The 72089-nt window shown below is 41.0% G+C and overlaps 3 protein-coding genes and 1 pseudogene across 8 annotated transcripts in view; 3 read left to right on the forward strand and 1 right to left on the reverse strand.

Moving 5' to 3' along the window:
• The first annotated feature begins 293 nt into the window (after nucleotides 1-293).
• On the forward strand, nucleotides 294-1599 carry LOC122008311. Its single transcript, XM_042564010.1, has 2 exons — nucleotides 294-606; nucleotides 789-1599. The coding sequence occupies exons 1-2, from the start codon at nucleotides 534-536 to the stop codon at nucleotides 1382-1384; spliced, it is 669 nt and encodes a 222-aa protein (XP_042419944.1). The 5' UTR covers nucleotides 294-533; the 3' UTR covers nucleotides 1385-1599.
• Nucleotides 1600-10110: 8511 nt separating this feature from the next.
• On the reverse strand, nucleotides 10111-14462 carry LOC122007827 (annotated as a pseudogene).
• A 9400-nt stretch (nucleotides 14463-23862) lies between these two features.
• On the forward strand, nucleotides 23863-36785 carry LOC122007829 (protein XAP5 CIRCADIAN TIMEKEEPER). Of its 2 annotated transcripts, XM_042563351.1 has the most exons (12): nucleotides 23863-24118; nucleotides 33581-33646; nucleotides 33769-33833; nucleotides 33917-34029; nucleotides 34922-34976; nucleotides 35079-35155; nucleotides 35226-35287; nucleotides 35363-35494; nucleotides 35605-35658; nucleotides 36078-36143; nucleotides 36323-36397; nucleotides 36506-36785. In XM_042563351.1, exons 1-12 carry the CDS (start codon nucleotides 23951-23953, stop codon nucleotides 36554-36556), a joined length of 984 nt encoding a protein of 327 aa, XP_042419285.1. In that variant the 5' UTR covers nucleotides 23863-23950; the 3' UTR covers nucleotides 36557-36785. The 2 variants fall into 2 exon arrangements, 1 of the variants encoding a protein (XP_042419285.1); XR_006119127.1 differs by having other exon boundaries at nucleotides 23908-24118; nucleotides 33917-34976; nucleotides 35066-35155.
• A 23952-nt stretch (nucleotides 36786-60737) lies between these two features.
• Nucleotides 60738-72089, forward strand: part of LOC122008153 (translocon-associated protein subunit alpha-like) — a 12313-nt gene continuing 961 nt past the window's right edge. The window contains exons 1-4 of one of the 5 annotated variants that reach the window (XR_006119221.1): nucleotides 60738-61085; nucleotides 62019-62171; nucleotides 71678-71763; nucleotides 71904-72089. The exon at nucleotides 71904-72089 is cut by the window's right edge and continues 557 nt beyond it. Coding sequence is in view for 1 of the 5 variants with exons in the window: in XM_042563766.1 (XP_042419700.1) it covers nucleotides 61022-61085; nucleotides 71678-71763; nucleotides 71904-72002 (249 nt within the window). In the remaining 4 variants the exon portion in view is untranslated. The other 4 variants (XR_006119219.1, XR_006119222.1, XM_042563766.1 and 1 more) reach the window with 4 other exon arrangements.

Here is a 72089-nt window from a genome sequence, read left to right on the forward strand (position 1 = left end):
TCTGAAGAGTAGAGACTACCTTAACGAATCAACCTACTTATTTTACAGCCATGCTCAGTATTGTGATGCACCTGGATCTAACAAATTAAAAAAAAAAAATTGCTATCCACATGTGGTGGGTAAACCATTTATCAATTTTTAGAAATCGACCCCCCATTACATTAATTATTTCATGCGTCCAATACTTAAGCTGCGCCGTAGGAGGATCGGGATCCAGGATCCCACAAAAGTTTTCTAAGGACATGAGGTGATAATGGGCATCTAGCAACCCTCATCAAAGCCCTAACAGCCTAGCAGGGTCCACCACCCAACTCCCTTTTCGGTCTTTCCTCTGGGGTGTCTCCATTTCCCCAACCCTAATCCTTTCCTCCACTTACGCCACTACCCTCATTTCCAGGGTAAAAGCTGCATCCAACTCAAGCTGCACTCACTGTGCATCTTCCAACAGTGCCACGACTGCGAAGAAACTTCTCCATCTCGAGTGTGCATTGCTCTTGAGACTGATCGAATGTGAGGTTTGCCATTGTTTCTCGATGTGGAACTGGAAGATCTACATTTCGTTTCTCATAGTTCTTCTGCCCGTTGTCTCAGCCCAAATTGACAATGGTACTTCCTCCTCATTTTTTCTTCTTACAGATTGGATCTAGTTAGCATTTTATCCCGCCTGCTCACTGAGAAGTTACTAGTAGAGATGTAATTTGTTAGATTTGTAGTTTGATTCTACTAGGATCGGGATTAATTGGGTTCCTTAAAACTACAATTCTTGCACCTGATCTTGTTTGTTCCAGGAAATCCTGCAAACCAAATTGTGAACTTGATAAACAAGAATAGAACAGCCACCAAGTTGCCAGAACTCTCGAACAGCGCAGGACTAGGCTGCATGGCCTTGCAGCTGTTACTGAAATGCACCAAAAATTGCACCGGAAACAACACGCTCGACTGCCGCCCTCCCGAAGTCGACATCACTGAGGTCTATGCGCCCAACTGTGGGGTAGAGTTGCCGACCGTGGAGTCCATCTCCGGCCACATCTTCGGCTGCTACTGGGACCGCCAAGTAGACCCAGAGCAAGCCTTCACGGGTGTTCTAGTCCCAAACAACAGATCACTCTCTCTTCTGCAAAGCAAAGAGCACAATGAGATCGGAGTTGGCTATGTCGGAGAGGACCGCCAGGGGCCGTTCCTCTGGTGCATCTTGTTTAGCAATGGGAGCTACAGCTCCAGCTTTGTTCTTGAGGGTGGAAAAGGGATTGAGCAGAGGACTGGCTGCTTCAGTGGGGCAAATGTTACATGCAGTGCAGGGGAGGTGCTAATGGTGCAATCGAACATTCTGGTGGTGGTGGTGTTGATATCTTGCTTAGTTCTTCAACTGGTGGTAGTAGTTTGATGAGTAGTGGAGGTGATTGTAGTTTGTTTGGGAAGCTTTTCTTTTTATGAGAACAATCAAATCAAAGTTGAAATTGGTTTTGTCAGGTTGAAAATACATAGAGAGCATGCTTGTTTAGTTCTTCCCTTCTGAATTGGACTTTGATAAAGGTTTGTCGATAGTTTTATCTTTAGAACTCGCAAGTTTTCTTCAGAGGACCCATAAAATATAATGAAGCAACATGAGCAAGATCCTTGGGATACTAGTCGTTGTGAATGAACTGTTGTTCTAGTACTAGAAGAATTCGAGGATGAAGGAGAGCTTGTTGATAAAATTAGTGTGTTAGAAGACATGTTTTAATTGAGTTTGTGGAGAGAAATAATAGAGTAATGATTGTAATGTGGTGTTAGTAGGTTAATGAGTTGGCAAGTTGAATTAGTGGTGGAGTATAATGGTTGTAATGTGGTGCTGGTGGTTAATGTTGTGGTGTTAGTGGAGTTAGTTGGTTTTTGATATGTGTGATGTATTAGCCTATAAATAGGATATGTAATGATCAATGGAGGAGTGTAAAAAAATTTATTTTTTTATCTTCCTTATGTCCTCGATTTGTCTGTTTTTCTTATCAGTAGTATCAGAGCGAGGTTTCGAAGAGAGTTATGTCTTCCGAAAGTTTTGTATAATATGTTATTCCTAGATTTGATTGTCACTATGACCATTGGAGCAGCTCATGGATAATTTTTTACAATTCAAAAAATATTTGACGGTCGTGATTTCTGAAGTAGCAGAACTGATAGAAGGCGTTGCGCTAACAGATGCGCAATTGAAAGATCTTAAAACAAAGAATTATCTCTTCCAAGCTATTGATCGCTCAATCTTGGAAACCATTCTCTGCAAGGATACTGCCAATGATATCTGAGACTCTATGAAAAAGAAATACCAAGGAACGACAAGAGCTAAGAGGCAATAACTTCAAGCACTTCGTTCGGAGTTCGAAATGCTCCGAATGAAATCAGGAGAATCAGTTTCAGATTATTTTTCAAGAATGATGGCAATCGTCAACAAAATGTGAATCCTTGGCGACAAGACAAAGGATGTTCTCATCATCGAAAAAATTCTTCGATCTATAACACCAAAATTAAATTTTGTTGTCTGTGTCATTGAAGAAGCAAATGATGTAAGTCTACTTTCAATTGATGAATTATAAATTCATTATTAGTTCACGAGCAAAAATCAACCAATATAAAAAAGAGGAGCAAACATTGAAGACTTTATCATAAAATCACTCTACAAATGGTAGAAGTGATAGAGGGCGAGGAAGAGGCAAAGGTCGAGGAAGAAGAAGAGGAGGTAAAACAACAATGATCATGGGAACCAACAACAAAATCAACACCAAGAAAGTTATTTTCAAAGAAGAGATAGAGGACATGAATGCCATTGTTCTATAACTAATAGAACAAAGTCAGCAGACAAGTCTAATGTTGAATGTAACTAATGTCATAGGTATGATCATTATAGATTAGAATGTTATACTAATTTGAAGAAACAAAATGGAGATTAGACTAACTTTGTAGAAGAAGAAGAAGTGCCCCTTTTAATGGTATGTCATGAGAAAGAAAAAATTCAACAGAATATATGGATTTAGATACAAGCTGCAGCAATCACATGTGTGGAGAAAAGGATACATTTTCAGACTTAGATGAATCCTTTCGCAGTTTTGTCAAATTTGGCGACAACTCTACAATTTCTGTTATGAAAAAAGAAAAGGTAACCATGCAAGCAAAAGGAGATTCTACCCATATTATCTCTAATGTTCTTTTTGTGCTAGATTTAAAGACTAATTTACTTAGTGTGGGTCAATTACAAGAAAAATGATATGAAATTGCTATTAAAGAAGGAGTTTGTCAGATTCAAGATGCAAAGTTGCGCTTAATTGCACAAGTTAACATGACAACAAATTGTATGTTTCTGCTTTATCTTCATACTACATTACATTCATGTTTTTCAACAAAATTTAATAATGAGGCGTGGTTATGTCACTTTCGCTACGAACATCTAAATTTTGGTGGATTGAAAATACTAAAACAGAAGAATATGGTGATCGACCTCCCTCAAATTACAACTCCTTCTCAAGTTTGTGAAGAATGTGTTGTTAGCAAACAACACCATAATCAATTCCTATAAGGAAAATCTTGGAGAGCAAAGGTGGCATTAGAGTTCGTTCATTCAGATATTTGCAGACCAATAACACCGTATTTTAATGGAGGTAAAAGATACATAATTACCTTTATTAATGATTATAGTCGTAAAATATGGATTTATTTGTTTCAAGAAAAATCTGAAGCCTTTACAACTTTCAAAAACTATAAAGTACTTGTCGAGAAAGAAATTGGAAACTCTATTAAAGTTCTATGTATTGATCATGGTGGAGAATATAACTCACATTAATATGTAAATTTATGTAAAAATCATGGAATCAAGAGGCAACTTACAAGAGCTTACATACCCCAACAGAATGGTGTATGCGAGAGGAAGAACCACACTATTATGAATATGGTGTGAACCCTTTTAACAATAAGTGGTATTCCTAAAAGTTTTTGGGCATAAACAGTTAATTGGAGCATCTATATATTGAATAGAAGTCCCACATTATCTGTTCAAAATATGACACCACAAGAAGCTTGGAGTGGAAAAAAAATCAACTATTGATCATTTTCGGATTTTTGGATATATCACTTATGCTCATATTTCAGATGAAAGGAGAAAGAAGTTAGACGACAAAGGTGAAAAATACATTTTTCTTGGTATGTGTAATACATCAAAAGCTTATAGATTATATAATCCCTGCACTAAGAAAATCATTATAAGTCATGTTGTTATTTTTGATAAAAAAGACACTTGACCATGGAATCAAAATGACGTTAAAAAAATTATCACTGTTGATTTTGATGATAATGAGAAAGTACAATTACCTATGGAGGATAAGTAACATGAGGAAGTCTCTCAAAATATTCCTATAGCAGATCAAAGTTTGATTAAAGCAAATCACAAAGGCCACCACGTATTCGAAGAAGACCAACATGGATGTTTAATTATGAGATGACGTCTGGAATTAATCAAGGTGATGATTCTCTTACACATTTTGCTTTGTTTTCAAATTGTGACCCCACTATTTTTGAAGTGGCTGTTAAAGAATTAAAATAGAGAAAGGCTATGGATGATGAAATTACAGCAATTGAAAAAAATAATACATGGGAGTTATGTGATCTTCCTAAAGGGCAAAAGATAATTAGTGTAAAGTGGGTTTACAAGACAAAACTAAATGAACATGGTGAGATTGACAAGTACGAAGCACACTTGGTGGTGAAGGGCTACAAGCAAGAGTTTGTTGTTGATTATAAAGAAGTTTCTGCTCCTGTAGCAAGACATGATACAATCAGAGTGGTGATAGCGATGACGGCAAAAAAATCATGGCCTATTTTTCAATTGGATGTAAAATCAACATTTCTCCATGAAGATTTGAAAGAAGAGGTATTTATCGATCAACCTTCGGGGTATGTGAAATTTGGTAATGAGCATAAAGTTTATAGATTAAGGAATGTTCTATGATCCTGTCAGGAATCTGAGAAGACGGAACTGCCGATGTGACGTGGCTGGAATGTTAACAGCATCTCCATGACCCAGATGGTGAGCTATCTTCTGTGTTGACCAAGTCGTCAGAAGTCCTCTAGTCAACAGTACCTGTAGTCAGCGACCGGGTTGCCCGGTCCCTGCTACCCCGATGCTCGAGTCAGGTCCCACGAATATATAAGCAGCCGAATAATAGTAGATCAACGAAATGAACGAATAATGAGTACGAGAGCGTACCCCTGGCCCCGGGGGGTGCCCTCTGGTGGAAGGTGAGTTGGTCATGACGTTGGGTCTGATGACACGGAGTTAGGCGTGGCATGGATCCGGAAGGCGACACGCGACCGAAAGACAACAGCGACACGTAGGTCGAAATATGAATCTAGTAACAATGACTCACCATTATAATAGTAATGCGAAGGACAAAGCATAACGACTCGATGGCCGGAAACACAGTAGATGACCGGAAGGCTAAATTAAACACCGGCTTGGTGTCGGAAGTGCACGATAACGCAAATCAAAGGGTGATCACGGATATGAAATCGGTGGTTGCGGATTGGAGGTAGTATCCATTGATGGCAGCGCGGAGTCGACAATCACTGGTGGCGGCGACGACAAAAGGGGTTGTCGACGAGATGAGGAGAGGGGGCTGCCTGCGCAGGGCGACAGAGAAGGTGGCGTGAGGGAGATGACCGTGGCTTTTACGTGGAGAAGAAGAAGAAGGGCGACGTTGAGGCGATCGTCGCCAGGTGGTGACGGCGAGAGACGAAGAAGCCCCCTTCCCTGTTCGTGATGGCGAGAAGAAACCCCTCCCCTGTTAATGATGGCAGCGTCTATGCAGCTACGACGCCCTAAGCGCAGGAGCGGATTGGGATGGCTGACAATGGCGTTGAGAGGCAACTTTTGAATGGCAGCGACGAGGAGGTCACTTGTAAGAGAGAAGAAACGAGGGGCGGAGATGTCGATGCCGACTCCTGGCGACAGGGTGGGCAGCATCCGAAGCCCTCCACAGGCGACGGTGACGTCTCTAAGCTCCCGTCGGAGGAAGGAAAGGAGGGGAGCGACACCCAGTGTCGACGAGGAGGGGACGCGAGAGGAGAGGGAAAGAAGAGGAAGGGAGCGATGGCTCACCAGCGCCCCCCCCCCCCCCTCGGTGGAAGAAAAACCAGGGAGCCCCCCTTCTTGCGGATGACCAGTGCTCTCCTTAAAAAAAACCCCTCATCATGTGAAAAGATCTCCTTGCCCTTGCCTCCCTCCTCCTTTAATCCCTGCGGGGGCTCTAAAATATATCCGCATCACTCTATATGGATTAAAACAAGCCCCACGGGCTTGGTATAATCGTATAGAAACTTATTTTTTGAAGAAAGGCTTTCAAAAGTGCTCTTATGAACATACTCTTTTTATTAAGATTGATGATGGAGGAAAAATATTGATAGTATCTACACTGGAAATAATACATCTATATTTGGAAAATTTAAAAAATCTATGATGAAAGAATTTGAAATGTCTAATCTTGGTATGATGCATTATTTCCTTGGTATTGAAGTGGTGCAAGCTTCTTTTTGAATTTTTATTTCTCAAAAAAGATATGTGCAAGAAATTCTGGACAATTTTCAAATGAAAGATTGTAATCATGTAAATGTTGGAGCAATCTGGGTACCCTAAGTTTTGATGTTTGGGCAAATGTTTAAGTTAGGTTTATTGTTGTATTTGATATGCATTGTGAGTGTGCAGGATACAGGTACAACAAGGAAAGTCCAAGTGTGATCTTGGCAAAGGAGGAAAGTCCAAGGATGAGTCTTGGCGGTGTAAGTCCAAGCATGTAGTCTTGGCAATGTAAGTCCAAGTGTGACTTGGCAATGGATGAAGTCCCGGAGGCGCGACCTCTTGGCAAAGGAAAACCTGACAACAATGACAAAGCCGATGGAAGCTCCAGAAGATAAGACGTGAAGGATGGGGAGGCATCCGAGGGACGCAAAGCTAATGGAGGAGGCTAAAAGGCTAGGTCTAGGTCGGTCAGGCGAGAATGAGTGTCGAGTGAATATACTCGGGGTAAAATTCTAGAATTAGGGTTTACTGCAGCGTTACTGCAGCAGCACTGTAGCGTTACTGTAGCAGCCGACTGGTGGTTTCATCAGTCGACTGGTGCAGTCGACTGAGAGCGAACAGAGGGTTGGTATCAAGTCGTTGGGCTACAACGGTCGAATTTCCACGAAGGACAGTCGACTGCATGTTTTGACAGTCGACTGGTAGGCGGGATTTCCAACCCGTGGCCTATATAACCAAGCATTGGAAGCTTGGTTAAAGTTGACGAAATAGAGGTGGTTAACCCCTATTAGTAGTCTACCAGTGTCCTAGCTTCTCAAGAGTCCTTGGTGAGAATTTGTAGCGAGGTTTCTCCACCCACAAGGAGCTACACGAGTTAGCTGGAGGTTTTCCGGGGAGTCATCCACTGACGGATCGGGATCGTCCACCTTACGGACAGCTGTAAAGTAGGAGCTTCATCTCCGAACCACGTTAAACAACGTGTCATTGGGTTTGTTTCTTGTTTATTGTTTTCTAGGGTTAGCTTTGCTTTTGTTTGTTAGTATTTTTGTTTCCGTTGTGCACTAACAAGCGTAGGAAGCGACGATTTGGGTGAGACACTATTCACCCCCCTCTAGCGAACGTCAAGGTCCCAACAGTAAATACTCCTGAGTTTGGAGTGAAGTTACATAAAGATATTGGAAGAAAGAAGGTAGATGTCATACTTTACAAACAGATAGTGGGGAGTTTAATGTATTTGACATCGACGAGACATGATATTATGCATGTTGTAAGTATGATTAGTAGATACATGAATTGTGCTACAGAAATACATCTCTTAGCTGCAAAGAGAATTTTTCGGTACTTGCAAGGTACTAAAGAGTTTGAGTTATTTTATGAAAAGGGAGAAAAATTAGATATATTTGATTTTATAGATAGTGATTATACAGGAGATCCAGATGATCGAAAAAGTACATCTGGGTATATTTTCATATTGGGTACAGGAGTTATTTCATAATCTTCGAAAAAACAATCAATTGTTACATTATCATCTACGGAAACTGAGTTTGTTGTTGCAACATCTTGTGCTTACCAAGCTATTTGGCTAAAGAATCTTACAGAATTATATTTCAAAAAAGATGGACCTATTCAGATTTATTGTGACAACAATTCAACAATAAAACTTTCTAAAAATCCAATGCTACATGGTGAAAGGAAACACATAGATGTGAATCTTGTTTATTGTAGAAGCGAGGATCAAATTGCTGATATACTAACTGATCCGGATATTGCCTGAGGGTAGAGAATGAAATTAGGGAGGGAAGAGAGGGTATTTGGGTCTTTTGACATCTTGAGGGCTTTAGTGTTTTTAAGAACCACTGTTCATGCAGAAAGAGGGGTCGAGTTCCGCTGCCGCCACAGAAAGGAGAAAAAAGAGCTTCTTCTTAATCCATCTTCATCGACATCAGAGAAGTCCGCCGGCGACGATCATCTTCGAGCCACCTCCTCCCTTCTCTCTCGACATCGTGGCCTCTCGCCGTTGTTGCCGGCGCATCTCGCGGCTCCGCCGCCACCGAGCCGTGGCTCCATGCCACCGCGCCCTAACCGCCAGCATCGTCTGTTCCTTCTTTGCCGGAACCGGTCGCGGGCTGCCATCTCCTCTTCTTTTCTTCACGCGAGCAACGTTCCGCCGACAAGCATCACAGTGAGTTCTCCATGCCTCCACCCCAGCGACGGGTGCCGCTGCTGCCGGCTAGCGCCACTTCCTCCAGTTGCAGCCGGCTTCCCCCGCCGTCACTGCTACTTCCGGCGGCTATCATAGCCACCATCGGCGTCTCCAGTAGCCCCCGACACCTCCTCCACCGCTGGCAGCACTTCTAGTGGTCGTTGCCGATGACTACCGCGGGTACTGCCTCTTGGCAGCAGTCCGCCGCCATCATCCGTGCGGCAGTTCGCCGCCACCCTCCGAGCAGCCGTCGTTCAGGTATCGTACTATGTCTGTATGCCGGCCTACGAGCCGAGAGTGTATTCGGCCTTCGTGGCCTGCGAGCTGAGATTGTAGTCGGACAGTGCGTCATCCTACGGATCCATATCGCGCCCGGCTCCGAGCCACTGGAGCCAGCTACTCACCGTGCGGACATTTATCTACTATTCAGAGCCACAGCGACTCGGTCAGTATCCCGATCAGCTCATCCACCTATCCGAGGGCGCCCCCCCCCCCCCCGGGGCCAGGGTACGTCTTCGTATTCATTGTGTACTTATTTTGTTGTCCTATTATTATGTGGATGCTTATATGTTGTGGGACCTACCTCGAGCATCGAGGTACCAGGGATCGGGGTAACCCGATCACTGGTTGCAGGTACGGTTGACCGGAGGATTTCTGACGACTCGGTCAACACAGGAGACAACTCATCAACCGGGTCATGGGGATGCGGTCAACCTTCCAGATACGTCATTCCGGCAGGTTCGTCTTCTCAGCTTCCCGACAGGATCACTAACTAAGCCTCTCAAATTTGCTATATTTCAAAAGCTCAGAAAGTTACTTGGTGTTTCTATATGAAGTTTAAAAGTTTGACTCTTTTTAAATTGATTATTACATTTGGAATATCAATTTAAGGGAGAGATTGTTGATAAAATTAATGTATTAGTAGGCATGTTTTAATTGAGTCAGTGGAGAGAAATAATAGGGTAATGGTTGTAATATGGTATTAGTGGGTTAATGAGTTAGCAAGTTGAGTTAGTGGTGGAGGATAATGGTTGTAATGTAGTGTTAGTGGTTAATGTTATGGTGTCAGTGGAGTTAGTGGATTTTTTTAATATGTGTGATATATTAACTTATAAATAGGATATGTAATGATCAATAGAGCTGTGTAAAAAAACTTATTTTTTTTATCTTGTATCATCGAGTCGTCTATTTTTCTTATAAGAGCTTGCACACTAATTTGTGTGAGGCCCCCTTTGCCTGAGTTATGCTTTAAGTTTGAGAAGTTAATATGAATCTTGTCCTAAATTTTATAGGTGTACCTTAGTTTTGCTGCAATAATCACTTAGAGAGGAGCTGTCGGAATCAACAGTTCGTGAAACATAGCAGAGGAAACTCACTCACTGAGAGAGAGAGAGAGATACAATTTGAAAATCATTAAATAGATGTGTAAAATCAACAGATGGGAGAGATATAGCAAAGGAAACTCACTCACTAGAGAGATATACAATCGATGTGTAAAAGCAGTGGCTGATCAGCGGAAAGAAGTGCTAACAGACGAGGTGGTAACGAGGCCAGATAATAATCCAACAAGCGCAGCACTGTTGTAGGTACTAGGTTCACTCTGCATCGAGTTGTTTCGGAGATCAATATAGGAGTCGTTCTTAAATGGTCCGCCCACAAGCGCTCCCTGGGCTACATTTGGATTTGGTTCAGTAGAAGAGAGCCACTGGAAACCATTACATCCCGTGGTGGCATCCGCGGGGATTGATGCTCCCCTGTGGTGAACCTGTTGCGGATAGCTGTTTCCATATCCCACAAGGTAACTAAGCTTCATTGGATTGTCACCCAAGATGTACTCAACCTGATAACACAAACCAACGGTTAAGCAGAGATTTTGGAATGCCTGATACTAATCATATAGTCATCAGCTATTCGACTTATTAACATCATTTTGACCGACAACGAGAGGCGTGTGAGAATCACCTGGGATGTAGCAAAGCTTCGAAGATCGGAGGGAGTAAAAGTTTTCCCACTGCATTGGATTTTTGGCGTGCTAGAAGTAAGCATGTAGTCACTGTAAACAACAGCCAAGAATGATGCAGCCACAGGATGTTGAAGAGCATCCCACTCATCTATCCATACCAAGCCACCTGCGGTATGAAAACTCAACGTTTAGGATATGAACAGATTGCCACATCGCAACTGACCCTACAATACACACACACATATATAAGATTGATGAGTCATAGTCTCGCCTGTATAAGCTCTTTTCCAAGAAAACTGCAAAAATTATTATTATTATGTTTTTAAAAAAGGTGATTCTAGATAAGTAAGTTCTTACTATATTCTGCCAGTAACTCAAACATTTATGAGGAAAAATGAAAATGCATGAACAGAATATTTATGGCAGTTACTACAATTCTAAGATATTGTGCCGGTGGTGCATGTACCTTCTGTTCTACGGAAGTGGCCGTCGGGGAATCTGGTAACAAGCCGCATATAACAGCTTCAGCTGTGTCTCTATACGATTGGAGGTCCTTCATTTCCCCACTCGACAATTGCGTTGAACCAAAGAAATGTACTCTGGACAAAAGTACCTGCACAGCAGATTGTAAATAACTTCGACAACTTGAAAATTACAGGTCCTGATCCTGATTGTATTTTAGCAATATAGCAATCAAATAAATCTTTTGAGCTGTCAATTATTTACTAGTATTTATGAAGCAGTTAAATAGTATTTATTATTCATTAGACAATCATGTTACATTAAGAGGCAGCACGGAACGGTTTTAGGATCTAAATGGTTGCATCATCGAGCAGAAAATAAAAAAAAATGACTGCAGCAGATGGAAACTGGAAAGAATTTAGATGAATCAGTTTGAATTCTTAAAGGAGTATATAACTTCATGAACAAGAATATGTACCTGAGTACCGGCACGTTTGTCATCCCAGCTGAACCAAGTTGGTCTGCCCCAGTCAGCAAAAGAATTTCCATTCTTTACAGTCACGTAATCTAGATAACTTTGGTCACCAGTGGCATGATAAAGCCAACTAGCTGCCCACAAGAGTTCATCCCCATATCCAGTAGAATTATAGAAATTCTGGACCTTTGGAATGCTGTCGCTGTAGATACCTCTATAATTATTCGCAAAAGTAAATAATTTCTTGGCATGCTGAAGGAGCAAATCTGAATATCTACTGTCAGTACTTTTGAAAACCAAGGAAGCTGCAGCCATGGCTGCAGCAGTTTCAGCAGCCACATCACTTCCAGGTGCAGTTTTGTTAATCTGTGTCAGCGGTCTATTCTCAGCCATTGTTTCTGCTCTTTCCCAACATTTGTGGTCTATATCAGGATCTCCTACCTGCAACAAAGAAAAAGGGCAAACCAAAAAATCAGTCATAGTGTTAAAGAGAGGACAGAATACCAGGATCTTATGAAAAAAATATAAGAAATTAAGAATTGGCTGAAGCTCTTTCCATATCAAGGTACAACATAATTGCCGTATCAACAAGATGCATGATTATTTTTCTGCAGAGGAAGTGATTAAGTGGTGCAATATGGGAGCCAAGGAAAGAAGGATGTTAGCACTCTAAAGCGAGTGATTTCACTTACAATGAAGGGTTTAGGGGCTGCACTGAGTCCTGTGTCAACTGCTTATTTCTCACAATAGCAAATATTACCAAGAACTTACATAAGGTACAATTGAAGTTACACTTTCAAACAACCTAATTAAAAATTAATCCTGGATGACATAAGTATGCAATGCCAAACGTGTTCATTTGCTGTCATATTGATAAAAAAGATAGTAATAATAAAAAAAACAAAGTAACAAAAGGACTAGAATTGCGTGGTATAGTCCTGGCGTCTTTTGCAGTTAACCATTGAACAAATTTCCCTATGCATGGACAAAAATAGCTATTGGTTAACAAAAAGGGGTAAAAAATTTCATTGAACTCTGAGTTTCCCATTTTTTTCAAGTTGTCTTTTAGAGTTTTAAATTGTCAAAATTACCTCCCCCTCCTTTAACATTTTATCATTTCACCACTAATCATAACTGCTATTATTTTACTTGACGGGCAAGTGATGTGACACACATGTGGCACACCACCGCGTCATTGTTCTTATAGATCAATTAATTATGATCATGGTTAGAGGATGAAATGACCAGAGGCTGTAAGATCCAGAAGGTATTTTTTGACACTTTTGAACCTTCAGGGGTAATCTGAATAGGAGGTAAAATTCAGGTGGCAAAAAAAAACATTTCCTACAAAAAACCAGCAGCGTAATAAATCAGATCATGTGTGGAGAAATAGAAGTGAATTAAGAATCTATCTACAAGCCAAGCCATACCATAGGTACAATTTAAACATATCCCATGCATTTTGCCTAAATTGCTTTCCCTCTTCGACTCAAAAACAGATCTTGAAGAAAAGTCAGGATGATGAAAATGCTCAATTCACAAACATTCCATGAAATCAAAAGCCACCTTAGAGAATTATGAAAGTCGAATATCTCACTTTGGTGCCCTGATTTATGCCAAAAAAGAAATAGAAGAGCATGCAACTCCTTATCACCTGGACAAATAACACATTGTCAGAAGGGTGGGCATTAATCAAATAATCTGTGATCCACTTGAGAGCATCTAGAGCTGGATCCAGCTGCTTGGCAGTAGACATTTGATCTCCATATTCAAGAATTGACCACGATAACACTGTTGCAGTATATGCCATCGGAAAACCAAATTTCATGTGGTCACCTGCATCATACATTCCTTTTGAGAGGTCTAGTCCTGCCTCATTTCCGTCGTCCAAAGCCGAGTCCCCTCTCCAAGTGATTTTATTATCCACCAGTTTACCAGCTGCAGATCATCAATAAACAAGGGTCTGTGATTCCCACATTGTGCAGAGGAAAAAAATGGAAATCCGATCTGTTTAGATGTGAATAATTATTTCACTGTCAAAGTCAATGGCCTGTGAGAATTCTCATAATCGATTCTAACCATACAAAAAAAAGGGAAATTTTCTAGGTTGGAAAAAGAAGGCAATTAAAATATTCAATCCTTTTGCAGCCAGCAAGTAATCCGAAAGAAGAAGAAGATAACCATTAACATAGAGCAAATTTCGCCAAGTTGTCGGTATGAGGTGTGAAGAACTACACATTGCACTACGGAATACATATTCTTAACCAATAAGAAGAAAAAGAAAAGAGATAGAGAGAGAAATTAAATGCACAGCCCAGCAAATCCCTTTCACAATAAAAGATGTAATCTTAAATGTGAATAAGAGAGGGGCAAAGGATCAGAAGCGGAATAGAGTTACCGAGCATACACTTTTGAACTTGGAAGAACTGCAGAGCCACGCCTAGTGCATCAGCATACTTCTGGTCGAGGTTCCCGGGCGGCCCCGGCACCGGGAGCACGTCTCTGTGGCGGTGCTTCTTCATGACGGCGAAGACGACTGCGGCGACAACCAGCGCCGCCACCACGAGCACGATCAGCCACCCGGTGCACCCCCTCGTGTATTTCGCACCCATTCTCCCACCTCCGCTTCCCCCTAGCTCGAACCCAATCCCGCCTACGGCGGACACGCAATGGTCTTCAGACCTCAGATTCCGCAGGCAATGCAGCGCGACGAGATCGAATCGAGAGGAGGCGGCGAAGGTTTTGGCGTGTTTATAGATCTGGAAAAAGGAGGAAAATCAAGAATGAACTAGCGCAGCTGTGTGGGCGACCAGAGGCAGAAAACGACGAGGTGATCGCTCGTTAACTTCTACTGCGTAGGTAACGCCGACACAACATTATTTCGTGACGTGGCATGTTATTATAGGTTCATCCTGGCCTATGGTGTCTGTCGAAGCGCTTGATCTGAATCCTACCCGCTTAAGGGCCGTCCGAATTGCCTTGATCTTGATCCGTCAGCTGATGTGGGCCCCAGGCTCAACGAGGGGCCAACCACAAGGTAGGTCCTAGGGATGCAATGAGGTCGGTAGCGGATCCGCTGGATCGGCTCACAAGCAAATCAGTGTTTTTGTGCGGATACATCAAAAGGGTTGGTGAAAAATTGAATGCCAGATCCGATCCGAAAATCCAAACCGAAGCGGTCCAAAATTGAATGCCAGCGTCAGGCCTTTTTGTACGACTAGCTGACAAGACGGCCATTTATTTTTTTAAATAAATAAATAATAATAAATAGTTATTTTTAAAAATATATATATAGACATTGAAATATCTAATATATAATTAGAAAGGGGTTGATTTCTATTTTTATTTTCTAAAAAAAAATATATTTTTAATGACTTTAAAATATTCTATTTTCTTATACTATTTTCTTTTCTAAAAAATAAATATAAAAATTATTAATAAAACAATAATTTTTATTTTTCCAAAGAATAAAAATAAAAAATTTATCATGTTTATTTCTTCCACATTTGTATTTATTTGCATTGAATATTTTAATTTACAATGAAATTTAAACAATAACTTGTTTTTCTTATTATGCATAAAAGAGTTTTACCTGTCCCCTCGGGGCGGTGCAATAGTTAAGATATGGGGTGTTATCACATGAGATCTTGGGATCGAAACTCGGTGTGACCGAACATAACTTCCCCCATGTGTTGACCATTTGTACTAATGGCTAGTAGTACCTCCTCCGTATTGACAGAGGTACTGAGAATGATTAAATCATCTTTTACCACATAAAAAAAATTTACGTTTCCTAATTTATTAATTCGAAAGGAAATACTAAACTTTTGGATTGAGAAAGTATTTTTAAAAAAAATGCGTCGGATAATTTTCTGCGAAAAAAAAACTGCATATCCAACTTTGTTTTTTTTTCCATTAAAATTATCCTTTGGACCAATAGAAAACAAAATAATTAAAATAATTAACTATAAGATGATCTAACATATCTATCCTTGGATTTTCATGAATAAATTAATTGATGTTTCTTTCTTTGAAAGTAATTATGGATTTATTTTTTTAATTATATTATATTATATAATTTATAGTGAAATAAATCTAGAAAAAATGTTTTAGGTAATATAACAAGGATGGCAATTTGATCCCAAAGAATAGCATTTTTTAATTAGAAAAGTTAAAAAAATATATTTACTTGTTAAAAATTATTATATGGAACACTATTTATATTAAAATATTAATTTTCAAAATGAAATTGACTATTTTTGATAAAACTTTAACTAGTTGCTATAAATAATTCAAGTCGTCCAAAGGTTATGATGTCATGTTAAACATCTAAATTATCATCTAGATATTCATGATTCAATCTTCAACTATAATATATTTGTAAAAAAATTTCCTTTAAATAAGACGTAGATAATGAATTCTGAATTGTTCATCCTATATTTTTTGATTTACCTTAATAACCGGTAGGAATTTTTCATCAAAATTAATAAATAAGACTATAAGTTTATCATTTTTTATAAACAATTCAGTCAAAATTATTATTACAAATAATTTAATTCAGATTATATTATTTTTGAGATAATAAAAATTATATTAATATTCTTAAATTAGAATGTATAAAAGATAAATAAAAAATAAAAAGAGTCATTTTACGTTTTACTATTTCATAAATAAATAGTACTTCGTGAACATAAAGATGCAATTATTATGTACAATGCTGCAATTTGATTGTTATGCAATAAATTGGATTAGAATTTTGTTATGCAATCTAAATTTCAATTATATTTATATTTGACAATGATAAATAATTAATTAGTAGCTCTCAATTTAAGTGGGTCTGCCTGCCCACCAAATAATTTAAATGGATTAATAAAAAATTTATAAATTCCGTTTTAGATAGTTTAGGTGAGTCAATCAACCTAGGGTTGTGATCTGTATGGATCGAATACAGTTCTTTTAGATCATTTTTTTTATGATTCAAGGGATCTACCATTCACATTTACTGTTGGATCGCAGCCGCACAGATCTGATGTGAGCCAAGAAGAGGCATTGAAGGAAATTGGGAGACCCATGACAAGATCCAAGACTAAGAGAATGAAGCAAGCTTTGGAAGACTTAATAATGAGGCTCAAAGAAAAGGAGGATCAATGCACAATGGAGGCAACAACTAAGTGGATCACATTCCTTCAATTTGAAAGTGAAATTGGACCAACATGAGAACCATTTTCGTGTGCATACATGGGGGGTTTTTCTAATGTGACTTTTGATGTCCTTTGTGAGTTTTTAATACATTTTTGAGAGTTCCTAAGCTAGTATAACAAATACCATGCATGCATGGTTGCATTAAGCTAGTATTAGGGATTAGTGGTTGCATTAGTGGATAATAAAACTCATGCATGCAAGCATGATATTTATTGCATAATTAGTGCATAGTGGATCTTAAGGGATGTTAAATAGGAGAACTCTGGTATGACAAATCATGTAAGTTTGAATGAAAATTTGAGTTTATCTTTTGTGAGAGCTTCCTTCTTGTTCTTATGCAAAGAACTAATTTCGATCTTATCAAGGCAACTTGTGGCGATCAAAACTCCATGACTTATTACTCACCTTCTCATCTTGCTTGAGTGTGGCGTCAATACCCTTCCCCATGTTGAATTTCAAGGCGATCCATTTACAAGGTTTCTTTATCATTTGGTATCAGAGCCTTGGCTCCTTGATTTTCAGGTTTGTGTTTTGTTTTCATCTTTGTTCTTGTCCATCTTTGTTGATCTCTCCATCCTTATCTGTCGCAAATTTCTATTCATTATTTGGGTCCTCAACTTTAAAAAAAAAAAAAGGAAAATTCGAAAAAAAAGAAAGAAAAAAAAAAGGAATCATTAGCCATTGGTTTCTATTGAAAAAAAAAATAAAAATAATATATAAAAAAAAAAGAGGAGGATTTGTGAATTGAAAGGACTCAATTTTCTTTCTTTGTGAAATCTGAATTCAAAAGATATTCCTTTCATTGCTCTTGATCGTTGCTGAATTTCTCGTTTTATCCGTTTATTTCTCTTGTTCTACTCATATTTCTCTTGTTGGTTTCTTGTTCACTTGATTGTCTACTTGTTGTCTTGAGAAAGACATTGATAAGGTTCTTTCCTTAAGAGCTTATAAAGGAAGCTGAGTGGATAAATCTGAGTGCAACCACGTGAGTAGAGTGGTGAGGTACGTTTAACATTTCTTTTGTAATTTCCCTTGTCATCTTCTTTTGTTGCAAGCACGAGTGGGGAAAAATCACCTAATTCCCCTAGGCGAGATCTTAATAGGTTTCAAATGGAGGCACTTACTCAACAATTTGAGAGAATACTTCAAAGACAACTTGAAGAAATACATGAAAGGATGGACCGACTTGAAGGAGAAAAAGTTTCGAACCGTGGGGGCAATTCTAATCATGAAGAATTTCGTCAAAGTGAACCATTCTATGATTCACCAAGAGAAAGAAGGAGGCATGAAGGGGGAAGAAGACGTGAAAGAGGAGGTAGAGACCGTAGACAAGAAGATGATCTAGGAGGTGTGAAAGTCCAGATACCTTCCTTCCAAGGGAGGAATGATCCTGAAACATATCTTGCATGGGAAATGAAAATAGAACAAATTTTCTCATGCCACAATTACAATGATGCAAAGAAAGTAAAGGTGGCTGCCCTTGAGTTCACCGATTATGCCTTAATTTGGTGGGATCAATTGCAAAAGGAGAGAAGAAGGTATGGAGAGCATCCTATCAACACTTGGGACGAAATGAAGACTTTGATGAGAAGGAGATTTGTGTCTTCCCACTACCATAGGGAATTGCACAACAAATTGCAAAGACTCACCCAAGGAAGTAGGAGTGTGGATGATTACTACAAGGAGATGGAGGTGGCTTTGATTAGGGCCAATATTGTGGAGGATAGGGAAGCTACCATGACTTGGTTTCTCCATGGCCTAAACCAAGACATTGGAGACATTGTGGAGTTACAACATTATGTGGAGCTTGACGACTTAGTGCATCAAGCAATGAAAATAGAGCAACAATTAAAGAGAAAGGGCGTTATGAAGAAATCATCTTCTCCAAACTACTCTTCAAGTTGGAAGGACAAGCCAAAGAAGGAGGGTTCTTCTTCAAATTCTAAGGAGGAAGCAAGCATTAAGAAGCCTATTCCTACTACCTCTTCTTCCACTTCTAAGAGTAGGGATATCAAGTGTTTTAGGTGTTTGGGAAAAGGTTATATTGCATCTGAATGCCCGAATAAGAAGACTATGGTGGTGAGGGATAATGGGGGTATCTCTAGTGAAGAAATTTCTTCTCATTCCTCTTCCTCAAGCGATGAAGAAAATGATGGAGCAGCCTATGCGCAAGATGGAGATCTCTTGGTGGTTAGGAGATTATTGGGAAGCCAAGCCAAGGAGCATGAGGAGGACCAAAGAGAAAATATTTTTCATACCCGCTGCCTTATTCAAGGAAAGACATGCTCTTGATCATTGATGGTGGAAGTTGCACCAATGTGGCAATCACTAGGTTGGTCACCAAACTCAACCTCAAGACTACACCACATGCAAGACCATATAAACTCCAATGGCTAAGTAATAGTGGTGAATCGGTAGTGAACCAGCAAGTGTTGATTAATTTCTCCATTGACAAATATGAAGATCAAGTTCTATGTGATATTGTGCCTATGGAGGCAAGCCACATTCTTCTTGGAAGACCTTGGCAGTTTGATAGGCGAGCTCACCATGATGGATTCTCTAACAAGTTCTCTTTTGTCCACAATTCTCGCAAAGTTACACTTGTACCATTATCACCTAGGGAGGTTTGTGAGGATCAAATAAAAATGAGAGAGAAAAGAGAAAAAGAAGAGCGAGAGCATAAGAAAAAGAAAGAGTGTGTGCAAAAGAAAATACTTGATTTTGAGGACAAAATTCAAAAGAAAAGAAAGAATGAGGAAAAGAAAGAGAGAAAAATAGAAAATTTGTTTACAAGAGTAAGTGAGGTGAAGAAAGCTTATTTGACAAGACAACCAATATTTCTTCTTTTGTGCAAGGAAACTTGCTTGGAATCTAATACTAACTCTTTGCCTAGTGAAGTTGTTGTTATTTTGCAGGATTTTGAAGATGTGTTTCCCAAGGAAGTACCTCATGGATTGCCACCAATGAGGGGAATTGAACACCAAATAGACCTTATTCCTCGCGCTTCTCTGCCTAATAGGCCAGCTTATAGGAGCAACCCTCAAGAAACAAAGGAGATACAAAATCAAGTGGAGGAGTTATTGCAAAAAAGGATGGGTTAGAGAAAGTTTATGTCCTTGTGTTGTACCCGTAATTTTGGTGCCCAAAAAGGATGGAACATGGAGGATGTGCACTGACTGTAGAGCTATCAACAACATCACAATTCGGTATATAGACATCCAATCCCTAGACTTGATGATTTGCTTGATGAATTGCATGGTGCTTGCTTCTTTTCTAAAATTGATTTAAAAAGTGGGTACCATCAAATTAGGATAAGGGAAGGGGATGAATGGAAAACAGCTTTCAAAACCAAATATGGATTGTATGAATGATTGGTAATGCCTTTTGGGTTAACTAATGCACCAAGCACTTTTATGAGGCTTATGAACCATGTCTTACGAGAATTTCTTAGAAAATTTGTGGTAGTATACTTCGATGATATTTTGGTATATTCCAAGAGTTTTATTGAGCATATTGCACATCTCCAATCTGTCTTGCATGTCCTTAGAAATGAAAAACTATATGCTAACTTGGAAAATTGTTCTTTTTGCACTAATCATGTGGTCTTTCTTGGTTTTGTCATAAGTTCTAAAGGAGTGCAGGTTGATGAAGGGAAAGTTAAGGCCATTAGAGATTGGCCAACTCCTAAAACTGTGAGTGAGGTTAGGAGCTTCCATGGGTTGACAAGTTTACAAATGTTGCCGTCCGGATTTCAGCACAGTGGCAGCACCCCTAAATGAAATTGTTAAGAAAAATATGGGTTTTAGATGGGGAGAGAGTCAAGAAAATGCATTTCAAACACTTAAGGATAAACTCACACATACACCCATTCTTGCTTTACCTGATTTTTTCAAATCATTTGAAATTGAATGTGATACATCTCATGTGGGTATTGGGGCTGTTTTACTTCAAGATGGTCATCCCATTACATATTTTAGTGAGAAATTAAGTGGTGCCACCCTCAACTATTCCACTTATGACATAGAATTGTATGCCCTTGTTAGAGCATTGCAAACATGGTAGCATTATCTTTTGCCTAAAGAATTTATCATTCATAGTGATCATGAATCTTTGAAGTATTTGAAAGGGCAAGGGAAGCTCAACAAAAGACATGCCAAATGGGTCGAATTTCTTGAACAATTTCCTTATGTGATTAAGCATAAGCAAGGAAAGGTAAATGTTGTAGCAGATGCACTTTCAAGAAGGTATAATTTATTAGCTACACTTGAAATTAAATTGCTTGGCTTTGAACATATTAAGGAATTGTATGTACATGATAATGAGTTTTCCCAATTATATGCTGCATGTGAAAAGAAATCACAAAATGGGTTTGTTAGGCATGACAACTACTTAAATAAGAATAACAGACTTTGTGTGCCTAGAGGATCGATGCGTAAATTGCTAGTTAGGGAAACACATGAGGGGGGTTTAATGGGACACTTTGGGGTTCAAAAGACCTTGGAAATGCTGCTTGAACATTTTCATTGGCCACACATGAAACACGATGTGCAGAAATTTTGTGCATGGTGCATTGTGTGTAGAAAAGCAAAATCTAAGACATTACCTCATGGACTTTACACACCTTTGCCTATTCCTAATTTTCCTTGGACTGATTTGTCTATGGATTTTGTTTTAGGGCTACCACGTACTCAAAAAGGTAAGGACTCCATTTTTGTGGTAGTTGATAGATTCTCCAAGATGGCACACTTCATACCTTGCCACAAGGTGGATGATGTAACTCATATGGCAGATTTGTTTTTCGAAGAGGTGGTAAGACTTTATGGCATGCCTAGGAGCATTGTTTCAGATCGTGACACCAAATTTTTAAGTCATTTTTGGAGGACCTTATGGAACAAGCTGGGAACAAAGCTTCTTTTCTCCACCACATGCCACCCACAAACTGACGACCAGACTGAGGTGGTAAATAGGACACTTTCTACTCTTCTTAGAGCAATTATTAAGAAGAATATTAAGTCTTGGGAAGAATGTTTACCTCATGTTGAATTTACTTATAATAGGGCGGTCCATTCTACTACTCAATTTTCTCCTTTTGAGATTGTTTATGATTTCAATCCACTAACACCTCTTGATTTGCTCCCTTTACCTAACACTTCTTCTTTAGTTCACAAGGATGGCAAAACAAGGCAGAATATGTAAAGAAACTTCATGAGCAAGTTAAAGCTCAAATTGAGAAGAAAATGGAGCAATATGCAAATCGAGCCAATAAAGGGAGAAAAAGACTGGTCCTTGAACTCGGTGATTGGGTGTGGGTTCATATGAGGAAGGAACAATTTCCTACCCAAAGGAAATCAAAGCTTCAACCAAGAGGAGATGGACCATTCCAAGTGTTGGAAAGAATTAATGACAATGCTTACAAAATTGATTTGCCCGGTGAGTATGGTGTTAGTGCAACATTTAATGTGGCCGATTTGAGTCCTTTTGATGTAGGAGATGAAGACCGAAATTCGAGGACGAATTCACCTAAAGAAGGAGGGAATGATGTGAGCCAAGAAGAGGCATTGAAGGGAATTGGGGGATCCATGACAAGGTCCAAGACTAAGAGAATGAAGCAAGCTTTGGAAGACTTAATAATGAGACTCAAGGAAAATGAGGATCAATGCACAATGGAGGCAACAACTAAGTGGATCACATTCCTTCAATTTGAAAGTGAAATTGGACCAACATGAGGACCATTTTCGTGTGCATGCATGGGGGTTTTTCTAAAGTGACTTTTGATGTCCTTTGTGGGTTTTTAATGCATTTTTGAGAGTTACTAAGCTAGTATAACAAATACCATACATGCATGATTGCATTAAGCTAGTATTAGGGATTAGTGGTTGCATTAGTGGATAATAAAACCCATGCATGCAAGCATGATATTTATTGCATAATTAGTGCATAGTGGATCTTAAGGGATGTTAAATAGGAGAACTCTTGTATGACAAATCATGTAAGTTTGAATGAAAATTTGAGTTTATCTTTTGTGAGAGCTTCCTTCTTGTTCTTAGGCAAAGAACTAATTTCGATCTTATCAAGGCAACTTGTGGCGATCAAAACTCCATGACTTATCACTCACCTTCTCATCTTACTTGAGTGTGGCGTCAATACCCTTCCCCATGCTGAATTTCAAGGCGATCCATTTACAAGGTTTCTTTATCAAGATCTTTTGGACCGCTTTTTTGTGGTCCAGGGGATATGCCACTCACATTTGCAGTTGGGTCGCGGCCGCACAGATCTTCTGGACCACTTTTTTATGATCCAGGGGATGTGCCACTCGCATTTGCGGCCAGATCATAGCTGCGATCCGACCGCAAATGGTTGCGATTCCTTCCTGGGTTCATCGTCCCCATCAGATTATAGTTTTTGTTCGGAGCAGGCGGCTGAGGCCGCTCGAGGGCCTCCGGTGGTGGATAAGTGACCAAGTTACTGGACGCCGAGTGAGGGTGTCCTCCGGACGACCTTCGGCCGCTCGCTCAGAAAAAAAATTATAACCTGATGGGGACGGTAAACCCAGGAAGGGATCTCAACTATTTACGGTTGGATCGCGACCGTGATCCGACCGCAAATATGAGTGACATATTTTCTAGATCATAAAAAGTGATCTAGGAGATCTTGTCTCGTATGGATCGGCCTACTACGGATTCGAGTTGCAGATTGAGATTTTTTTAAATTTAAAATTAAAATGAAAATTTAGTGGGATGTGGACGCCTAAACTAAATTAAAATTTTTTAACTTTATATATATATATTTTATTTTTTTAACAGGCAGCTGCAATCGATCGTGCATGGAATTGGATTTAAAATTTGTTAGGAGGGTGGGCCGACGGTCCCGCGGATGATGGATTCCTGGCAGACCGGCCCATCCTTTCAGGCTACGAATTGGCCCGATCTGACGGCACTAGTCATGCCACTTTGCCATTACCCCAATCCAAATGTTTCCGTTTCCGTGCACGTGTATCACACGTGCGCTTCTATGTACGTACTGGTGACCGACTTACCGTGGCTGCTTTTCCTGTGAGACCGGGCGGAGCGGGGCGAGGCGAAGGGAGTAAGAGAAGTGACAGAGAGAAAGATGTCGGGGATGGGAGATGGGTACGTGGGCACCGCCCAAGATGCCGTGCGGATTCGAAGGCTGGAGAAGCAGAGGGAGGCCGAGCGCCGAAAGCTCGAGGAGAAGAAGAAGAACGCTTCCGCCGGCGGCCAATCCGGCCTTCTCCAATTTGGCTCCGGAACCTCAGAGGTATTGTTTATTCTAATTATCCCTACATCCTATTTTGTCTTGGCACTTCGCCTCCGTTTTCTCTTATTTGCTGGTTAGGGTTTTGCCTTGAGGCACAATAAAAATCTTACACACTAAGAGCATACAATCACTGAAAGTTCACGAACCGATAGACATGTATCTGAATTTTCCAGAACATCCAATCAATATCAGGTACAAAACCCTCAAAACGACATCTATCACGGGTATCCCACAAAACATAAATCATGCAAGAAATAGCAAGGTATCTAGCCTTCATGATGTGGCTGCCCCATTTGTAGTGCTACCGAAAAATCTAGAACAACTCATCACTTGTTCGGACCTCATGACTGACATTCACCCATGGTTTCACCTTCCTCCATAGAGCTTGGGTGATGGAGCAATCAAAATAGATGTGCGCATTCGATTCATCCTGCAGTCTGCACAAAGCACAACACTTATATGACTCATGGCAATCTGTCCGCCGCTCCCATGCGCAAGCAACCAAACACTAAACTGATGTTTGGGCATGATCCCCGGCTTCCACACTACCGCAGGCCTACGCAGTTTGAAGAACTCATATGCTTTTGCTGTCCCATTTTCCTCTGCTGCAAACCACTCCAGCAGTGCCATATTTGGAGCTCCCTGTCTGTGTGACCTTTGAACCATCTGATCCTAGAAGTCCATAAACTGCTTGATCAATGGGGAGTCTGAAGCCCTTGTCCTCCATTGCCAAAAGTCGGCTCCCTTGAGGTAATGGTGATGAATCCATCTTACCCATAGCGAGTCCATCTTGGACTGAATGTTCCAAAGCGTTTTGCTCAGTAGGGCATTGTTCCATGCTTGTAGGTTCCGAAGTCCGTATCCACCTTCTTGTTTTGAGAGACAGATCTTGGCCCAAAATATTGATGGGTGCTTGGAGGACCGAATAAACATCCTGCATATGACATAAATATTCTCAATCACTCCACCGGGCATGGGAAGTATGGAGAGTCAATAACATTCAATTCTAAGCGTCCCACATAGGACAACGTGTAGGGATGTAAATGAACCAAACGGTTCGCGAGCTATTCGGAGTTCGATTCGGTAAAAAGCTCGTTCGAGTTCGTTCGTTTATCTTATCAAACCGAGCTCGAGCTCGACAGTTTTATCGAGTCGAGCTCGAGCTTAAGGATATTCGGCTCGTGAGCTCGCGAGCCAAAAAATGGAGCCTTAAACCGAGCCAAAAAAACGAGCTCTAAAACGAGCCAAAAAAAACGAGTTCTAAAACGAGCCTTAAAATGAGCTTTAAAATGAGCTTTAAAATGAGCCAAAAAACGAGCTCTAAACGAGCCCGAAAATGAGTCCGAGCTCGCTTAACAAGTTAGGCTCGTTAACTTTGATAATCGAGCTAATAACGAGCCGAACTTGAACTGTTCGCGAGCTTGATAATTCTAAAACGAGCCGAGCTCGAGCTTTGTGATAAAAGCTCGATTCGAGCTCGAGCCGAGCTCGAGCCTGAATATAACTTAAACGAGCCGAGCTCGAGCCTAATACTGTTCGGCTCGGTTCGGCTCGTTTACATACTTAACAACGTGTGCTTCGGCCAAGCATTATTCTTCTTTGTTATTGCATCAAGTAATATCCCATTGTTAGCAATTTGTAACTTCTTTCCCGCAAGAGGAATACCCAAATATAGAAACGGAAAAGTGCCCTCCTGAAATCCGATGATTTGGAGCAACCGTGCCTTCATTCTATCATCCACACCTGCCATATACATATTAGACTTCAGAGGGTTGGCCTTTAGCCCAGCTTCATCACCAAACTGCTTCAAACAGTCCACTATTACTGAAATTGAGGTTATCTGCTCTTGCAAACATCAATAAGTTGTGAACATATGCAAGATGCGTGACCTAAGTTTCTTGACACATGGGCTGAAAATGAAAAGAGGGTAGCGAGGATGCTACCTTAATCCTTCTCGATAATACCTCAAGGCACAACCCAAATAGTAGAGGTGATAGAGGGTCACCCTGCCTTAATCCCCGTCTCTCACTGAAAAAATCGTGAAGTGCACCATTTAGGGAGATAGAATACGATACCATAGTGACACATTCCTTGATCCAATCCTGGAAATGTTTGGGAAACTCAAAACCAACAAGTGCTGACATGAGAAAGCCTCAATCCACTGTATCAAAAGTTTTCTGTAAATCCACTTTAATCATGCATTTGGCAAAATCCTTTTGCAGGCATATTTCTGAAGCAATTCCTGTGCTAAGTTGATGCTATCCCCTATGGCCCTATAGAACGACCTTGCACAAATGTTGCCGGCCGGATCCAACAAGCTGCCCCAAACTGTAGCCAGCCAATACCTTAGCTATTACCTTATAGAAAACATTGATTTCACGTTTGGTAGTACCTTGTATCCTCTCCAGTAAAATACCCTTACTGTAGGGCGTCATATTTCTAGGAAATAAGCAGCTGTCCAAAAATTCTACCTTTCAGCTATTTGCCGAAACAGTTTTTTTTTTGGCGTGATTCCTGAAAAATACAACCTACCGAAGATTTGAACACGTGATCAGTTTTGGGTTATTGTTTTTGTGGATGGAGTTTAAAGAAACAAATTTGACCAATTTTATTTTATATGGGTTGTTTCCTGATTTCCCACACATCAACGATAAAAGTATTGGCAATCAATCTTAATTCTTTAGCACAAGAGACAAATGACGATCTTCTACGACTCAAAAAGTTTCTCTCCGTTTTAACTGCAATTTTTCTTTTAAATAATATTCCTATGGTTAAACTCTATTGGAATTCCCTTTCTATCCATTATTGAAACTGTATTTCATATATTTGCATTTGGTTCTACTTACAAAATTTTACTTTCTAAACTTGTGTTTATTATATCTACATTCTCATTAATTAGCACAATATCATTTACAAATAATACGCATTGAGAATGTTTATCTTAAATATGATTTGTACATTCATCTTGTTGTTTAGAAATATGAGTTGGCAATCTATGTCAAGGAATCAACCACTGTGTAGACCCCAAAAAAAAAACTTGGAACTCTTAGGTAGTTGCCTAGCCAAACTAGGAAGGGGACCATACAGGCGGTTGCATATGTTCACATATGGTGTATACATCGCAATATGAAGTTGGAAACAATCTCATTTGGTTCATTTGAACCCATTTAGTCTTAACTAAGTTGACTTAATCTGGAAATAATCTTATTCGGTTCCTTCTAACCCATTTAATCTTAAACTAGTTGACTGAAGTCCGAATAGCTTATAGCTTGTATGTGCTTACTTTTGCAAGTGATACATTGATTATATGCATCTTACTTATGTATCTATTCTATGTTGCTGGTTAATGTGATTTGCATTGTATTATTGACATATTTTCTAGTTGTGGAATAATTAATTGAATGTGTTGATTAATGTACTTTGTTGGATATTATGGATATGCGCCCCATATGCCCACACATACCTTATATGTGCTATGCAGTTGATCAATTGCATATTGCTCAAATAAATTTTTGAAACCTTGTTCTCAGTAGTTCTCAAAGCTAATTACTGTAGTATCATATTGGCCAAATATGTTTACTCGATATTTTTTTTTGGAATAACATGTTCATGAATTATGATGAAGAAACTTTTCTTTCTTCAAGCATTAAATTTTTTGTAGCTTAACTCTGTGATGACTAATTCTCTACCTGCACTATTATTTCAACTTCCTTATTTTACTCACATACTATGGAAGTTTCTCAATCAATCTCTCTCATCTATTGAAGTGAAATTGTTTTCTTTTTCTACGCCTAGATATAGGCCTGTTCCGGCTTGCATCTTAGTCTTCTGTAGTGCGCTTACTCCAGACCATCTATCTGCTGGCTAAAAGGGAGATAGATATGATCAGATGCACCTTCCTAGAGAGAGTGGATTCTTCCCCTCGCCGCACCGGACAGTAGAGCATAGCCAGCCCACTTAATTTGAATCCAATCCACCGGCCCGTTCCTAAGCGATGATATTCTGACACTTTCTATTATTGTGTAGGAGTGACGAGATACAATTACTAGATATCCTGCTCCGAGCTTTGACTTTTTCAGAGTTGAGAGAAAGTAGGAGAGATCAAGCGCTCCGGCACTAGTGCACAAAACAAGGAAATGCATCTCTGACATCTGGGTCCATCTATTGACTTTTGAACTGTCTTGACCTCTGACTGAATCTCTGCCCCTAGTGACTTGATCTCTGCGCCATTCCAACAACTCAACTCAGCTAATGAATGTGGGTCTTTCTAGCTTGATCCAATGGAGGGCGGTCTTCTTGCATGATCCAATCAATCCGATAGGGAAGTTGTTCAAGGGACCGATTCTTCCTATTCCTCTCACCCTTTGCCAAACTCAAAGACATGTAGGTGTCGAGCATAAAAAAGGGCCCTAGGCCCATCCAACCCAAAGAGGCATACGTGTTCTTTGTACATAAACCTTTGTGAGGGTTTCACAAAGTTTCACTATCTATCTTGTTTCCCTGAAAAATTCCCCTAATCTTCCATCATAAAAAGTTGCAGGACCGCAGTCCACAATATGCGAAGCTCCATTGGGCGGGGCTTTGGTCTTTTGACGGTGCCCCCGTAACTTGTAGGAAAAGAGCTTTTATTCACCTCTATGGGTCTTCAGGGGAATGCAGTAGTTGCTTGGACTTCACTCTATCGTCACTAGAAGGCCCTTATGGAGGTCGCTAGCAGAGTGGCTCCACAAGGAAGAACAAGCTGCAGGGGTGAGACAAAGAAAGCAAAGGAATTGGAATAGGAACTGATGATGCCAAAGAAGAAAGGCTACTCTTGACCCACCTACCGAAAGACCCGAACACAGTCAACGAATTCACACACTAGTCAAGTGAGCCAGACGCTTTCGGCAATGAACGAGCAACGACAAAGCGCCTTACTTAATTGAGGGAAGACTGTGATTACGATCATTCCAATATTCGAACAAGAGGCCTTTCTATCTCTTTTCTATGGTCAGTCACTCTTGTTGTCCTATCTCCTAGAGGGTCACCTATAATAATGCTATCTTCTATATAAGAAGAGTCCTGAAAGGCACTGAATTCACTCTATCAGTAACCTTCGGGACTAGAAGGTGCGACTAATCAAATATATTAATAGAAGGGACTAGAAGGTGCAACTGCAAGTGAACTAGGTTTTGGTATTCCTTCTCAAGCTTCTATTTCTTCCGTTAAAGGAGATTCGAGAAAAGATGGAATAGGAAGACGTGTTTCCAGAACAAAGAAGATAGGGGTTGAGGAGGGGGCCTACACATTCACTCTTTTTCAGCAAAGCATCATTGAACTTAGCCAGGGTCGAAACCTTTCTTTTCCCTCTCATGTTCTGATCATTATAGAACTGCTTAGTGGAGGGCAAGGTTCTAAAATTCGCTAGGCGCTAGTCGGACGATAGACCAGGGCCTAGTGCCTAAGTCGCCTAGGCGGGGACTAGGCGCCGCTAGGCGGATTCCACGATATCCACATAAATTACATAATATATCACATATTATAATTCTAACCCAATAACATTAAATTTAAAATGAGTTCAAAATTATACAACTAATAAAATATTAAATTTAAAATGAGTTCAAAACTTCAGAATCACACAACTAATAAAATATCACATTTATTCTACTTCTCCATAATTTTCAACAACTTGTTCTTCATCGGACACAAAGTCAATAGCATCATGATCCTCCTCTTCTTCGGATGTAAAATCATTCTCGTGAAGTTCTCCCACTCTAGAGCTTCTTCGGGATTGTAGATTATCATTTGCTCCACTTTCTTCATCAATCATTTGCCATGTGAGTCCGGAATCTAGTTCAACTTCATCATCTTTCCCACCATCCACAATCCAATCTTGTGCATTTGAATCATCTTTTGCAAGAAGGACATCAACATTTCTTTCTTTTTTTCTTTTTTTGTTTGTTCAACAATTTAGTATTAAATTGGACAAATACTAGATTGTTCAACCTGTTGACATCCAACCTACTTTTTTTCTTTGTATGAATCTGAAAAAAAAGAGAGAAAGTAAATATTATAGTTAGTAACATGAATATAAACTTTAAAACAAATTAAAGACTTAAAGTTTACCCCTTCAAATGCACTCTAATTTCTTTCACATCCGGATGAACTTGTTAATGAAAGTACCCTCAATACCACTCTTAGCAAGTTGGGTGTGTGAGCACCGTATGTACTCCACCATACACATGGATCGAATGTATCATCATTCTTTTCACATGCTTTTGCTGTCAATGTTTTACCAAATAATCCAATCTTGTCTCTATATTTTGCAAATTCCGTGTTAATAATTGTATCTTGTAGATCTAACTTATTGGCATGCAAAATTTCCATGCATTCAAAAATCCCCGTCGCAATCTTCTCATAAAGAACAATAGAACTATCATTATAGTAAAAATAGGGATTCAACAAAAAAGGCAGTAGTATGCAATGCTGTATCAAGCCTATCTTTCATTTTTTACTCAATAATCACTATGATAGGTTGATAATTTGATTCCACGTTATTTAGGGCCACCTTGATATCTTCTTTAGCTTGAAGAAGCTTCCCTTATAGAAACCCCATGGATGACTTTCTATCTCCATCAACCAATCGAAGAACTCTCACTAAAGGAGCAAATATTTTTAAACAAAGTGTCACACCATTCCAAAAACTCATGCTCAGAGTAAGCTAATTTCCCTTTGTTTGTTTTTGACCATTTACATTTCTCCCACATATCACTTGTAAACATGACCCTTAAATTAGATTTTTTTTTCAATCAAACTTTGCAATGTTAGAAAATTTGATGCAAACCTAGTAACTCCTGGCCGGACTATGTCTCTCTTCTTCGTGAAATTTCTCATCAATGATAAAGTCTTATGGTGAGCATAAATGGAAATGGTAAAAGATTTGGCTTGCTCAATAACCTTTTTATATTGTGGAAGCTTGCCAATACTTTCAAGCATGAGATTAACAGTGTGACTTGCACATGAACTCCAAAAGATCCCATGTCGCTTTTCTCTCATCAATTTAGCTGCAACCATATTGTTGGTGACATTGTCTGTTATAATCTGAACAATATTTTGAGCTCTTACTTATTTAATACACTTGTCAACATACTCAAAAATAAGTTCAGCTGTTTGTGTCTCGCCTGAAAACTCTTTAGACTCTAAATATGTAGTACCCTTCTTGCAATTAACACACAAATTTAATATGCTTCTTTTTCTATCACTCCATGCATCTGTCATGATCGAGCACCCATTGTTTGCCTATTCTTCTTCATGTTTCTTCAATAGTTGCTTTGTTCTTTCAAATTCGGCTTTCAACAATGGCTCCGTAAGTTGATTTTGAGTTGGAGGCTTGAATCCTGGTCCAAATTGACCAACTGCCTCCATTAGTTGCTTGATGCTATCATTATCAACAGCATTGAATGAAATTCCATTTTCATAAACCCATCTCCCAATATATTGTTGAACTTGTCAAGTTCTCTCTTTGAAAAATGCCTTATTTATATTTTTTTGGCGAAGTACTTTACTCCCACTTGAACCTTTATTTTCTGGAGCAATTATTGATGCATATCTATCCATGGGGCCAAGTTGAAAAGATTTTTTAATTCCATCCATCCTTTCAATTTCAGGACCTTCTTCTTCGTCTTGAGAAATAGTCACCTCTGCTCTACAACTTTGTTCTTTCATTATTTTGTTCTTCTTTCTGTTCTTCCCTTCTAAAATAACCTGTTTGCACTTATTTTTATCTTCTTGATATGCTTTTCGACAACCAGATGCATTTCCAGATATATTTCCAATGTGCTTCTTGATTCTATACACTCCTCTCGACATCATTTTTTTACACAACTTGCATTTAATTTTGTCGAGGTTTTTAGGATTAATTAGTATCCCAAACTCTCATCCGATGTCATTTAACTTTCTCCTATGCGGTCTCCGGGGCCTAAGATCCTTTCTTGAAAGCTCAAGAGTATGAGTGCACTAAAAAAAAAAGGAGAACAATCTCGCTTAGCGGGCGGTAGGAAGGGTAGGCCAAGAACTTAGTGAACCGCGCGGGCACTCAAGGAAAGGGGGGCACACTGAGCAGAGAAATTGGCCCCGCGGAACTTTAGAAAAGCAAGGACCGCGGAGGGAGGTTGAACCAAGGACCTATGCAAGTTGGAGCTCCCGTCAATATTGGATCAAACGGACCTCCACGTCGCACAGATATAAGTACGAATAATTCTCGTCCATAACAAAAAAAACACTCCCTATTTTTGGGGTTGAGGCGAGAAATGGCTTGATGAACCGTTCCATTCGCCACGCATGGGCCCCATTCACTTGCAACTTGTAGAGGTTATAGAAAAAAGAATCAATTATGAAACTCAAGTAGCAACTGTTAAAGGAAAGAAGTACTCTATCTGATTCCCTCTTAACAGTAGAGCTACTTTCATAACCGAGCTCATTAATAGGTGCTAGGGTAGGGTATGAGTCCATTCCAGTATAAGTAGGCTCCACTACTTTCTTGTTAGTTTTGAGTCTGAAGGAATCAACCTCGTATATATACCTAAGTGCTTGAACTTAAGGGCATCGACCTCATATATATACCTAAGTCAGAGAGGAAAGGACGGACATGAGAAGGAGCCTCCCTTTATGATTATTCCTATATCTTCCACCATATCATCGATCTTTCTTTATTCCACTCCTTCTCACCAAGCCCCAGGCACTGATTGAACTAGAAGCCTTTTCACTCACCCTCTGCCCGGACTGGCACCTGAACCTAGAACCATCCTCTTCATATCTTCCTAGTTGCACCCGGAACGAGTGATGGAGATTCCTTAAAGGGTGTGATGCTGAGAGAAGAACTTCCTGTCCGATCAGATAGGCCCAACTCCCACCTCTCTAATCAGAGACATTAACACTAGGCCAGAGCATGATGAGGGCTTAGGGAGGATACATTAGACAGATGGGATGGGATCTTCTCCCTCTTCCTGGACAATGGGCCTAGACAGGCACCCTTCCTCTCAGCAGCCAGCCCTATTCTCTTCTCTCTAGCATCCTTACGGCTTCGAGAAAGCTAGGCCACTCAAGCCATGAAGCACTCTCACCATAAGTCTGACAATTGGAGATGATAGAATGCAATTAGGTATGACAGGTAGATTAGGGTTTGACGGCAATTTTTTAATAACTGTTATATGTGTTCGTGAATTATGATGAAAAACTTTTCTTTCTTTAAGCACTAAATTCTTCGTAGCTTAATTCTATGGTGACCAGCTCTCTACTTGTCTGTTATTTCTATGTTCTCAATTTTTTCTGAATAAAATGTTACAGATGTCTTTGAATTTCAGTGAGAAAACATTTATTTCTTTAAACATTAAATCGGTTAAAACAATCCATCACATCACTTCTACATCTGATAATTCTTTCTTTGTACTATATTTGTTTATTTAATTTTCATATGGCTTTCAGATTCTCGACACGGCATTTAAGAAGGAGACAATTGGTTTAGTGACTAGAGAACAATATGTTGAGAAGGTAAGATATTACTGGGTAGTCTCATTTGCTTATTTCAGTGCCTCCACAAAATTGTACTGCAGTTTGTGTGACCAATTGTATTCATTTCTTATTTGTTCATGTTCTTTTTTGGACTCTGACAGAGGGTCAATATACGAAACAAAATTGAGGAGGAAGAAAAGGAGAAGCTTCAAAAGTTGAAGGAAGAGTCAGTTTCAGTCTTTGAACAATTCACTTTAATAATTCTCTGTTTCATCATAATTGTTGTGATAATTTGCCTATCAATGTTAGGGAGGAAGAGCTACAGATGCAAAAAAGGAAAAAGAGGAGGGTAAAGGTTGATTCACGCTTATCCTTTGTTGATGAAATAGAGAATGAGAGTGATGAGGAAAACATGGAAAAGAGTTGAGTTCATTCTTTTCTCCGGTACTCATTGTACATATATTGGTGTTAGCAACCATTTTCTTCCTAAACTCTGAACTATACAATTAGTTCTTCCTGAACAACCATTTCATTTGATAGATTTTCAAAGTTAAACATAGTGAGGTTGATTTTTCTTCTTTGGTTCATTCTAGTCCATTAAATTGCTCTCTTTTGTGGATATTGTTAGTGATATGGCCTTGCATTGAATTCAATTCAGTTAGCTAATCCATATTGCTGATCCCAAAAAATTAGGACTAACACAGCTTGTTGCTGATGTTGACGACGCTACAAATTGAATCATCATATCATAGGGCACTCTTTGTTTGTATCATGCAATATAAATTATATAAGAGGAACATTGATTGTCCATATCTCTTTGATCAACATAAATTGGAGGATGACATATTTCATCATATGGGCAATCAATGTTGATCAAAGAGATATGGAAGTTAGCTTCCAGTTTAGAAATGAAATCCTTCTGTTGATTGGTATGCCTGCAACATTTTGTAAAAATATGGCCTCCTTGAATTAGGCCTATTCATAATTACTTTTAATCTGCTTTTTTTTTTTGCAGATCTACATGGCTTTTCCTTCGTCATGTTAACTGTGTGCACACTGATGAAGTTTTTGACAAAATAATTAGATGCAATTTAACCTTTTCACCTCCACGAAATGCTGTTGCTTTCATGCATTTTCTCAAATTATTTGTTTTCAGCCAAAGCTAAAATGAGTTGATACTACTGTATTGTCAAAGCATAACTGAACTTTGTGTTGAAAAGACTTCTTGTGACATGTAAAACAAGTTATATCTATAGAATGTTTCTTTAGTTCTTGTCTATCAGGTTTAAGTGACATCATCTTTACAATTGACAGAACAAAACAAGCATGGCAAAGATCCAACTGTGGAAACAAGCTTTCTGCCTGATAGGTATGGTATAGATTTATATATAAAAATCCTAAGAAAAAAAACATTGTGTTTACTTCTTGGTTGGCCTAAAACACTGCGCTGGTCGCAAGAATGATCTCTTAGGGAGAGAGAAGCAGAGGAACAAGCAGAACGGGAAATATTACGGCGGCAGTGGCTACGTGAGCAAGAATTGATTAAAAGTAAGATGATGATTCCCCTTATAACTTCTGATTGTTAGCTTCTGTGCTAAATTAGTTTTAAAATTTTCAGATGAACCTCTTCAAATTACATATAGTTACTGGGATGGAGCTGGTCACAGACGGGTTATTCAAGTAAGTCTCATTATTTTCTTATCTTAGATGATTCTTGTTAAGCTCTGTTAATAACTTTTTTCTTTGAATCGTTAGGTTAGAAAAGGTGACAGCATCGGAGAATTTCTGCGAGCTGTACAGCAGCAACTTGCTCCTGAATTTCGAGAGATTCGGACAACATCAGTCGAGAACCTTCTTTATGTTAAAGAAGATTTAATTATCCCTCATGTATGTATTTCTCGCACCTTTTTGTTTGCGTATTGCCCCACATCCATTAATCTATATTAGCTGTTAGCAAGTTATATAACTTATTCTTCCTGTACCTTTTTATTTGACAGCAACATAGTTTTTATGAGCTGATTATCAACAAAGCAAGGGGCAAAAGTGGACCGGTATTGTTGATACTATATATAATTTACTGCTTTCAGATTCTTTCTTTTCCTCATAATTGCTTGTCACTCTGGAAAGCTTTGGCACACGTCATTTTGTTCATACTTCATGCATTCCAATTTTTTGAATTCTAGCAACTTCTTGGTCAAGTGCCACTTATTATCAAATGTCTTGTTTTTGTTGATAACCTTACTAGTTTCTAGTCCCAACCTTCCATGTATTCACTGATTCTGAAGGTTGAAAAGGGTACCTTGTAAAGAGTAAAGGTATTCCCTGTCGAGTTGTTACCTGCATAATGCCCCATATTTTGTATGTTCTTATGTGCTTTGTTTTCGTCGCTGATGAACCAGGGCCAACTCTTAGTCTTGGATTTGGAAATTAATTGTAGCAATTAATGATCTTTATGATTGTGCATTTGCAGCTTTTCCACTTTGATGTCCATGAGGATGTTCGAACCATTGCTGATGCGACGATTGAGAAAGATGAGGTACCTGTATCCTATTTTACTGCTCTTCTTAAGTATATTCTTCAAGTTCTAGAATTCTAGATAGCAATTTGTGGGATGATAAATGATGCCACTGAATCGGGAAACTTTCTGTCTCAAATGGATTTGTAGGCAATGAATATACATTGTTTCTCATCACAATGTTGTCTTCACACTTGCAGTCTCATGCTGGTAAGGTTGTTGAAAGACATTGGTATGAGAAGAATAAACACATTTTTCCTGCATCTAGATGGGAGGTATGCCTCTTAAACATTCGTTCACAAACTTTTTACCACAAAATCCTATCAGAGATTACAAAGTTTTGGTGGTTTTTTCTGTAACAACCATCCCTTTCTTATTTGCAGATATATGATCCTACTAAAAAATGGGAGAGGTATACCATCCATGGAGACTAGCAAAAAAGTTGAGTTTTCAACTGTGTTGCTCATAGTGTTCCTAGACTGTGAGAACTTAATTAGCAATCTCTAATAGGAAGGAAAATCTTCTGAGTGCAAAGTTTGATTTCACTATGTAATGTTTGCCGTTTTGTTCACAGGCCTAGGCCATATCTGAAAACTCTAGTATTTAAACATCGTACACCTGCATAACAGTGATGCTATTTGAGTTAGATTTTTTTAGATTTAATTAATTTTGAACTAGGATTGATATTCTTTGCCTGAAGTTACCAAGTATCTATATTTCTAACATTAATGCTCCTCATAGAACTTGAGGGAATCGGTAGGACAAATACAAGCACAGCAAATGGTTATCGAATTTGTTGATTCGCGTAAAAATGCCAGAAGTGACTTTTTAATCTCCCTTGATTGAATAGAATATTATAAAAAAAGCTCCACTTCAAGAAGTTGACGGTTAAAAATAGTATTAATCCTTAAATTGTTTTAAATATTAAATAAGATCTTATATAGATCATAAATATTATAAAAATAAATTTCATGGTGACAAAAGTTGAATACGTTTAACTCTAACAGGTTAATATGGAGAAGGTAAATTTCGGGTGATTATTAGTCTTTGGAATAGTGATTAATATATAAGGGAGGGAGATATTTATTTCGATTTTATCGAGATTTGAATTCCAGATCTCATGGTGGCAACTCATCATGCGCTAGTCACTAGATCGTCCTGAGGGGACTATAAAAAATAAGTTTCATGTCCAGATGGGTAGAGGATGATGAATTTAGTATAATGGGATAAGAGATTAATTTTCAACGGGCATATGTTTTTGGGAAAAAAAAACCTTTCACTCTTAACTAACTTGGCGGTGGGCTATAAGTTGATCATGAGATTTACTTTCTTTCATATAATCTGGGGACGAGCTGTGAGAGACATTTGAGATGAGCGTAATTACCTTTGTTACAATAAATATCATAAAAATAAAAATAATTAAAAATGATTAAAAAGGTGTTTTCAGCCTCCAAAAAGACTTTAAATAGTATTTTTTGGATTTAAAATTTCGAGCGAGATCTCCTAATCCAAAAAAAAAAAGTAGATCAGATGATGGATCACTTGCAATTGTGCTTAGATCATGGTCGCGATCTGGCCCAACTAGTTGCAATCTCTCCTTGGGTTCATTACCCCCTCCAAGTTATAGTTTGGGTCAGGACGGGTGGATAGATGCTGCCCCTCGCTCGATGCCAGGCTGCCTGGCCACTTGCCCACTATCGGCGGCCTCTGGGCACTTGCCTTGACTCAAACTAGAACTTGGAGGGGACGGTGAACCCAGGGAGGGATTGCAACAAATTGCGGCCGGATCACGACCACAATCCAGTCGCAATTGCAAGTGGTCCATCCCTTGATCCACTTTTTTGTGGACCATAGGATCTGCTCCTTGAAATTTGATTGTTATAGGTTCCACCTGATAACAAATCTGTCTCTGAACAAGCTTCGATTCAAGCCTGACAACGTCTTGTTCTAATACTCGAGTTAAAAGTTATGACCTCTAGAAGATTGCTATATCAAATCCACATCATTCTTCCCAGGGTAGCGAAAATTTTGCCTTCAAATTATCGATCATGTCATCATCAGAAGAATCACCATGGTTGGGAATCAAATCCTTCATATTAAAAACATCGATAATGTGAATAGGACTAGGTAGCTTCAAACAAGATACATTGGGGCTTATCTTCTCAATAATTTTGATCGGATCAATTTTCTTGGCTAATAATTTGTTGTAATTCCTAGAGGTAAAACAATTCTTTATTAAAATTGCCCAAATGAAGTCACCAATATCAAACTCTAACTGTTGTTGCTTTTGGTCTTCTTTGTTTTTGTATTTGGAATTAGAGATGGATAAATGATCATGTACCAATTTATGGATCTCCTACAAATAATCCAAGAAGTCAGTTACCCTACTATGTACTTGACCATACTAGGCAACATCAACAAATCTAGTGGATCACCAGACTGAGTTGAATAAACCACCTGGAATGGGTTGAAACTAGTACTATGATTCACGGTATGGTTATGAGGAAATTTCACTTGTCACATCTTCTAATCTCAACTCTTCACATGGTCTCCTACTAGCAACATAGTAAGTTTCCAAGTGATCTATTCACAACCTCCGTTTGCTCATCCGTCTGAGGATGATATGCACTATTAAAATTCAATTGTGTATTGACCATCTTCCATAAGCTATGTCAAAAATGGCTAAGAAAACATGTGTTCCGATTTGAAACAACGGATGTTGGCAATCCATGAAGACGGTAGATATCATGAAAGAACAATTGTGTCACCATAACAACTTCTGTAGTCTTATTGTAAGGAATTAAATGAACCATCTTAGAAAATCTATCAACGACAATAAAGATGAAATCACTATCTCGCTGGGTACGCAGTAAGCCTAGCACAAAATCTATGCTAATATCAACCTAAGGTCGAGAAGGGATCAACAAAGACATGTACAAACCCACATTAGTGGATACCCTTTAGAGACTTGACAAATTTTGCATCTCTGTACATATTTCTCTACTTCTCATCACAATGTAGGCTAAAAGTAGGAAGTTTAAACCAAATACAATCGGTCCCAACTAACATTATCTTCACCGTGTAACTCCTTGATTATCTGCAAGTGAAGGCTACACTCTTGAATGTATAACTGATTACCTTTAAACATAAATTCATCATGCAGAAAAAAAATCTATTTTCTTTCCCGCTCATTTGTTTTACAGTGTCACCAAAAAATGGATCAGTACCAAACAAATCACAGAAAGAGTCAAACCTTAGCACCTCGACCTGCATAGTTACTAGAAAGTTGCTCTTGCGACATAAAGCATCTTCCACCCAATTAACAACCCCTATTTTATCTTTAGTCACATAGGTAAACTACTTCAAATGCGTAACTCATCTCACATGTTGGGGTGACACATCATCTTACTGGTGTAGGTATCTCAATGAATCATGATCTATGTATAAAATAAATTCTTTGTGAAACAAATAATGATGTCCATACCTCATGACTTGTATAATAACATAGTATTTTCACATCATAAGTACTGTAATTCAATTTTTCTCCGGAAAGTTTTTCACTGAAAAATGCCACAAGTCTTCCATTCTAACTAAGTACTATGCCAACACCAACTTTGGAAGCATATGTGCGTGTAACTCAAAAGGTTGTGAAAAATCTACAAGGACTAACTTGGTGTCATTGTGAGCCATTGTTTAGTTAATCGAAAAGTTGATTCTACATCCTCAATCCACTCAAATATGCAACCCTTCAAACATTTTATTATGGGAGTCATAATGCTACTGAAAGAAGTAATGAAATGCCTGTAAAATGAGGTTAGTCTATGAAAATTTCTTGCTTCTGTTAAAGTTATCGATGAAGGTCAATCATTTACTGCTGGTATCTTAGTTTTGTCAAATTTCAAACCCGCTCCTGAAATCACATACCCTAAAAACAACACCTTGGGTGAGACATAAACACACACTTCTTCATTGTAGCATAAAATTTTTCTGTACGCAATACATTAAAAATTTCCCTCACGTGTTGTAGATATTGTTTTGAAGTTGTACTATATTTCAAGATATCATCAAAATATACCATGACGAATCTACCAATAAACGACTGCAACAACTAATTCATCACACGGATAAAGATACTAGTGACATTGGATAAACCAAAAGGCATTACAAATCACTCACACAACCATTCTCTAGTCTTAAAAACTGTTTTCCATTCATTTCTCGACCTAATGTGAATTTGATAACACCCACTCTTCAAGTCCAATTTGATGAACACAATTGCTCCACTAATTTGGCAAGTAAATCATGTAAACGAGGAATGGAAAAACGGTACCTAACAATAATTTTATTGATGACCCTATTGTCCACATGCATACGCCAAGATCCATCTTTTTTTAGTACCAAAAGAGCAGGTACTACATAAGGACTCATGCTTTCTTTTATATGACCCTTAGCTAGTAAATCTTTAATCGGTCGTTGCAATTCTTCATGCTCACACAGGCTCATTCGATAATGTGATCTGTGTGGTAGAGATGCTCCTGGCTCCAGATCAATATAATGTTGAATATTCTGTGGCGGAGGTAACTAGTCTGGTAGATCTTCAAGAAAAATATCACCAAAGTCTATAATTAGTGGAGTCACTAAATTTGGAACAGTGCTAGGTTCAAACACTTTCTTGCCCATCAATATAACCCTATTTTCTACATTCTGCAACTTCTTGTCCATCTGAGTCATGGATAATAAAACTGGCTCTTCACTTGTAGGCTTTGTTTACTCCATCGCCTGTCGGCCAAGTACTAGCACAATTTTAACTCCTCAAACACAAAATTATAAGTATTATCTCGTCCATCATGATGTACTTGTCTACCATACTGCCAAGGTCCATCTAACAATAGGTGATAAGCATTCATCGCTACCACATTACATCAAACAATATCTTTATATTTGATCCTGTTCGAACCAGAAATCAACAGACGCTGGGCACGTGGCGCTCCCTGGTTCGCTAATGTAGATCTCCGACTAGTGGCGCGATGCTCCGGCTAACCTGCACAGAAGTCGGGCCGGGAAGGGGGTTCCCGGCGACGACCCTCCGACGCTCAAGTCAGGTAAATTACGATGAACAAGGTGGCTCCCAAAGTCTCAGAGTACGTACCCCCAATCCTCTGTCAGTGAAACCTGAGGTTCTTTATATAGAGCTGTGAAAGGTTTGGGCACACGTACCAAGGTGCATAAGTGTCCTCTGTCCTATCCTAGGTATGCGGCTGTCAGAAAGCTTACCTGTCCTTTCCTAGGTACGCGGCTGTCAGAAAGTTTACCTGACCCATATCGCTACAGTCAAAGCATGCCCTCGAAGATTTGGAGCATGGTACACACGTGAAACCTACAGGTTGTCAAAGAAAGAAATCCTCTGGCCTTTTCCTTTGCTCCAAACTTGTAGTCCGAGCGGACAGATACCTAAACATCCGACCGGACATCCGCAGTGGTTTACTTGTGCTTTGTGGAGACTAACAAACAGGGGTGCTTTATGACTGTGGTCGGTCAAAAGGTCAGCTCGGTCCATGACCTTTTTAACTGAGCGTCGGAACCCCGATTTGACAGGGTGCCTCCCAACTATAAGTGCGAGCCGGCCGGACCCCTCCGGGTACTCGACATGGCCGTCCGTCCGGTCGGACCACACTCTCCTCTGGGTGGGCGGCTGTTCCGGTGACTTCCACTTGGCGTTGACTTTGCAAGAAAAGGGGGGGGGGCCCACTCTTACTACCGGATCACTTGCCTTCCCTTCAAGTCTAGTCGAAGGAGGCGCATAGTCCGACTGACTGGACTGTGAGTCTAGCCGAACGGCTCTTCCATGCTAATACTCTCCGCTCGGTCAGCGGCAGAGATATCCTTGAATGAATCAATGATGACTTTCGCTGGATCTCCTCGCGTTCTGCGCCAATCTTCGACATCAATGTCGATCATACCTTCATTAAATGCTCCGAATGATTGACTGCCACGTGGAGCAATGCCATCAGAGTACGGAGGCGGTTGCATGATATTTGGATGTGACCAAAGCAATTCGAAATAAACGGCTAGATGTATGCATTGATTCCCGTGACCTGGATCCGACGGTGGAGGCCGACCGGCCCTCACCCTATAAATTCTTCGTTTCCTTCTCGCCTTCACACGCCTCCGTTACCTCTACTGTTGCTCTCTGCGCTGTGGAGCTCCGGCGATCTTGTTGCTGCCTTCTGACGCTCTCCGGCGCCTTTCCTCGATTCATCTCCCCTCAGTAAGGTTTTAGATCTCTCCTCCTTCCTTTCCGGTATCTAATCCGCATTTCTTCCCCTAGCTCGAGTCTTTGAAATTCCATTCCTTCGTCTTTGGAACTTCCTTTTTTTTTGATTTATCCTGTCCGGATCATGGCCAGTTCCTCTCCTCTCGAAGAACAATCCCTAGGCCCATGGTATACTACCATGCGATCCCGTTTCGAACAACGGGATTTTGATATATTGGCTGACAATTTTGAAATCCCCGAGGATATCGAAGTTCGCCTGGCTGGTCCTGCCGCTCGGCCACACAGACCGCCGCGCGGTGGTTTCTGTGTCTTTCGCGACCAATTTACCGCCGGTCTGCGGTTCCCCGTACATCCTTTTATAGCAGACGTCTGCAATTATTTTGGCGTGCCGCTCGGAAGTTTAGTACCAAATACCTTCCGTCTCCTCTGCGGCGTTGTCGTTTTGTTTAAGATTCACAACATTCCCCTCCGACCGGAGGTCTTCTTTTATTTCTATTATCCTAAGCAAGCCGAGCCGGGCACCTTTATGTTCCAAGCTCGGCCCGGTTTGGTCTTCTTCAATAAACTACCCACTTCCAATAAACATTGGAAGGACTATTATTTCTATATCCGCATGCCCAGTCAGCCAAACTTTCCGACCCAGTGGCAAGTCAGTCTACCTCCTACTCCTGAGTTGAAGAAATTCAAGACCCGACCGGATTATCTTCACGCCGCAAATGTACTAGCCGGTCTGCGGCTCGACATCAACAAACTTCTTCACGAGGGAGTGATGTACATTTTTGGGCTGAGTCCTATACGGACCCCACTTCCGACCGGCTTCGGTAAGAATTTTGCTTGGGCGCTTGCTTTAATTGCTAACTGATTTCTTCCTCTCTTCATGCAGCTGACATCGTCATGGACTCGGTGATGGCCGGCGTTCTGAAGAGGAAGGCAGCGGCGCTGGAGGCCGCGGCGGCCAAGGAAATGAAGGCGCTGGGTATTCAGCCGGTCGGTTCTCACGAAGGAGAGAGCGGCACTCAGGCTGAATCGGCCGGCCAGCGGAGCTACCCCCTCCAGGGAACTAACGGCCCCCGAGGAAGGGTCCGTTCGGGAGGAGGAACAACCACTGCAAAAGAGGTGCCGGGTGGAGACTCCGCTGCGCTCGGCTACCTCCGCGGTCCAACCATCCGATCGGGCCGCCGTGGCTGCTAAAGGAAAGGAGCCTGTGCCCGAGACCATTTCGTCCGACCGGACGCCTTCTGACTGGGACGAGCTGCCTGCTCCGGTTGAAGCCACTCCGGTCGACACTCTCCCCCCCGCTCGCCGTTCAGTCCAACGTTCGACCATCCATTCGCGGTTTTCTGCGCCAGCTTCTGATCCCGGTCGGGCGATCCCTGGTCACGGCCGCACAATACGGGTTACTCTTCATCTTCCGACTGAAGAGTTGCTACCAGAAGCCGACCGGTCCACCGTGCCCGAGCACACCATTACTTTGAAAGGGCCCCTCGCCGAGATGTGGGCCGACGCTCGGGCGCGCGTGGCAATGATCCCCCGCCGGAACTTAGCCAACAGCCACATGCAAGCGGCTACGGGGGTAAGTTTGTTGTTTTTTCAAGTTTTGCCTAAATATTTCAGCTTGGCTTTTAACAACTGGGCCTTCTTGCTTCAGAGATGGGTGGAAGAGATAGCAGTTTCCAGCCGCCTGGCTATGGCGGACGAGGAGATAAGACAACTACGGGCGGCAGGCGGTCCGAGCGGCTCCCAAGGCCCATCCTACTCCGAGCTGCAAAAAGAGCTGAAGAGGGCTCAAACTCTACTAGCTGCTGAGCAGAAGAAAACAGCTGACCAGGCCCACGCCCTAGCCGAGTCCGAGCGACAGGTCAAGTCGCTTGACACAAAGATAACTCTGGCCACCACTCGGAAGAACACAGCCATCTCCGATCTGGAGAAGAAAAACGTGGAGGTCCGGGGCCTGGAGTTGAAGATAAAGGAGCTGACGGAGCAGTCGATCGGGAGAAGGCAGGCCGCTCGGCCGATGCGGAGAAGATTGAACGTCTGAATGAGGCCCTCACAAGCTCCCAGGCAACCTTCAAAGAATACCAGGATGCCGAGCCGAGCCGAGCCGAGTCGCCGCTCTCCGACAAAGCCACATCCGATCGCCCGAGTTCTCGGAAAAAATTTGCGAGCAGATGTACTCGGCTTTCGACTTGGCCATTACGGCCACTATGACCTATCTGAAGTCGAAGGGCCTTCTTCCGGAGTCCACCAATATTCCGGCCGGCGATCAGGTGGAGCTCCTGAGCAACATTCCGAGGGACCTCTACGACTACATCGAGTAATTCTTGTAATTTCGTCGCTCGGCTGAACATGAACCTTTTTGTACTTAGGCCACTCGGCCTAAGGTTTTAATTTTAATGAAATGCTTTCCTTTCGTGTACTCTATCTTTTTGCACTGTTCCCTTGCTAACACTTGTACTGTCCGCTCGTCTTCTATCACATCATACCTTGGGCATTCGAGGTGCATTCTTGCAAGTGTTTTCCCCAGCTCTTCCGTTCGGCCGAATATCATTCTGTGTTGCTAGCCAGAATCGCTTGTTATAAGCCAATCCGAACCTTTTATACCTCGAGTCCGAGCGGAAATTAGCGTCGGTCTGACTCAGCGGAGAATACGGATAATTGCAGTGTCGACGATATTCCGCTCGGATTATTTATAGACGTCGGCTCGTCTCTCTATTTTTAACGACGGAGCTCGTCGGTTCGTCCGCTCGGATTATTTATAGACGCCGGCTCGTCTCTCGATTTTTAACGACGGAGCTCGTCGGCGCGGATATTTATAGCCGGACGGCGCGGCTCTCGATCTTTAACGACGGAGCTCGTCGGTGCGGATATTTATAGCCGGACGGCGCGGCTCTTGATCTTTAACGACGGAGCTCGTCGGTTCGTCCGCTCGGATTATTTATAGACGCCGCGTCTCGATTTTTAACGACGGAGCTCGTGGTTGCGGATATTTATAGCCGACGGCGCGACTCGATCTTAACGACGGAGCTCGTCGCGGATATTTATAGCCGGACGGCGCGACTCTCGATCTTTAACGCCGGAGCTCGTCGGTTCGTCCGCTCGGATTATTTATGACCGTCTCTCGATTTTAACGACGGAGCTCGTCGGCGCGGATATTTATAGCCGGACGGCGCGGCTCTCGATCTTTAACGACGGAGCTCGTCGGCGCGGATATTTATAGCCGGACGGCGCGGCTCTCGATCTTTAACGACGGAGCTCGTCGGCGCGGATATTTATAGCCGGACGGCGCGGCTCTCGATCTTTAACGACGGAGCTCGTCGGTTCGTCCGCTCGGGTTATTTATAGACGCCGGCTTGTCTCTCGATTTTTAACGACGGAGCTCGTCGGCGCGGATATTTATAGCCGGACGGCGCGGCTCTCGATCTTTAACAACGGAGCTCGTCGGTTCGGATATTTATAGCCGGACGGCGCGGCTCTCGATCTTTAACGACGGAGCTCGTCGGTTCGTCCGCTCGGCTTATTTATAGACGCCGGCTCGTCTCTCGATTTTTAACGACGGAGCTCGTCGGCGCGGATATTTATGCCGGACGGCGCGGCTCTCGATCTTTAACGACGGAGCTCGTCGGTTCGTCCGCTCGGATTATTTATAGACGCCGGCTCATCTCTCGATCTTTAACGACGGGGCTTGTCGGTTCGTCCGCTCGGATTATTTATAGACGGCGGCGCGGCTCTCGATCTTTAACGACGGAGCTCGTCGGCGCGGATATTTATAGCCGGACGGCGCGGCTCTCGATCTTTAACGACGGAGCTCGTCGGTTCGTCCGCTCGGATTATTTATAGACGCCGGCTCGTCTCTCGATTTTTAACGACGGAGCTCGTCGGCGCGGATATTTATAGCCGGACGGCGCGGCTCTCGATCTTTAACGACGGAGCTCGTCGGCGCGGATATTTATAGCCGGACGGCGCGGCTCTCGATCTTTAACGACGGAGCTCGTCGGTTCGTCCGCTCGGATTATTTATAGACGCCGGCTCGTCTCTCGATTTTTAACGACGGAGCTCGTCGGCGCGGATATTTATAGCGGCGCGGCTCTCGATCTTTAACGACGGAGCTCGTCGGCGCGGATATTTATAGCCGGACGGCGCGGCTCTCGATCTTTAACGACGGAGCTCGTCGGTTCGTCCGCTCGGATTATTTATAGACGCCGGCTCGTCTCTCGATTTTTAACGACGGAGCTCGTCGGCGCGGATATTTATAGCCGGACGGCGCGGCTCTACGGTTTAACGTCTGGGCTAGACGACCTTCAAGGCTAACTCCTTACCAGGTCGAGCGACCTTGGCCTTCCTTTCAGCAGAGGATACCCTGTGCTTTCATCTTTCTACTTCCTGCATCGCAAGTACATAGGCGACCCAAAAGTATATAAGTTTATATTTAGCGCACCTTTCACCCAACTTGGAGAACGTATTCATGGCCGAACGGCTCAGGGTCTACTTCGTCGGGCATTTTGGCTCGAATAAGTTGCCTCCGTCCGAACGGCACGGGGCCTTCGTTCCTCGAGCGCTTGGCTCGACCCATTTACCTCCGGCCGAGCGGCGCGGGGCCTTCGTTCTTCGAGCGCTTGGCTCGACCCATTTACCTCCGGCCGAGCGGCGCGGGGCCTTCGTTCCTCGAGCGCTTGGCTCGACCCATTTACCTCCGGCCGAGCGGCGCGGGGCCTTCGTTCTTCGATGATAATGCCTTATATTCGCTCTTTTGACTTTTCATTTCTGCATTTCCAGTAATCAATCGAAAAATGTACACAGGATGATTTACATAGGCACACCTTTCACCCCGCCCGGTAAGGCTGGAGGTGGTTCGCGCTCCACGGCCTATCTAGCTCCCTACCGTCCTCATCCTCCAAATAATACGCGCCCGAGCGGAGCTTTTCGATGATTTTGAAGGGACCTGCCCACGGAGCTTCAAGCTTGCCGACATCGCCGACCGGCTTGACTTTCTTCCAGACCAGGTCGCCTACCTGGAATGATCTGGGAATGACGCGTCGGTTGTAGTTTTGCTTCATTCGTTGACGATAGGCCATCAGCCGAACGGATGCCTTGGCACGCTCTTCGTCGACCAAATCCAGCTCCATGTTTCTCCGCTCGGCGTTGCCTTTATCATAACACTGGATCCGTGCGGACTCGACGCCGACTTCGACCGGAATGACGGCCTCACCGCCGTATACCAAATGGAACGGCGTGACTCCTGTCCCTTCTTTTGGCGTCGTTCGGATGGCCCATAAAACGCCCGGCACTTCATCCGGCCAACTTCCTCCCACGTGGTCGAGCCGAGCGCGCAGAATACGGAGAATTTCCCGGTTGGCTACTTCGGCTTGACCGTTGCTTTGGGGGTAAGCCACAGACGTGAAGTGTTGCTCGATGCCGTAGCTTTTGCACCAATCTTCCAGCACCTTCCCTGTGAATTGCCGCCCGTTGTCGGAAACCAATCGGCGAGGGATACCGAACCTACAGATGATATGTTGCCAGATGAATTTCTTGACCATCTGCTCGGTGATCCTGGCTAGTGGCTCGGCCTCCACCCACTTGGAGAAATAATCGACCGCCACTAGCAAAAATTTCCTCTGCCCGGTCGCCATAGGAAATGGACCCACAATATCCATTCCCCATTGATCGAACGGACATGAGACGGTTGATGCCTTCATCTCCTCTGCCGGTCGGTGGGAGACGTTGTGATACTTCTGGCATGAAAGGCAAGTAGATACTGTCCGGGCGGCGTCTATTTGTAAGGTCGGCCAAAAGTATCCAGCTAGCAGAATCTTCCTGGCTAGTGATCGTCCGCCCGGATGTCCTCCGCACGATCCTTGATGTACCTCTTGGAGAATGTAAGCCGAGTCTTCCGAGCTCACGCATTTCAACAGCGGGCGAGAGAAAGCCTTCTTATAAAGCTGATCGCCGATGAGTGTGAACCGACCGGCCCTCCTTCTTAACAACTGGGTTTCATTCCGGTCGGACGGTGTGGCTCCCGAGCGGAGGAACTCTATGATGGGTGTCCGCCAGTCGCTTGGAAATGTGAGGCCTTCCATCCGGTCGACGTGCGCCACCAACAGTACTTTTTCAATCGGCTGCTGAATGGCGACCGGCGTTATTGAACTCGCGAGCTTGGCTAACTCATCGGCTGCTTGATTTTCTGCTCTGGGTATCTTCTGGACAATAACTTCTTTAAAGGTACCAGAAAGTTGCTGAGCGGCCAACTGTGAATCCGAATAGAGTGTCACCCGACCGGCTCCCACATACCGTGCTGCCTGTAATCCGGCTATGAGGGCCTCATACTCTGCTTCATTGTTGGTGGCTTTGTAGTCCAGCCGGACGGATAGGTGCATCTTTTCTTCTTGAGGTGAGATCAGCAATATTCCAATCCCACTTCCGAGTCGAGTGGAAGACCCATCCACATATATCCTCCACAGAGCTTCCGGCTCTGGCCTCTGCACTTCGGTCACAAAATCAGCCAAGGATTGCGCTTTGATTGCCGAGCGAGGCTGGTATTGGATGTCAAATTCACTTAGTTCTGTCGTCCACTTGATGAGCCGTCCGGACGCTTCTGGATTCAACATCACTCTTCCTAGTGGACTGTTTGTCCGGACGATGATGGTGTGAGCCAAGAAATATGGTCGAAGGCGCCGAGCGGCTAGAATCAAAGCAAAGGCCAACTTCTCGAGCCCGGTGTAACGAGATTCAGCATCTTTTAAAATGTGGCTTAGAAAATACACCGGTTGCTCTTCGCCACTCGCCCTCACAAGTGCCGAGCCTACAGCATGCTCAGTTGATGACAGATACAGATAAAGTGACTCACCCCCGATCGGCTTGGCAAGTATAGGCAGAGAATTCAGATATGTTTTCAATTCTTCGAACGCTCGGTCACATTCCTCATCCCACAGGAACCTGGTAGCCTTGCGCAGGATCTTGAAGAATGGTAGGCTCCGGTCGGCGGTTTTGGAGATGAATCTGGACAAAGCAGTTATCCGACCGGTTAACCGTTGCACTTCCCTGGGAGGCGGCATGTCTTGCAGAGCTTTCACCTTGCTAGGATTGACTTCAATTCCCCGCTCGGTCACTATATATCCCAAGAAACGCCCCCCTTTTGCTCCGAACAAGCATTTCTGGGGATTTAGCTTGACTCCATATCTGCGTAGCGTTTGAAAGGTTTCTTCCATGTCCTTGAAGAGATCGGCCGCTCGGAAGGATTTGATAAGAATGTCGTCCACATAAACTTCCAGATTCCGCCCGATCTGCTCCCTGAACACTTTGTTCATCAAGCGTTGATAGGTGGCCCCGGCATTCTTCAATCCGAACGGCATCACATTGTAGCAATATGTGCCGTCGGCAGTCACGAAGCTAACCTTTTCCTGATCTTCACGGGCGAGCGGTACTTGGTGATAGCCCTGGTAGGCGTCGAGCATGCAAATTAATTCACAGCCGGCCGTAGAGTCCACCAGCTGATCTATCCGGGGCAAAGGATAAAAATCTTTGGGGCATGCTTTGTTTAAGTCCCGAAAGTCGATGCAAACTCTCCACTTGCCGCCCGGCTTGGAGACCAATACCACGTTGGCCAGCCAGCTCGGGAACTGCACCTCGCGTATGTGGCCGGCCTCCAGAAGTTTCTCTACTTCTGCCCGGATGATGGCATTCTGCTCGGCACTGAAATCTCTTTTCCTCTGCTTCACTGGCCGAGCGTCTGGTCGGACATGCAACTCATGCTGCGTTAGGCTCGGCGAAATTCCGGGCAACTCATGTGTCGTCCAGACGAAGACATCATGATTTCGTTGGAGGCATTGGATCAGCTTCTCCTTCTGTTCTTCCTCCAGATCGGAGGCGATAAAAGTCGTGGCCTCCGATCGGGTCGGATGGATCTGAACTTCCTCCTTTTCATCATAAGTTAAAGCAGGAGGTTTCTCGGTTATGGCGTGTACCTCGATTCGGGGCGCCTTCCGAGCGGAACAAGCTTCTGCTCGGATCATCTCTATATAGCACCGCCGAGCTGCTAGCTGATCTCCACGTACTTCTCCTACTTTATCCTCCACGGGGAATTTTATCTTCTGGTGGAAGGTTGAGACAACCGCTCGGAATTCGCCGAGCGCCGGTCGTCCCAAAATGACGTTGGAGAGTCGACCACCACGAAGTTTATTGTCCTGGTCCTCCTGAGCGGCTCCTCTCCCAGCGAGGTAGCCAGCCGGATCTGTCCGACCGGCTGAACTTCGTTGCCCGTAAACCCGTAGAGCGGGGTCGTCATGGGCAGCAGCTCGGCTCGATCAATTTGCAGCTGATCAAACGCCTTCTTGAATATGATGTTGACCGAGCTCCCTGTGTCAACAAATATGCGGTGAATGGTGTAATTTGCTATTACCGCTTTAATGAGCAGCGCGTCGTCGTGGGGCACTTCTACTCCCTCTAAGTCCCCGGGTCCGAAAGTGATTTCCGGTCCGCTTGCCCGCTCTTGGCTACAGCCGATCGCGTGGATCTGCAGCTGCCGGACGCCCGCCTTTCTGGCTCGGTTGGAGTCTCCTCCGGTCGGCCCACCAGCAATAACGTTGATCTCGCCCCGGGAAGTATTGCTCCTATTTTCCTCCTCCCGAGCGGACGGTCGTGACCGCTCTCTGGATGCCCGGCGATTCTCCTACCTCGGAGATCGGTGCCGATCGGGTGTCTGCTGATGTCGCCCCTCGGTGCGGGTCCGGTCAGCTTCATGAGTCCTACGTCTCCTGTCGATGGGAGGCGACCGTCGTTCGGCTTTCCTGGGAACAGGATTGGACACAAAGGGAAGACTTCGGCAATCCCTCGTGTTGTGCGTATCCGTCTGGTGGAAGGTGCAGAACATAGGGGTCCACCTCTTCTTTGGCTTGGGCCGAGCGGCAGCCACTTCTTGTACGTGCGATCTGGCGTGAGGGGATCGAATTGCTTCGGCCCTCGGTCCTCTGGGTGGCTGCTGAGCGGCGTGCTGTTTCCGCTCGGCATGAACAGGTGCGCGCTCGGCTGGAGTTTCCTTTTTCCGAGCGGCTTGCGCTTCTTCCACGTTTATATATTCGTTGGCCCGATGTAGCATGTGATCATAATCTCGGGGCGGCTTTCGGATGAGCGACCGGAAGAAGTCCCCATCCACAAGGCCTTGCGTGAAGGCATTCATCATCGTCTCCGATGTGGCCGTGGGGATATCCATCGCCACTTGGTTGAATCGCTGAATATAACCTCGAAGCGATTCTCTCGGCTCTTGCTTGATGGCGAATAAGCTGACACTTGTCTTTTGATAACGCCGACTACTGGCGAAGTGGTGGAGGAAGGCCGTTCGGAATTCATTGAAGCTAGTGATGGATCCGTCCGGCAGCCTCCGGAACCACCGTTGAGCAGATCCTGAGAGAGTGGTAAGAAAGACTCGGCACTTCACTCCATCGGTGTATTGATGGAGCGTGGCTGTGTTATCAAACTTACCCAGATGATCATCCGGGTCCGTCGTTCCATTGTACTCGCCGATCGTCGGAGGCACGTAGTGCTTGGGTAGAGGGTCTCGTAGAATAGCCTCCGAGAATTGGCGATTGATCCGCTCGGGAGATGAGTCCGCCCGGGGAGCTTTTCCTTTTCTGTCATCCCGCCTTGGAATTTCGTCTGAAGAAGAGCCTCTATCTCTTCGAGCTGGTGCGGCTTCAGGGGTGCGAAATAAGGCCCGATGGAACGCGACGGTGGCTGGAGGTGCTTCCGCTCGGCCACCAGACGCAGATGTTGCTTGTTGCTCTGGCCGTTCGGCTGATGTTTTTTGTCTTTGCTCCACTAGTTTGGCAGCCCTCATCTCGACCAGAGCTTCGAGTTCTTCTGTTGAAAGCGCCACCGTGTGTTGTCGTCCAGCCTCGTCCATTGCTCTTGTTCGAATGCAGGTGCGTTCCCACAGACGGCGCCAATTTGATCCTGTTCGAACCAGAAATCAACAGACGCTGGGCACGTGGCGCTCCCTGGCTCGCTGATGTAGATCTCCGACTGGTGGCGCGATGCTCCGGCTAACCTGCACAGAAGTCGGGCCGGGAAGGGGGTTCCCGGCGACGACCCTCCGACGCTCAAGTCAGGTAAATTACGATGAACAAGGTGGCTCCCAAAGTCTCAGAGTACGTACCCCCAATCCTTTGTCGGTGAAACCTGAGGTTCTTTATATAGAGCTGTGAAAGGTTTGGGCACGCGTACCAAGGTGCATAAGTGTCCTCTGTCCTATCCTAGGTATGCGGCTGTCAGAAAGCTTACCTGTCCTTTCCTAGGTACGCGGCTGTCAGAAAGTTTACCTGACCCATATCGCTACAGTCAAAGCATGCCCTCGATGGGACAGCAGAATCCCCTGTCACAAGATTTGGAGCATGGCACACACGTGAAACCTACAGGTTGTCAAAGAAAGAAATCCTCTGGCCTTTTCCTTTGCTCCAAACTTGTAGTCCGAGCGGACAGATACCTAAACATCCGACCGGACATCCGCAGTGGTTTACTTGTGCTTTGTGGAGACTAACAAACAGGGGTGCTTTATGACTGTGGTCGGTCAAAAGGTCAGCTCGGTCCATGACCTTTTTAACTGAGCGTCGGAACCCCGATTTGACAGGGTGCCTCCCAACTATAAGTGCGAGCCGGCCGGACCCCTCCGGGTACTCGATTCCATCGGCCGGCCGGCAGTCCAATCGGACCGGCCGTCTACGGCCGTCCGTCCGGTCGGACCACACTCTCCTCTGGGTGGGCGGTTGTTCCGGTGCCTTCCACTTGGCGTTGACTTTGCAAGAAAAGGGGGGAGCCCACTCTTACTACCGGATCAATATTTTAGACCAATAGACAAAGAAATAAGAGCCCTTCTTGACATCGATACTTCACATTCCTTCTTAAGCTATGGTAATTTATATGGTTTGGTATGATTTTCCATTTGAATATTTGATTTTTGAACAACTTCAGCAGATATAATATTTTTATAACTTTCAACATCGATCACAAAATGACATACTCTGCCAAGAGCGGTACATGTCAACTGAAAAATATTACTCTACAACTAGTCATCGTCTACCTATAACTGTGTTGAAAAGGAATATCGAACCACGAAGGCTATCCCCGAGACTGTCTCAAGATTCCTCGTGGCCCTTGGCTAAAAAATTTTTAGCGCTTTAATATATTTTTTTTAATTTTCTCTCACCCTTTTTTATTTGGACTTGGGATCCACAACCGCGAGTTTAATTTTTTTAAAAAATAAAATATTAATTTAAAAAAATAGATTTTTATACAAAATATACTTTTAAAATGTAAAATTATTAACTAAGTTTTTATATTCAAGTTTTGATAAATTTTTTAATTGATAAAATTGTTAAATTATTTAATATTTTTTGAAATAGTGTTGAATTTAAAATTTAGTTTTCGAGTTTTTTTAAGCATTATATGTTAAGTTATATGAATAAAAAACAAATATCTAATTAGGAAGAATAAGTAAAAGAAAGAGTGAGAAAAAATATTATTGACTCAATGAAGGAGAAGGAAGAATATGTAAAAGAAAGAGTGAGAAAAAAATATTATCGATCCAATGAAGGAGGAGAAAAGTATAGAATCATTGATGAGAAAAAAACAATGACACGAAACACTGATGAGAGGGAAAAGTTATGAGGTTGAGAGATATTCAAAAGAAAAAAAAAGTTGATTAAGTTATATAATTAAATGGCCTGTCTAATTATAAAATACTGAATAAGAAATTAACATTAATAATAAATAAATAAATAAATACATTAAGAAATGAATTAGGTTTCTGATCAACCATCAGTCGACCGGATCAGTGGATTTTGGTCAGGGGCGACCCTTGTGGGGGGCAGGCAGGGCACCTGCCCAGGGCCCCATTTTGGGTGGGGTTCCATAATTTATTTTAATATATTATTAAAAAATATAGTTTTAATTCCTTATTGAATTCTCCTCGCCGAATTGAAATCCTCTTGCCCTATCCCTCTCCCTCCACGTCGAAGCGAACTCGCCCTCCCTCTCTCGCCCAGTCACCCTCCATGTTGCCGCGCCGTCCCTCTTGTCGCGCCCTCCCTCTTCATCATCGCTGCCGAACTCCGAAGCTCCCCGCGACGGCGCGGCGACGTCGTCCCTCATCATGGCCTCCCTTGAGTCGCTCTCAACCTCTCACTTGCAACGACGAAGACATAAAGCGTTGAAGCTAGGGTTTCCCCGTGTCTCCTTCGCCGCCGTCGTGACACATGAAGTCATCACGTTGGCTTGACACCTTTTGTCGCGCAGGTCTTCTAAGTTCTAACGTCTGATCCTCAACCACCAAATATTTTTGGGAGTGATTTCTTAGTTTTATGTGTTTTCCTGCAGAAGGACAACTATCTCCTTACCGAAGAAGGCAAACTGTATGCAGTGAAGGATCACCGGAAGTTAACTTCTTGTTAGCCGTGCCTTCGAAGCCGAAGGGTATCTCCCTTGTGAGTGTTATTTATTTGTTAAAAATTTAGTTGCTGTGACCGAACTATTTGTAGTGATTGGGGAAGTTGCAATCTTTGAACTTTGAAGTTGTATTGCTTGCTTTGATCATCATCATTTCCTGTTTATTTGATTTGGTTGTTGGTTCAGGTAAAATTGGACCCAAAAGTATTTAGTATTGATCATCTTGGTGAAAAAAGAACAACTGGATTAAAATTGTCAAGGGATATGTAACAAGGAAGGCATAGTGGATTTTGCTATCTTATTCTTCATCTCCAATAGCCTTTTTGTTTGCTATCATCAATATATGTTGCATGATTACTATTATTTTTTCTATTGTTTTGGATATGTGATATATCACCAAATAACATAGTTCTATTATTTTCGATCAGATTGTATTGTTTGTGCTACATATTTTAATTCTCTATGAATGATAATTTGTGTTATAGCTTTATACATGTTTTTTGTATGTTAGTCATTTTTAGAAATTGCATGATTACTCTTGTTTTTAAGTTTTATTTGTGTTAAAATTCTTTAGAAAAACATGATTTATTTTAGTTTTTTGTTTATGTGTTATATCAGAAATTAAATTATCACTTTTATTTTATTGTGTTTGTACTTGGTGTACCAGAACTTAAAGAAAAATGATGCCTAGAAAATACTCCTTCGGAAGTGCTAAAAGGAAAAAAAAAAGCAACAAAAGAGAAGATGACTCAATCAATGAAAAGTTCTATGGATAAATTTATTTTAAAGGAAACAAAAACAAAGCAAGAAAATTTGATTAATGATTTAAATAATCAGAGCACACAAGTAAATCATTCTGAAAAACAAATAGAAGATGTGTATGTTGTAAATACTAAAGATATGGATCAAGACAAATAATAATGAGAAAGATGGAAACATAGATCTTTCTCTAAATATATTTGATCCAAGAGTTTGGGATGACCTTAATACAAAAATGAGGGATTTACTCGTTGAAAAAGACCCAATTAGAGAAGTTAATTTTGAATACCCTCATGATGAATTTGGTAGACATTTTTCCTCAGAGTATTATAATAGAGTGCTTTCAAACAAAACAAATCATGGAAAAAATGGCTAGTTTATTCAAAAGAGTTGAATAAAGTATTTTGTTTCTGTTGTAAGCTTTTCAAAATACTGTAATCACGAAGTTAATTAGCAAAAGAGGGATCTAGAGATTGGAACATATAAGTGAGAAACTTAGCAACACATGAACTTAGCAGCTTTGAATTTTTGTTAAGCTTGGTAATTTGGTATGATATTCTCTACAACATAAACTTGGTCAGTAAATCCTTACAATCTGAAACGATGTGAATTGATGTTACAGTGAAACAATTGAAAGGGCTTGTTTCTTTTTTTGAGAATTATAAGCAAAAAGGATTTGCATTAGCCATAAATTCTGCTAAAGAAATTGCTTCTAATATAGGAGTTGATCCTATATTTCTTGAGCAACGTCAAACTTCTAGAAAAAGATAATTTGATGAGATTGCTAAAAGTTGAAAAATGCTTTAGGACCGATTATTTTCTTGTTGTGGTAGATATTGCTCTTATGGAGTTGAGGAGTAGGTTTGAACAATTGAATACTTTTGAAGAGATGTTTGGATTCTTGTTCGATGGAGAACCGTTAATAACATTGGATGAAGATGATTTAAGAAAATATTGTGTGAATCTTGAATCTGCTCTAAAAAAGGATGATCTGTCTGATATTGATGCATATAATCTACTTTTGGAATTATGAATGTTGCAAGAGATGCTACCTCTGGAAGCATATGCCACAAATAAATCTTGGACGACCATTAAAATTTTAGAGTTTGCATTGAAAATGGATATTTTTCCTATGGTCGTGGTTGCTTATCAAATTTTACTGACTATTCCTGTGACTATAGCATTAGCTTAAAGGAGTTTTTTAAAGTTAAAATTATTGAAATCTTATTTGAGAACTACAATGAGTCAAGAGAGATTGAATGACTTACCGATCCTTTGCATGGAAAAAGGCATATTGGAGGATATCTGATATGACAATATAATTGATGACTTTGCTTCAAAAAATGCAAGAAGAGTACATTTACAATAATATTAATTGTTGAATAAGTTATTTCGAGAAATCATGTAAAATGTTCTCTAATATATAGTTTCTTTAATTACATATTTTGATTTACTTTGATTATGATATATAATTCATTGTTTTAATATATATTTGATTTTTTAAGTTAATGCAAGAGGGAGGGCCCAAATGGACAAATCTATAGTTTGCCCCGGACCTAGTTTTTCTCAGGACCGCCCCTGATTTTGGTAATCCTAAGTATAGATTGCTAATACTATTTTGCATTACTATTATTGCTATGCGTTAATTTAGTGTTGAAAGAAATTCAAAGTGTTGGTGGATTAGGACAATTAGACACTGAGCAAAGATAGTCCAATTAACAGGTTTGGAGGATTAGATGGTTGATGGATAAGTTGAGGTAAACTTCTGGAGTAGAGTGATTATTCTAAAAGAGGAATAGTGAAGTCATTTCTCAGTTGGAACAAACCTTAGACATTGATTGAAGAAATCAATAAAAGTTTCTAAGTCAAGATCAAAATAGTCCAAATTGTAAGACTCGTGCATTACTATATGTTTCTAACTTTGTTGTGCAGGATCATTATTTGTATTATTACTGTGCTAACTTTATTTTACAGAAAACAAAATTTTTGTTGATCGAGAGGTTTAGTTGACTGAACAAGGAGGTTCAATCAACTGATCTAGATGGATAAGCATAGATAGATTCAAAATCTCTATTAAAAAGGAAATCAGGGTTCAGTCGATTGATCAGGGGGATCAGTCGATTTATCAGGGGGATCAGTCGACCGAACTACTTTTAGAAAGTACGGATATGATCAACTCATCGCAGTTAAGGAAACTCCTAGGGGCCAGTCGACTCAACCGAAACATCGTAATTTCGCCGCATTGATCAGATCGTATCCGAGCAAGCAAGGAAAGAAGTTGGACTAGTCTCCTGATAAAGGATTAGTCGACTAGAAGATGCCTATAAAAGAAGCCTCAAGGTCCAAGACTCAACATCAATTCTCTGTTTGACTCATTCTTCTCCTGCTCTATTTGTGCAAGTCTTGTTATTATAACGCTGAGAGGCTCTTTGACAACCTATGCTATTTGTAATCATATTGTTGTCTGTATATTCTTACTTTACTTGCATTCATTTAATGAGATAGTAGGTTTGTTATTATCCTCCTTTTCATTTGTACGAATTTGCTTCTTCTTCGAGTTTTCAGAGAGAATAACTCTAGTGAATTATCTATCATAAAGCGATAAAGATCGCAGGTTTTGGAGTAATGGTTGTTGGACTACAGACTAAGTAAAAAAAGTAACTTGTGTGTTTTTTGTGTTTGTCTATTCTCTATTCTATTGCACCTTTCCTTTGATTCAGTTTTAATAAAAGAAAAGAGAAGTTTGTTAAACAAACGAGATCCCCCCCTTCGTTTATTTCGATCCAACACTCGATGTACTATGCCACCAAGGCACCAATTGATCTTCCATCTATCATATTTCATTTCCCGCAATTAGTGGAAAAAAAATTCAAAGGTATGTGTAAGTACTTCGGGTTGATTTTGATGTGATCACCTAGTTAAGTTAGGCTCTGCGATTTGGATGTCTTATGTCTATGTGTAAAGGAACTTATGAGCATAAAAAGTCAAGCGGAAGATACAACGAACGAGAAGGATGACACCGGAAGCGAGTTTACGGGTTTGGTGCATCCGAGGGACATGGAGCTGCAAAAGAGTACATCGACGGACGAGAAGGACGCGTGTAGCGCTCCCGAGGGACGAGAAGCTAAGGAGGATGACTGCTCTAGGAGAAAACCATAGTTGTGTTAGGGTGAATTTAACTCTGAACGGTCGGAACATTACTTAAGCGATCAGACAAAGTCAACCGCTGAGTTGACTGTATTGAGGTGCCCGGATTCCTTCAGGCCACATAAGCGAGCCATTGTCGAAGTGGATTAGAACGGAGTCCACGCCATCCGACTCCAGGAGCCAGGACCGGGTCCAGGCGTCCGGAAGTGAAGACCCATTGGAAAGAAATCGTTGCAGAGTGGATTGATATGACTAAGTCCAGATGCCCAGGAGTTGCCACGTCAGCCAACAACTAGTTTCGACCAGTGAGCTATAAATAGAGCTCTGACCTCGAAATCTGATATAACAACACTTGTACTTCTCATTTCTTTATTCGGTTTTAAAAGCTTGTGTACTCAATTGCTGTAAGAGGCTACTCCACGTCTCCACCTCTGACTGTTGTCAAAGCAAGAACTACTTAGTGTGCATTTTAACATCTTGGATTAACAATTACCTAGGTTGTAACTAAGTAAATAATCGTGCCCCTTACTTTTTATCTTATGTTATGCTTTTATTTAATTAACCTGTGTTGTGTTCTTACTAAGTTCAATAGCAAGAGAAGATTCTAACTCTTATGGCAGCGCTATTCACCCCCCACTAATCGGCCTATCGGGACCAACAATATATTCATCCATTGACTGGATGCTTTGCTTTGGAATCTGTAACCTTTGATACATTAATCGCTAGAAATTATATGACAAAAAGGTTTCCCGCATGAGCTTCTTTATCTTCTCTCAGTTGATAAATTTTGCCTCACCTAACCTATTCTGGATCAATTTCAGTTGTTGTCACCATACAATTGCTCTCCCGCGCAATCTAGTTGTAACCAATAGTACACACTTATCTTTAGGTACCTTTTAAAATTCAGGTTTTCTTTTAGAACTCCTCAGATTATAGGCTATCATTAAACTCAGAAATTTCAATTCTCATACCTATCTCCCAACGTCTACGATTATCCTCTACTATTGCTCCATATTGTCTATGGGGAACCTCCTCTTCAAAAACATCCTCCTCCTTCCCATCACCCGTTTGCAAATCCGAGTTCACTTAGTGATGGCGTTGGATTGGATTTCGTCTAGTTTGGTTTTCGAACAACATCGCCATCCTTTCATCAAGTCGTTCCATGACCCCGACCCTTTAATTCGTCCCATCCTTTCATCCATCATCTCTCGAATCCACGACTCCAAATCACACTTATAAACGTTGTTGACATTGTCAACATGTTGTTGTCTTCTCGGTGCATAATCATGTAAGATCAGTTTAACTCTGACACCAGCTAATATCTTTCGAAAAATTACTCTGCCAAACTTACATCAAATAATCACATTTAGATTAGAGAATGAGAGGAAATAATATTTCTAAGAAAAAAATAATCGAAAAACTAAAAATAGTTAAAAGTGAATTTAAATAGTACATTATTAAATGTTCTTTAGAATTTTTAATATGTTGATCTCAAAGTTATTATATAACTTAAAAAAAAAAGTATGGAGGTCATCTTAACAATTAACATTCTTAGATCTGATATTAAGGGAGAGCCTAATCAACACCATGTGGTAAAAGGCGAAATCGCTCACCCCCAGCGCCCCCGCCGCACCCGATCCAAGGCCATCACGAGGAAGGTAAATCATAGCATCCTGAGCGAGCAAGCCTAATCAACACTATGCTCCTAAGGCACGATTCATTAATAGAAAGAGAAGAAAAATATTTATATTTCTTTTATTTGGAAGAGAAGGAAAGTTGATTAAATATATAAAATTATAAATTTACTTTTATTTTTTAAAAATAAAATTAAATTAATAATATTAATAGGATGAAAAATATAGAATAAATAAATATAATTTATCTATAATATTAAAAATTTAATATAAATGTATATATTTTTAATAGGATAATTTAAATAGAGTTTAAAAAATCTATTTAAAATATCTATAAACGAAGGTTTCAATTAAAAACATAAACTTCTTAAATTCATTTCACTGTGCTCTCCTCACCCGCCGCCGACCGACGCCGAGTGTACGCCTTCCCGTCTTCCCCATCGCAAGCCGCCCGCGGCCACCGCCTCCCCCTCTTCCCCATCGTAAGCCGCCGGCGGCCGATGCCTTCTCCTCTACCCATCGCTAGGCATCGACGCCTTCCCCTCTTCCCCATCTCAATTGTCCCCTTCCCCTTATTTACCCCCTCCCAAATAGAGCGTTAGTCGTCGGCGGTCTGTCTCATCCCGTCCATGCGAGTACTCTGACGTTCTGCTTCCATGGCGATTAAGGTTTTCACCATCTTACTGGCGCTTTTCCTCCTCACAACGGCCATCCTTCAAGGTATACTTCACGATACCCGATCTACCTACTCGTATGATTTTCCCTGGATCATTATGCGTTCTTATTTGCTTGAAGTAGTCGCTCAAATGCATGGATGGAGTTTCGAAACTCCGAGTGTTAATTACGGATGCAGTTTGTTTGTTTGATGTGTTCCTTTTCCCTCCTTTCCATCTTTTTACTTTAGTTTGTTTCTGCTCGCTAAGATTTTGATCTTGCCAAGTACGAGATTTTCATTTTATCCCTTTTCTTGGTTTTGGTATGCAAACGGTTATCTGAGTTGGGAGGGGAAAATGGTTGCAACGAATATTACAGTGAGTAAAACTGCGGAATCTAACGCTAGTAATTGAAATACAATAGTAAATCAACCATGAAAAAAGGTGCAACACTATTTTTTTTTTCATCTGAGTTAAGTGGAGTATGGGATTTCTTCTTTGCTTTGCTTCTAGTACAAGCAGAAAGTTCTTCCAGTAAATTCATAATCTGCTCCGGATATCTAACTTTTTTTACCCAATTTAGCATTGGTTTTCCTACAAGTGGAAGGATGGTTTGAACAAGTTTTGAATTTTCTATTTTACCAAAAACCTATGATGGTTTTGCAAAAGACACTAAGGACTGATCAAGCAGTCCCTTCCTCCTTTCTTGACTTTCCTCCATGAAATGAGTTTTATTGGCATTGATTTCTTAAAATGAAATAATGTGAAACTCATTGTAGGTTCTGATTTTCTAACGTTTGGTAGAAAATCTTGCTAATGTTAGGAAAACAATTGTATTTGGACTAAATAAGTAGTAAACTTTATCCCCTTGAGTGGAAATTATCCTTTAAATTATTAATTTCTTTTTAGTGATCTTAGGACATAAACATGTGGCAATTCCTCATTTTTACTCTTGGAATTTCTTTAGAATGGACGATTGCTTTCTTATTTATTTTGGCAGTTGAATGTCAGTCACATGAGGATGTAACTGCAGCTGGAGTTATTTAAGCAAGTGACCTTGGCATAGTTGGTGATGATACCCAAGTTTTTAGTGATGTTCCTCTAGGTTCGGCCACTGGGGTGGATACTGCTTGCGTGTTCCCAAAAAATGTTGGTAAATGCAAGTATACAATGAGAAAATCAATTATTTCATAAGTAATCATATAGTTTTTGTTATTGGATGCATCATAACTTCTGCACTGTTTCACCAAGCAAGTACCTGTAGGGGAAGAAACTGAACTTTTGGTTGGCTTTCATAATGAGGGTGAATGCCTGTAGCTTTTAAAATTTCAACACTATTAAATAACTTTTCATTCTTAAATTTCTTGTCCTTGATTATTTAGTATTAATTTGTGGTGTTGTGTGTTCTTATATAGAGTTGACAATCTTGCAAAGTAGTCTTAGGACTGTCTCCTCCTCACTTAAGTTGATGATGTATCTTCCCTGTATTGTTTTGATCATCTGTTTGATTGAATTGTTGTGACCTGCTCATTTGTATTATTAAATATATTTACCTGGATCTTCTATATTGGCAATTTTCCTATATTATAACATTTTCTACTCTCTCACTGTATGGCATATCCATCAAACATCAAAGATAATGTCTTAGTAATTTCATTGTTGTTGCCACTTGCCTGTATATTTTGTTAAATGAGTATTCAGATTTCAGACCATTACAATGTTTACATTTATTTCTTCAAATGAGAATAACTGCAATTATAACTAGAAACACTCTATAATACTATTATCCTGGAGCAATTAGGTGTAGCTCTAGAAAATGATTAAATGTGAGAAAATTGGTTAAGATGGTATGGAAATGTTCAAAAATATGCTAGTAAAATTATGGATAGATAAGATGAATCAATAAAGTTGAGTCTGTTAGGAGAGATCAAAGAAAACTCTAGTTAACATAATAAAAAATAATCTAAAAGATTTGAATATTATTAACATATAGCCTTGTGTCATGTAGCCAACCTCAAATTATTGGGACTGACATGGCTCATTGATAGTGATCATCTCTATTAAATGAATTTTGCAAGGAGGAAGGATGATTTTTGCACTGAATTTTAAGACATGAATGCTATATCTAGTTTCATCCTTTCTTTTTCTATTTATATTATCTATTTAGGGAAGTTTGCTAGATCTAAATTAAAGTGTTATACAAAAAAAGAACTCCGCCCATGATTTAGGGAACTCCGCCCATGATGACCGGTCATGGCCGGTCCCAAGCCCGGATAAAGGAGGAGGGTTGCGTTAGGTTGCCAGCCAGCGTCAAACTATGGCAAATATTTCATGAATGAATCCATTAAACTATTGTGCTAATGCTAGGTTGTTCCCCGGAAGGAACACGTTGCAGGGTCCGACTGTAACGTCTCGGCAAGGACCGCTACATCTCCAGAACTCGGGTGTAGTGATAAATATGCAAGAGTTCGCGTTACATGGTCCGACTGTAACGTCTCAGCAAGGACCGCTACATCTCCATGAGAACTTGGGTGTAGTGTTAAATAGGCAAGAGTTCTCACACCATAGGTTAGATAAGAACAAATATGATAGGAAAACTAATAATCTAAGATTTGGAACATGGAACATAGGAACTCTCACTGGTAAATCAATGGAGGTAGTACATATGATGATTAGGAGAAAAATTAATATTTTATGTGTACAAGAGACAAAATGGACAGGTGAGAAGGCAAAGATGATAGAGAACTCGGGTTTTAAGTTATGGTACACGGGAAAAAGTAAAACAAGAAATGGAGTGGGTATTATTGTAGATAGTTTGTTAAAGGATGAAGTTGTAGGAGACCATAGTGACAGAAAATCAATTTGGGTTCATGCCTGGAAGGTCGACAATAGAAGCTATACATCTTCTTAGACAATTAATTGAAAAATATCGGGAGCAAAAACAAGATCTACACATGGTATTCATTGACTTAGAAAAGGCATATGATAGAGTCCCAAGAGAAATTATATGGAGAATTTTAGAAAAGAGAGGTGTTAGCGTAACATATATTGAACTAATTAAGGATATGTATGAGGATGTAACGACCAGAGTAAAGACTTCAGGTGGAGTAACTGAAGCATTTCCAATAAAGATAGGGTTACATGATCGGTTCTAAGTCCCTATCCTTTTACATTAATCATGGACGAATTCAGCAGACACATTTAAGACATAGTATCGTGTATGTTGTTTGTAGATGGTATTATTTTGGTAAATGAGACACATGAAAGAGTAAATGCTAAATTAGAATTTGGCGAGAAACACTAGAAGTGAAAGATTTTAGGCTTAGTAGAGTAAAACTGGAATATATAAAATTTAAGTTTAGCAATATTAGATGTAATAAGACAATTGTTAAGATAGGAGATGAGAAGTTATCTAGAACTAAGAGTTTTAAATATTTAGGATCATTTTTACAAAATGATGGAGGGATTGAGAGAGATGTCTTACATAGAATACAAGCAGGATGGGTGAAATGGAGGGGAGCGTCGAGTGTTTTATGTGACCGTAAAGTACCTCTTAAACTTAAAGGTAAGTTCTATAAAACCGCAGTTAGACCTGCTATGTTATATGGAGCTGAATGTTGGGCTATGACTCGAGCACATGAGCAGAAGATGAGAGTTGCAGAGATGAGGATGTTAAGGTGGATGTGTGGACATACGAGGATGGACAAAATAAGAAATGAGAGCATTAAAGAGAAAGTAGGAGTTGCATCTATTGAGGAAAAACAGAGAGACACGTTTAAGATAGTATGAACATGTACTTAGACGACCAATAAATGCTCCAGTTAGGCGATGTGAAACTATGATAAACATGCATATAAAACGAGGAAGAGGAAGACCAAAAAAGACTTGATTAGCAACAATAAAACTAGATAAAATTTATTTAAATATAGATGATGATATAATAGGAGATAGAGCTCAATGGCGTAAAAGGATTCATACAGCCGACCCCACCTAGTGGGAAAAGGCTTGGTTGTTGTTGTTGTTGTATACAAAAAAAGAAAACTTGTTTTTTCCTGCAATATTTTACTTGTTTTGGTGTTATCTGCTGTTATCTACTTTTGTTTGTTCATTAAAGTATATGAAAAAGGTTCAGATCAACCTTTTTGTTCGGTGTAAAACATTGATGCTATTTATAACGATGCTTGCATACTTTTACATTAGGTCATTAGCAACTGTTTCATGTAATGCCTTTCGGCATAGAAATTGTGTTTTTCAATCAATGTACAGTCTTTATGTGAAGTAATATCTTTCTAGAGCAAATTTCACATACTGTGCAATTTTTAAAGCTTCTGACACCATACTTCCCTTATTTTCGATGTTGTCTTATATAACTGGATGCGTTGATCTAGAAATGTGCAGGTAAATCATCTTTGAATGTGATCACTATACATGCCAGGCTTCATCTTCCGTTTAATCATCACATGTTGGTGCAGAATCTAACTGTGCAGGTGAGTATCTGTTGACGAGTGGCTCATATTTGGATGAAGGGATGTCAAGGAAGAAAAATCTGTTAAGATTTTTCGTAATAAAATTCTGTTAAGATTTTATATAACAGAATTTTGTTATGTTTTTCATAACAAATTCTGTTACGTTTTTACCGGGTCTGGGGGTTTAGCAGTATTTATAGGGATCATTGTAAACCCATTGTAGATCAAACAACACAAGAATCATTAGATGTGATTCTCTTGTGTAGAAGAGAATTCTAATAAAGCTTCGGCCGTTTTGTGGAGTAGGCAAGTCGCCGAACCACGGTAACTCTTTTCTTTCTCTTCTTCTTCTCCTTCCTGGTGTTTGCTCTCTTTTTGTGCGTCTTTGTCTTGTTGTTCCGCGCGATCTCTTTTCTCTCTTCCTCTTCTTCCGCGGTTCAGAAAGGTTGAGAGGTATTGCCCTCTCTTTGCACAACAATTGGTATTAGAGCTCCAGGTTTTTGGCAGATTTCTTCAACATGTCGGGGATGACTTCTGCGAAGTTTGATATGGTGAAGTTTGACGGAACCGGAAACTTTGGATTATGGCAGAGAAGGGTCAAGGACTTGTTGGTGCAACAAGGCATGGTGAAGGCGCTAGGAGAAAGAAAACCGGAAAGCATGGAGAAATCAGATTGGGAAGAACTTCAGATGAAGGCAGTAGCAACAATCAGGCTTTGTCTTACGGATGGCGTGATGTACCATGTCGTGGACGAGGAGTCACCGGTGACAGTTTGGCAAAATTTGGAAAGCCGGTACATGTCAAAATCATTGACAAACAAGTGTATCTTAAGCAAAATTATTCGGGCTGAAGATGACAAAGTGAACCGATCTGAGCCAAGACATCAACGTATTCAGTTATATCATTAATGATCTGAAATGGGTTGATGTAAAGATTGAAGAAGAAGATAAGACTTGATGTTGCTAAACTCTCTACCATCATCTCCTATGTATGAGAATTTAGTTACAACTCTTATATGGGGGAAGGAAACTCTCAAGTTGGAGGTCACAAGTACTCTATTGAGATTTCATCAGGGAAAAAAAGCAAGTGATAATGTTTCTCAAGGTGAAGGTCTCATGGTGAGAGGTAACCGAGAAGGTGGAAGAAGCAAGTCTCAGTATGGGTTGGGTAACAATAAAACACAGTCTAAATCTTGGAAGAGGGAGATCACGTGTTATAAGTATGGGATAAAGGGTCATATCAAGTGAGATTTGTTGGAACCCCAGGTTGTTTTGATGTGATCAAACCAGTTAAGTTAGGTCCTGTGGTGTTTTAATCCTGTGTCTGAGTGTGAACGAACTTAGGAGCACAGGAAGTCGAACGGAAGACGCAGCTAGTGAGAAAGATGGCACGGGAGAGAGCTGACGGGCTCGGTGTGTCTGAGGGACAAGGCGCTGCAGAAGAGTATATCGACGGACGAGAATTGCGTGCGATTTTTCCGAGGGATGAGAAGACGGAGCGGAAGATTACTCGGGGAGCAAGAGACGCAGCCAGCGAGAAGGTTGGTATGGAAGAGAGCCGACGGGCTCAGTGCGTCCGAGGGAGAAAGAGCTACGGATAAGTACGCTGGCAGACGAGAAGGAAGCACGCGGCGTTTCCGAGGGACGAGAAGCCGGAGCGGAATGTTACTTGAGAAGGCTAAAATTGGGTTCGGGTGAACCTTATTTGGTTGGCCGAAATCACGCAAGTGAGCGGAGCCAGATCTGATACTTGGATCAAGGGAAGCAGCACCGGAGCAGAGGGCCAAACAAGACGGAAGGGATTACGGACTACGACATACGGATCTCAGGGGACCAGCCAGTGTAGCATCACGTGGAGGGCACTTGTATTTTGTGAGTTTTATTGATGATTTCTCACGAAGGTATGGGTATACTTTATCGTCACAAGTCGAAACTTTTGCAGTTTAAATTGTGGAAAATGAAGTAGAGAACCGGACGGAAGGAAGATCAAATGCCTTAGGTCGGATAATGAGTACCGGACAGATTCAAAGTTTCGGGAATTATGAGGCACTTCTCGATTCGCAGGACACCTCAGGAATGGGGTAGCGAAAGGTTGAGCAGGACAATCATTAAGAAGGCAAGATGTCTCAGTTTGAATGAGGGCTTACAAGAATTTCAGGTGGGCGATTAACATGGCATGTTATCTCATTAATAGATCACGAAGGGCAGCACTAGAAGGCAAAGTATCGGAGGAAGTATGGACAGAGAATCAAGTAGAATACTCTCATCTTTGAGTTTTGGATGCCCCTATATGCGCATATCTAGTGAGGAAAGATCAAATTTGGATCTGAAAGTCAAAGCAATGCATTTTTCGGGCTATGAGAAAGGAGTTAAAGGCTTCAAGCTTTGGGATCCTAAGGCAAACAAGGTGGTGATCAGCAGAGATGTGGTGTTTGACGAGAAAGCTATGTTACAACGTACTCGGGAAGAAGGAAAGGAAACACCACAAAGCAACAAGAGAAAGATATTGTGCAGGTGGAGCTAGAGACTCATGACTCCGATGATTCTAGCTCGAGCACATGGAGCATCGCACTATAGCTAGTGGTAGAACGAGACGAGTCGTAAAACCACCCACTAGATACGGATTCGAAGACTTGGTATCTTATGCACTTACCACTAGTAGCGGAGACCCTACATCTTTTCAGGAGGCAATACATAGCTCTGAGAAAGACAGGTGGACGGGTGCTATGGCAGAGGAGATGGAGTCGTTGCATAAAAACCAAACGTGGGATCTAGTGGAACTTCCGAAGGAGAGAAAGCTATAGGGTGCAAGTGGATATTCAAGAAGAAAGAAGCAATGTCGGAGGGAGAAGAAGTGAAGTTTAAGGCTCGGTTGGTAGCAAAAGGGTATTCACAAAAAAAGGGGATCGACTATGAAGAAATTTTCTCTCCAATGGTAAGACATACGTCAATTAGAGCGGTATTGGCTTTGGTGGCACATCACGATTTGTATTTGGAGCAAATGGATGTGAAGACGGCATTTCTTCATGGAAATTTGGAGGAGCAGATTTTTATGTCACAACCTGAGGGATTTAGTCAGGTCCGACAAGAGCGGTTGGTTTGTAAGTTGAAGAAATCGCTCCATGGATTGAAACAATCTCCTAGGCAATAGTACAAACGTTTTGATTCATACATGATTCAAAACGGATATAGGAGATGCGAGTATGATTGCTGCGTATATGTGAAGGGCCTGAAAGATGAATCATTGATTTTCTTACTACTATACGTAGATGACATGCTCGTTGTTGCGAAGAAGATGAGAGAGGTTGACAAATTGAAGAAACTACTAAGCAAGGAATTTGACATGAAAGATTTGGGAGAGGCCAAGAAGATTCTTGGGATGGAGATTTACAGGAATAGAGATGCAGGGAGATTAAAGTTGTCTTAACGTAGCTATATGGAGAAAGTACTAGATAGGTTCAACATGAAGAATGCAGAGTCGGTGAGTACACCTTTGGCGCATCACTTCAAGTTTTCCAGTATACAGTGTCTAAAGATGGATGACGAGATCCAAGAGATGTCAAAGGTTCCTTATGCCAGTACAGTTGATTGTCTGATGTATGTCATGGTTTGCATGAGACCATATTTGGCGTAAGTAGTTAGTATGGTAAGCAAGTTTCTCTCAAATCCTAGTTGACCACATTGAGAAGCAGTGAACTGAATTTTCATATACTTGAGAAATACAACTGATTATAACATCATTCATGTTCAGTAGACAACCGGAAAAATCTTCAGTTGCTGGGTATGTAGATGTGGACTATATAGAATATTTAGATAATAGGAGGTCTTCTACAATATACATGTTCACTGTGGCAGAATGACCTATTTGTTAGAAATCTATGATACAATCTATTATTGCATTGTCTACTACAGAGTCGGAGTACATGGCAATAGCTAAAGTAGCAAAGAAAGCTTTATAACTTATAGGGTTGGTCAGAGAACTGGGTGTTCATCAAAGTGGAGGCAAGTTGTTATACGATAGTCAGAGTACTATTTATTTGGCGAAGAATCAGGTGTATCATGCGAGAACCAAGCACATTGATATGAGATCTCACAAGATCAGAGAGTTGATTGTTTTAGGGGATATTCAACTTGAGAAAGTTCACACTGCAGACAATGCTGCAGATATATTGATAAAGCCAATGACCACATAGAAGTTTAAGCATTGCTTGAACTTGATCCATATCTCTAGATGCTAGAGGAAGGAAGCCCAGACCAGAGATTCCGTGGAGTTTGTCCAGATATTCGTATTCTTGAAGGGTGAATATTCGCCAAGGTGGAGATTGTTGACGAGTGACTCATATTTGGATGAAGGCGAAGGAAGAAAAATCTGTTAAGATTTTTCGTAATAAAATTCTGTTAAGATTTTATATAATAGAATTTTGTTATGTTTTTCATAACAAATTCTGTTACGTTTTTACCGGGTCTGGGGGTTTAGCAGTATTTATAGGGATCATTGTAAACCCATTGTAGATCAAACAACACAAGAATCATTAGATGTGATTCTCTTGTGTAGAAGAGAATTCTAATAAAGCTTCGGCCGTTTTGTGGAGTAGGCAAGTCGCCGAACCACGGTAACTCTTTTCTTTCTCTTCTTCTTCTCCTTCCTGGTGTTTGCTCTCTTTTTGTGCGTCTTTGTCTTGTTGTTCCGCGCGATCTCTTTTCTCTCTTCCTCTTCTTTCGCGGTTCAGAAAGGTTGAGAGGTATTGCCCTCTCTTTGCACAACAGTATCCATGTACCATTTGCAATATTATACATTCCTTGCATGTGCTACCGTGCTCAGCTACACTTTTGAATCCTGTTTTCCCTTGCACAAAAGAACTCTGCTTTTTTTCACGCATGTGCACACTAAACACGCAAGTGTGTTCTTACTTACTGTTTCTATATTTTATTCATAATAGACTTTTTCAATTGTTGATATTAAGATGCCAGTTAAATTGAAGTGGTTCAAGATACACATTAACTAAGGCTGTAGCAGCATAACTATTAAATTTAGTTGTTATGGCGTCCGTTGGTAGTAAGGTTCTTTTACACTTGGTAATCTCCTTATTCCAGTTGATATGTAACATAAGCAAAACAAATAATAGTGCAGATGGAGTTAACAAGTTGAATTAGAAATTTGTGTCATCATATATCTTGTGTTTCTAGAATGCCCTAGTTTTGGTTTGACTTCAATTAATCACATGTAGTTTCTGATAGCAATTATAGATCTTATGTATGCTGTTACTAGAAAGGATAAAAAAAAATATTAGTTTCCGGTGTCGATTAGGTGTAGCTATAATAGATGATAAGATGTAAGAAACTAAGCTGAAATGACATATTCAAAGACAAACAATTAAATCAACTAGATTGAAAGGTAGAAGGGGTGGGGGAAGAATGAAAACTTTAATTAATGTAATAAATAATGATGTATTTATTTGAATATTACTACTAAACATTGCATAGAGCTCAATGGAAAGGTAAAATCCATTGACGCAAAATAGTTGAGCTGAACACGGTGTGATGATGATGATGATAAGTTGACTTCTTAATTGGATTTATCACTATGTCCAATTGATTCATAAACATATGATCGTCTTCTTTAAATAGAGCTGATGATTCTCCTTTGGGATGCCGTATGGAAATAATAGAGCTGAGAAGGCCCTTGAAAAGTTCTTTGAGTATTTTTCTCACAGCTTTATTTTATTACGGGAAATAAAGTTTCTATTTTCTTTGTAATATAACTAAGGGTTTCATTGTGCCATTTTTTTTTTTTTGATAAATTTGATTGAGTCTTGATGTTTCATCACTCTCAAGGTAATTTGGATGTAGTACATGAACTGTGAAGGAAAAATTACCAAGCAGATTAAAAAATTGCATAACTTTTATAATCTATGTAACTTATGAACATTTTCTGATTATGCTATATGGAGAAAAATTGGGCTAATTTTACTTCTGAAATATGATTCTCCTTTATCTGAGATTGTCCTGTTAGATTAGCGGTGTTTTCAACACTTTGCTCATGTCCTATATCTTGAAGGGGCATGATTCTAATCTACTTAATGGCGTTTATCATCCTGTTATGTGGGTGTTTCTTCTTAAGAAGCTGCTATATTGTGTTTTCTTGCTATTTCTCCCTGATTGTACACTCTCTTGATTAAGATTCTGTCTTCCAGTCATGCAGGAGTTCTATAATGCATCAGTGCCTGTTTCTGCTCAAGCTACCTTCCCTTATTTATTTGCTGTCAGCAAATACCTGCAGGTGGGTGTCTTTTGTTTTATTTCCCAATTTTGTGTCCGTTTATGTATGTACACAGGTGCAAAGGCAACTACTTATGCCAAAAAGTCCAAGGTATTTATTTCATTTCTCAGGAATCACTTTTTCTTCTTATTTTTGTGCAGCCTGACTCCTTTGATTTAGTGGCATCAATAGTCTTTGAGATTGATTCGCATCGATATCAGAATGTTTTCTATAATGGTACTGATCCGGTGGTAAGGTAGGGTCTCGACCCACAGGAGGTCAGCGTCACGTGGAAGGTCAAAGTCAAGGCGCGGTCAATGCCCCCAGGCTAGCGTCCGGCCGGACGA

This window comes from Zingiber officinale, chromosome 8A (assembly GCF_018446385.1).
Source record: "Zingiber officinale cultivar Zhangliang chromosome 8A, Zo_v1.1, whole genome shotgun sequence".
NCBI classification, from domain to species: domain Eukaryota; kingdom Viridiplantae; phylum Streptophyta; class Magnoliopsida; order Zingiberales; family Zingiberaceae; genus Zingiber; species Zingiber officinale.

What these genes read in the sequence shown, in the direction of transcription:
- LOC122008311 (XM_042564010.1), top strand. Translation starts at nt 534, where the DNA reads ATGTGGAACTGGAAGATCTACATTTCGTTTCTCATAGTTCTTCTGCCC. An exon ending in CTCAGCCCAAATTGACAATG is followed by an intron (nt 607 to 788) that starts GTACTTCCTCCT and finishes TGTTTGTTCCAG; the next exon opens with GAAATCCTGCAAACCAAATT.
- LOC122007829 (XM_042563351.1), top strand. Translation starts at nt 23,951, where the DNA reads ATGTCGGGGATGGGAGATGGGTACGTGGGCACCGCCCAAGATGCCGTG. An exon ending in CTTCAAAAGTTGAAGGAAGA is followed by an intron (nt 33,834 to 33,916) that starts GTCAGTTTCAGT and finishes TATCAATGTTAG; the next exon opens with GGAGGAAGAGCTACAGATGC. An exon ending in GTCACAGACGGGTTATTCAA is followed by an intron (nt 35,288 to 35,362) that starts GTAAGTCTCATT and finishes TTGAATCGTTAG; the next exon opens with GTTAGAAAAGGTGACAGCAT.